We start from the raw sequence: 72089 nt of genomic DNA, 5'->3' as shown, positions 1-72089 counted from the left end.
CTCTGTGGACAACTTCGTCAGGATGTTCGTCTCTCCCTACCATAACTAGTCTGGGCTGTTGTCGAGGAATAGCTTGTTGGCCAGTCTCCGTCGTTTCGATTTGAGTTCCCAATTCGACCGCTGGATTCTGTGCGACTGGATTTGGCCTTGGTGGGGGTACTATGTTTCAGATTTGTTCGACAATTGGATCCTCTTCTTGGTAGGTTGACTGGTTATTCCTTCGTCTATTTTGTGGGACTCCTAAAAAAATCCGCCATTCGTCCCAATTGCGATGATAACCTTTGGTACGTTTCTGTGCTATCCTGGCTAGACCTAGTAATGCTTACTGCTATTGGATTAAAGATTGTTCCTAACTCTCTAGCAAGGAGTCCTACCATATCCTGGTTACTTGCATCCATTTCTTGTCGAAATGCTGCTTGAGTACTAGTGGTCATAGGGGGAATCTGAGCCGACAAACCAGTATTGTGTGCACTTCGACCTACTGAACCCATGTTTGGTGAAAACGCCGTTGGGTTGGCTGTAGTGTATGTAGGCCTTGTTCCTCGTAGTCCTGCCATGTATGAATATGGCATCCCGTATGGCATATTTTGTCTCCAACCATCTACAGCGAATGATGGTCCTGGGGTAGACAAATAATTTGCAGCGTTCGTCGATACGGGTGGTATCTCGCTTGTGCTTGCAAACGGAGGAGCGGTGGTCGATACTGAAATTGGGATAGTCCCAGTTGATGTGGAAGTATTTTCAATCATGGCTTGCGAACTACCCGTTGGTTCAGATCTTGTCGAAACCGGTATGGCCTGCGCTCCTTGAGTGGAAGTCGAAACATTCGTCGCGTTTGGCGCTACTGTTCCTGATCCTTGTGGGGGATCTTCTTCGCCCCCTGCACTGGCCGCTACGACCATTTTCTTGTTGTACCTTCGTTTAGGAACTGGATTTGCACTGTTGGTTAATTTACCGTTCCTAAGGTTCATACAAGGTCTTGACAATTTCTAGACAAAACAAAACAATCAATTAATAACACTTAGTTTGACACAGTCCCACTGGGCGTGCCAATTTGTTTACGGTGATTTCCGGTAAACAACCGCTAGTCCTCCAAACTATAATAAATATGATTTGGTTACTCGCAGGATCGACTAGATTGATCCTAGGACATGGTTAAACGAAAGGTTTATTGATGTGATTTGGTTCATACCTGTTTGTTTTGATTTCGAGAAATTTATGTTCAAATGACTAATCATTCGAGATAACGCTGGTTATATGAGTTAGTGTAACTTCGACGCATAAATCGTAATAAGAAAACATGTAAATTGCGAGAATGTAAATTGCAGGAAAATTAACATGCAAGAATGTAAGTCGCAAGAATATAAATTGCAGGAAAGTAATGTGCATGAAATTAAATGACTTCGAAAGTAAAAGTTTAAACAAGGAAAGTAAAGAAAACGAAAAGATATTTGATAAAAGTAAATACACATGTATTCAAATTGGTGGTGTCATACGTACATTTCTCAGCGAACTCTTTCTCTTAACACTTGATACTTGAGCGATATGTGAGTGATTTGTACAAAATGAACACACGAAATCCTATCATTAAGACTCCTATTTATACTAAATTTGACCCTAACGGTCATACAATAATCTAATGCCACGTTATCCACGAGAACTCAGGGGATGCCATCTGTCTATGTGCAGTTTATAGAAACCGTTTCGCAATTCAAACCTTCCCGCTCAAGTCCTTTTCGACATGTGGCCATATAGTTATATTCGAAAATGTTACGGAAATACATTAAGCTTCAGTACTTTATGTAATTTTCCGTGAAATGTCTAAGTCTTGGCAAAGATATCTTCCGTGTTAGCTTCGATACCTCTCTCCTTCGTTTCAACTTAGACATCTTCTTGAAGCATGGCCATCAGTAGCCATTTTTTTAAATCTTCGAAGATGGTCATCAGTAACCATCATTCTTCGAACTTAAAACCTTCGAAGATCAACTTCTTAAACGAAATCTCCAGCTAACAGGGAGCAACCGAGTTAAGCATCAAGGCAAGTATAGAAAACCACCATCTCATAATCATCTTCTTCACCTTGATTGAAATTCCAGGTTTTGATTGGAGGCGATGTTCTAGTTAGTCTTAGCTTTTGAGGAAATTAAAAGGCATGACGGGGATTAGGACTACTTGTTGAATCTGTATGTGTTGTTGTGATTTTCATGCTTCATGAAATGTGTCATGATTCATGCTTGCATGCTCTGTTTAATATTTTCTAAATCATGTGAACATGTTTAGATATGTTTGGATATACTCGGTGTGCTGGAAATTCTTAGTTTGAATTGGTATTTTTGATTTTATGAGTATAGTTAATTGATTATTCTCAATCGTATGCTTGAAGATGGATGAAATTCTTGCAATTCCCAGGAAACCCCTTTGGATTTTTCCCCTTAAATCGATACATGGGTAAGGATAATCGATTGATCCATATCTAATTTTTAAATTTGTTTTACAGAAAGTTAAACAATTGATTGTACCCATCTGATAATCAATTGATCCCTTTAATCATTTAAAAATTAAAATGATGCACTCAATGGGAGTTGGACACATGACCTCTCCACCATAGTGCAAACACCTTACCACTAGGACACCTTACCACTAGGACAAGCCTCTTATTTTGTTGAATGCTCTTATGTAATTCTTGACTTATATATTCATATGAATGATGTATATCATGTCTGAAATCATATTTCATTGCTTGAGATGTATTGGTATATGAATTATTTTGAAATAGATTAAACATAATTAAAAACCATAACATATAAGTGTCTTATGATACAAAATAGTGAACAAGTGTCGTCAAAGGTAATTGACAGAGACACTAGGAGTTTTCCCGAATGCGCAATAAGGTTTACGAAACCCTAGTTGGTGTAAGAACGTATTTGTGGTGTGGTTGAAGTTTGAAAGATCAAGTGCGGGTTATAAAACTCTAGTTTGTGATAAGAATGTAACCGCATTGTAACAGAAGTATGAGAGATCAAGTGTGGTTGTAAGAACCAAGAACCCTTTATATCATACATAATAAGTAATACGAAGCATTACAGAAATATTACAAGAAATTCGATAGTCTGAATTGCTATGTGATTAAGTAAACCTTCTAGATTAAGTCGTGTATGGTAGAATGGTGAAACCCTAACGTTGAGCTTGTTTGAGTATGCTTTCTAATGGAATAATTGGTAAGCGAGAAACCTATCCTTTAAAAGAGAGTAATTAAGGAAAGAGTTTAGAACACCGTGATTATGAGCGTGAGCTAACCTAAACGATATTACTTGGTAAGTGGTGATACCTTAGGATCGAGTAGGCAACCAATGATGTGAACTCATGGGAAGTGTGATAACACTTCGAGTTCGACGAGGATCGACATACCTTGATCCTGGAGGGAATCAAGTGGAATGAACATAAGAATGTCAAAGCCTTAGACTTGTCAGAGTTGTGACTTCGTAAAGTGTATTCCATGTAGTGTAGATATGGCATCCCATCAACCATATATGGTAAATTGTGAGTTCTATGAAACAGAGGTCTAGTATCACCTTGACTATATCTGGTGGAAAGAACTTCCGTGTGATTCATGTAGTCGAGGTCTAGTATCCATTTATCATATCTGGTTGATAGTGTAATCCATGCAGTGGAGATGTGGTGTCCATTGACCCTATCTGGTGGATAACGTATTCTACACAGTGGTGGTCTGAAATCCATTGACCATATCGGATGGATAGTGTGATTTATACCGTGGAGGTCTAAATCCATTGAACATATATCGTAGATAGTGTACACCGTGCAGTGGAGGTCTAGTATTCCATTGACAATATCTGATGGATAGTATAATCCATACACTGGATGTCGGGTATACCATCGACCATATCTGACGGATAGATCGGTTGATCCTTGTGATTGACTTTCTAGCTAATCACCTTTGAGTTATATGACAAGTGCATATTTGAGTATGACATTCACATATGTTGAGAAGCTAGCAGAGCTTCGTTATTCTCACTGTGTATCTACTACGTGAGATCAATACTAGTAGTATGAGAATAATAGTAGAACCCTGTAGAGCCGAATGAACTTATAAAATAAGAAACTCCACTGGAAATTTAATAATTTCATCCCAATTATATTGTTGTTTTTATGTTAGCTGCAAATATAAAGATTTGGCAAAAAGACCTGAAAGTTTAAGGCTTGGATGTCTGATGGATAACTATGTTTCTTTTTTGATTTGGTTATTGAACATATGTAGGGGTGTAAGCGGATCAAAAAAATCCAATTAAACCGATAATCCGAACCGAACTAAACCAAAATTAAACCGATTATTATTGGTTTGGTTCAAAAACCGAACCAAACCAATAAAAACCGATGTGGTTTGGTTCAGTTCTTAGTTTTAGTTTTTAGGAACCGCCAATCCGATGAACCGAACCAATGGAAATAATAACGCTTTAAATATTTTATTCTACCCATCATTAAACTCAAAATTTTTATCGGTCCAACCATTATCCATCTTTGTTTACACTTCCTTCCTTTAAGAAAAACACGCATCTAGAACCAAACTCTAAAGCATAGAAAGTAGAAACCATAAGTCACAAAAAATATACTTTCATAGAACTGCTGCTCTTGCTGCCCACAACTATTGTTCTTTTCACTACCGTCATTCTGATATGTTATGGTCGTCTGTGTTCAAGTTCTCTTTGTTAATTTTCATATATTTTTGTACCTTTTTCTTCATCAAAATTCATTTAGGTCTTGTTACAAAATAGTTTTGATGCGTGTTTGAGGTGTGAAACATGTTAATGAATGTGCGTTTTGTTATATTCTATATGTTAAGCTTTGAAATCCCTTTCCAACTTTCTGATGCTAAGTGTTAACTTTTATATTTGATAGTGAACTTATTTCATGATGCAATGGAAATCATGTCACTATTTCGTATGAAATAAGAACAACTTGTAATTTGTTTAGAATAGTATAAAATACACCAAAAACACGATAATCGAGAATATATGGATGAGTATAATATTTTAAAAAATAATAGTATATAATACACCAAAAAATACGATAATAGAGAATATACGGATGAATATAATATTTTAAAAAAAATATTGTAAACCGATCAACCAAATCAAACCAAACCGAACCAAACCGGTTAGTTTGGTTCGGTTTCATTTTTGAAAAATATTGAAAACCGAATCAAACCAAACCGATAGAAATATCATTGGTTCGGACCTTTTTTTAACCAAAAACCGTCCAAACCGATCTGATTACACCCTATGTTTATATTATTTCTTATGTATTATATACTTCGATTTTTTTTGACCGAATGTATTATATACTTTGATTTAGTACGTTTTTTAATGTCATTTAGACATGATTATACTTAGTATCAAAATTTAATGCTTTACTTAATATAATTTTAAATAGTATTGTGAAATATTATACTCTACTTATAATTTCAATAACTTACTACTTGCAGCATATTCCACTATTGGAATTATTTTGAGGATCTCAAAAAAAAATTATAACTTACTATCTTGAAAAATTCATCCCAAACTATTAATGTTTTTAAAAATATAATCAATTTTTATGAATGAGATTTGCTGTCCGGAATATAATTCAATTTTGAAAAAAATGAGTAATGTATTTATAATGTCAATCAATCTTTACCATGTATTCAATTAAATTATTTGCTGTCCGGGATATAAATTCAATTTTGAAAAAATAGTAATGTATTTATAGTGTCAATCAATCTTTACCATATATTTAACTAAATTATTTTTTATTTAAAATGTAATTTAATAACCTAACAAATTAATAACTTTATACTGTAAAACTATTTTAGTGCACTAATTTTTAACTCATCAATTTTTTTAAATAAAAAAATTTGAAACTATAAAATAAACTTACTCACTCTTTTTTAACCCCATTAGATCCAACGATTTATAAAGTCGTGACTGCCTGTGGCAAATTGCCGACTACAAAGGATTCAATTTTTATTATCGCGTCTTTTGTGTGTAAATTTGGAGTGGTAAAATGGGTCGCCCGTTCGCTCCGCTTTAAACCCGCCAAAAAATAAGCGGGACGGGCAAGCCCGCCAAATAAAATAACATAAAAATTATGCCCGACCCGCCAAGATAGTGGGTTGGCAGATGACGCCTATTTTTTAATTTATTTTTCTTTCATTTTTTTAATAAATTAATAATCTTTTTTATCTTTCAATTAAATTTTACATTTATTTTTTAGAACAATTTCAACTCAACCTATCATATTTTGACGGATGCGCGACCGGCCTGACAGACCACCGCTAGTTTTGCCACCGCACTGCCAAGAAATCACAGGAAAAGAGACACACGGAAGCGGTTTCTTTAAGCAAAAATATTCTTTGGTTGAGATAAAAAGAAGCTTGGAGAAGCATCTCTTGATATTGATTAAAAATATACATATTTAAAAGTGTTTTCCATTGCCTTGTAAAAATTAAAAGCACTATTTAACTTTCTCTTTTCTCTTTTGTGTCGTGTCAATATGTTCTGCAATGTAATCAAATATTCATTTAAAAAAAAAAAGGCAAAATTGTATGTGTAGAGGGAATGATGGGAGTGGGAGGTATATGACACCGGGGGTTTATGAAAGTAGTCTATGTATTTTTTTCTCTTATTCGAAAGTTTTCATGTTAGTAATATCTTTGTGTCATAATTATGTTAGTTTTCATGTTACTTATATCTTCGGGGGGCGTTTAGCATCAGCAAATAACTTTCTTTCTCATCATGAAGAAATTGTCTTTTTTACCTAATATATAAGGGAAATATTGTTACACTATTTATTTATTCTTATAATAAATCCAAAAAATTGCATGTGAATAATTTTTTTTTATCTTTCTCTTCTTCATACATTCAACACTCAAAACCTAAAAAACTCATAAATTCGAATATGTCATCCATTATGTTCATCTTTAATTTCTTCACTTTATTCTTCATTTTCAGTTTTTTTCACTTTCTTCTTTAAAACAGAAGTCAAAGTAGAAAAACAACACCAACAAATTCTTGAACCCGGTCCCCTCTTGCTTGGGTTGTGTTCTTTCTTTAACTTCTTTGGACCTCTTATCCATATGACTTTCTTCACCTTTAATATAACATTTTGCCCAGTCTTCAGGTCGTGCTGAAATGCTCCGACGAACATCTCCTGGTTTGGATGAGAAACTTTAATGGTCATTTTGTTGAATCGCGCCAAATATTTCCAAAGTGATTTAGAATATTCCTGGCGGACGTTAAACAAACTCGTGGTTGACACTTTTCTATGCTTGCTAGCAAAGAAGTGTTGTGCCATCTTCTTGGTGAGATCTTGATAACTGGCGACTGAAAACCCATGTAAGCTCATACCATCGCAGGGCCACGTTTTTGAACATCCCCCACCATAAGTTTGCATTTAAGAGAATCGGAGGCACTGACTATAACCATTTAATTGTTGATTACAATGATGTGCTCTTGGGAATCACTCTTGCCATTGAAAGATGTCAAGACTGGTGGTTTGAAGTTTTCTGGAACTTGATCGTCCCAAATGACTTCCGAAAGAGGTTGGGGTTCAAAAGCTCCTCTTTTGCTTCTCCCTCCTATTGACTCTGAGTTTGCTGGAGTGTATGAACGCTCTCCTGCAGTGACTCATTCTACTGCCATAGAACTTCAACGATCGTTAGTAATTATGCCATGCTTGACAGAGTACGCGACTCACTTCTGCTGGGTGATGACCTAAACATCTCAATGTTGTAAGATTAATGTTTTTTTTAATCTTACAACATTAATCTTACAACATTTAATTTTTTTTATAAGGCATAAGAAAGTTTTATCGATGCCCCACAGTGGGTGTCAAATGTTTTAGCAAAAACCGTTTGGGTAACCTCCCTAATGTTGGTCAGGAGAGGTCGCAAGTGTAAGAAAATTAGATGGTTATCTTACTTATTCTAAATGTATGTCCTTCTTCCATTTGCTTTGGCGTCCTTTATATAGTTTGTCTCTTCCCTCTACTTCCTTTATCAATGAACAATCATGAACCGCCCTACTTTTCTCAAGCTTTAAAGGCCTAAGATAACGTTCGCAGCTGCAATAACGAGCATTAATCATGTATTATAACAGTTCAAGATCAATTTCGTAACCTCCATGCGACCCTTGGGCTACCTCATAACTGTTACGACAAACTATCAAGTCGACGATTTGGCCACTGGCAATGTTTGGTCCATGTATTCTACAACCGTTATAGTGGGCTACCCACTCAGCCAATGTTTGGTCCATGTATTCTACAACCGTTATAGTGGCCTACCCACTCGGCCACTAACAATGTCTGGTTCTATGTATTCTGCAACCGCTATGGTGGGCCATCCACCCGACCATCCAACCACTAACAATGGTTGGTCTATGTATTGTACAACCGCAGTGGTGGACTATTATTCGATCATTCGGTCACTATCAATGTTCAATTTATGTATTCTGCAACCGGACACATACACGGACACATACACGACCATTGCATGCGGACAACGACTCGACTCTTTGCTATTTTGCTATTTATAGAAATGCTTGCACCTCATGTCTACCATCTCATGTCTACCATCTCGACTAATACTCAAAGAGATATCCGATATCCCAAGCTAAAAATTCTAATATATGTATGCTAACTAAAAATTCTAATATATGTATGCTAACGATAACAATTATCTCTACATTACACTTGTATTCCACCCGATCATTTGAATTAAGATTCAGTCTTCAATCATGATATTTGCGGTAGTCAAATTTCTATGCAATCATTTTTAGAACACTCTTCAAAATAAATAAAGTTAAGACAACACTCCCGTAGTTATAACTTCATATTTCATCCATAATCCAAAAGATTAATCAAACTTTCATATTATAGACCAATAAGATTATCAAACCTGTACTAAATTAGAAAAAAAACTTGAAGAAAAAAAAAACAGCAGCATCCAATTACAACGATAAAAGTCCCCATCAGTAAAACAACATAGCAAATTCAAAACTCAAATTACAACAAAAGACAGTAAAAAGTCATCAAATCTTTGTTCTAAAGAAACAACAAACAGAAAAACCTCAGTATTTAATCAGTAGCTCCATAAGTCTCCAGATTCTCCCCAGTGAGTCTGCAAAGCCTCCATTCCTGCAGGATCTTAGCACCCATATCCTCATAAAACTTAATAGCATTAACATTCCAATCAAGCACAACCCATTCCACCCTTCCATACCCCATCTTCACAGCCTGTTTCGCCACAGCAGTAAGCAACATTTTCCCAAACCCTTTTCTCCTATAACACTCCCTCACAAACAGATCCTCCACATAGAACCCAGGCTTCCCCAAAAAAGTTGAATAATTTGGGAAAAACAACACAAACCCAGCAACGACAACTTCATTTCCGTGCCCAGTTCTGAAAGTTTCTTTCTCCGGGTCATCGATTGGGAGGTCCAAGTTCACGGTTTTTGTCAAGGGTTTATAAAAAGGGTCGTTGTCGAACTGGGTATCGGTGAAAGGGTTTTGAGAGGCTTCGAGGATCAAGACGGTGAAAGAGTGGAAAGGTTTGTTGTCGGGAGAGAAGAGGGTGGAGGTGTAGGAAGACTCTGAGGCGGTGAAGAGGTGTGTGAGGCGTTCGAAAACGGCCATTTGATGCATTAGTTTGTGGATGTAAGGAACGTCGGAAGGGGTGGCTAGGCGGATGCGTGTGAATATTGGATGCCGTGGGAGGGCGGTTTCTGGCATCGTTGTGGGGGGTTCAGTCGGTGGTGGTGGCGGTGCTGCGGCGGCCATTGAATGGATGAGGGCTTTTCTTTTTCGTTTTGTCTTTTGTTGGAGAGTTCTAGAGAATGGGAGTACGTGTATGTGCACGATATGGAATTTGAAGGCATATGGGTAAACAAATACTAGTAATAAAGGAGATAGAATATTCTCCATTTTCTTTCTCTATTTCCTCTCTCCATTACTATAGTTTTCAAATATTTTGGAGTGTATAATAAATCAATAAATCTAATTAATGTCACACTATTGTATCAATGTTTCACAAACTACGGTAATGGTAGATATGGAGATGATGAGAAATAGAGAGGAGTTTGACTCGTAATAAAGTATCACACAAATCAACTAAAATATTTGTAATCCAATCATTTTAGTCATTAGGTTAATTGTTTACTCAAACTCATCATTAATATTCTTAGACAATATTTCAATCCACCTCATAGATCTCTTACACACCGCGTAAAATTTCATTTTTGTTTTTAGCTTCCGTATATGCATTTTCGGAAACATCCAATTTATCCCAAAAAATTGATTGGTTATTGTCATACCCCAAAATTTGCCCACACTTTTCAAAAATTCGAAGCTATTTCAAAAAATTGGATTTTATAAAATCTCGGGTTCATTTACATTGACATCCTGAATTTTATAAATATTCGATTTAAAATCTATTTTAAAATATAGCAGTTTACTCTTAAATTGCTTATATTTTAATAAATAGAAAATGTTGGCCGACACTTCATAAACCTTCAATTGGCTTTTTATTTCGAACAAATAATATAGCACATTTGGTAAGAGTGTAAGGTTAACGGGTGCAAGGTCCCGGGTTCGAACCCCATTTCTAACATGTTTTCCCTTTTTATTTTCTAACTTTATTTCCATTTTTTAAATTATTTTCAAAACCCACAAAAATTGTTTCTTTAATTACATTTTTATATTTATTTTAATTTACGAAATTCTTCATTCAAAATAAAAAAAAATCAAAACAAAATAGATGACAAAAAGTGGGCGCCCATTTTTAAGGCTTCTAGAAGCCAAATCAATTTCTTTAAAGACCTTTAACCACCATTAAGGGGATGATCTCATGAATTTGGAAAACTTTTAAAAATAACAAGGAAAGAATCTTTAATTTTCATGGTCATCAAAAACATGTTTTTTTTGCCATAAACATTCGCCCATTCACTCTATAAGTTGAGAACATTTCTTCAGCACGGGGGACCGGACAACAAACAACTTTTGCTAACCCATACATTCTCTCACGTAGAAAACCAATTCTGGTTTTCAGACACTTTCAATATCTCACACTAATAATTTTGTCATCTTTTATTCCCCCTAACCACTACACAAATTACTAATTTATCACTACTATCATTCAATCGTACACATATCAATTCACACTTTCATTCCTTCTCACAAACTCATCATAAACCTGTAAAATCAAAATCACTTTCTGCATCCATACACAATAGCAACCGGTACATAAAACTAAATTATAAATAACCAAAACCATTAATAAACTTGTAGAATCATTATTTTCCCAAAAATCAATTTAAACAAATTCATAACCATGATAATAGTCGATTTTACACTAACAATAAATTCAGATTGTAAAAAGTTTTGATACAGGTTTATAGTGAATACTGGAAAACAACATCAGAACAAAAATAAAAGCAAATCCATCACCGACACAACAACAAGTCAGCTGCCGCGTCAGATCTCGTCGCCCTGCTCACCGTTCGAAGACACTATGCACAGCCGCGAGTCCATTGCCACACCACCTTCGATTTCAGCGGCAACCTTCATCGATATCTCTCGCAATCGGTAACCTCCATTCTTTTCATTTATGTTAATCCTTGTATTTGATGAGAATTCCATTGGCTATGGTGATGTTTTTGAGATCTGTTGGATAAGCTTTAAAAATGGTGATCTTGAAATATGAAGAAGATGAGAGGAACATGTATGTATCATGTGGGTGTTCATTTTTTGTGTGGCTGATATACAAACATGATCTTGTGGTTTGTTATTATCCTTGTCTATTTATTTATGTTTTTTTATTTATGCCACATGTTGCGATTCGATTGGCCACATGCATGTTTTGAAAAGTCAAAAATACGGTGAAGAGGGGTGTACCGCCCCTGATGGTTTCTAATGCTGTGCTTCTTTGTTTCTATTTATTTATTTGTATTGTTAGTTTAGTTTATTTATTAAAACATACAAAACAGAAAAATATTTTATTTAATTTGGTTCTTTAGTTTATTAGGTTTCTTTTGATTTAGATTAATTTGTTTTAGTCTTACAAACTCGTAAAAAAAATAAAAATAAAAATATTTATTCCATTTAATTATTAAAAATACAAAACAAATTTTAAGAAAATGGTGGCATGGATATTGCCACGTCCATGTTTCATTTTTTAGTTAATCTATTTTTTTCCTTTTTTTAATAAAAATAATTTTTAATCTTGTAATTAATTTAATTTACCTTTAATTGATTAGGCTAGATTTATTAACTTGTATATAACTTTTAAGATTATTCTTCGACTGAATTAATTAATTTGTAAATAATCTTCTAACTATAATAAATTTAAATTGGTTTATTTTATTCTCTTTTAAAATATCAAAAAAAAAACAAGTCATTATATCTTCTCTCATATCAAAAATACCAAAAATATTTATTTTTTAGAATTTAATATTGTTATTTTCTTTTATTCAATAATTGTTTATATTTTATTAATTCTCATTATCATTTTATCCGTACTAACATTTTCTTGTTTTTGTGAGGTACCACTTGAGACCGTGACTTTTGAACTTTATGAACATTCACCATTTATAACCTGTATATGTTAAGCTTTTAATTTCTATTCAGGATTTGTAATAGTTTAATTAGGACTTTATTTTCCGCACCTCTAATTATGTAATTACCCCAAAGCCATGTAATAGCGTAGGACATTTACTTTCCGCGCTTTTAATTTCTGCACTATATACTTGTTAGATGTATGTTTAGGATTGTATGATAAGATTTAAAAACAACCGATAGATCACTTTCAAATCAAAGATAAATAAAAAATAACTGAATTTAACACACGTGATTGTCGCACACACTCACCTCTAGGGTACGCCCCTCTTGGTTGCCTTTCGGAAAATAATAGTCAAGTCCCTTGAAGTGTAGGGACACCTTAGCAGATGCTGCCTACAATTAAAAATCATCATTGTCCCTTCGAAATAAAGATCATAGTCCCTTCGAGTTGCCTACGATGAAATGATCTCGTCCCTCGAGTTGCCTCTGATAAATGATGATAGTCCCTTCGGATTGCTAAGGCATCTTTACTGGTTGCCTCTATGACTATTCACATCTCATAGGATTTCCTACCCTCTTCATGGTATGGATAGTCTCTATGACGATTCGATGACCCTTCGATGACCCGCATGTCCAATATAAAAGGACTACCTACTTCTACATAGTACGGATAGTCCTAGGAACTTTAAAAAGCATAGAAAAAGACCAACTATTAGGGTAGTGCTCTTAGATTGCTTGCTCAAATCCAAAACTATCTTTCACACTCCTTTCAAAAACAAAGGCTACGCTTTTAAGCTAAAGTCCTTTTATTCAAAAAACTCTTTTCAAACAAACAAAAACAAACATGAGCTAAGCAAACTAAGAGCCCGTAGGTAACTACGGATGAAAAGGGTGCTTACACCTTCCCTTTTCATAACTTACCCCCCGAGCCCGTTTTCTTTTTAAAAGGTCTTTTTCTGTACTTTTTACCTTTCCTAAAATTGGACAAAATAAAAGACGGTGGCGACTCATGCTCACCGCAACATTGTTTGCGATTAAAAATAAAAGTCAGTTCACCGTGTTACAGAACTGGCGACTCTGCTGGGGACTTTAAAAGAGGGGTTACCTTAGAGCTTAGTTCACTTTAATACTTTCTTGTTTGTTTTGTTTGCTTTACTTTTAAGGGTATTGCTTGGGTATCTGCTTGTGTGAAAGATCCTACACCCGGATCTAGTGTACCTTAGGTATGTGGCAATAGACCAAGGAGACTGTACGACATGTATCGATATGGTTGATCTGGTGGCCACCGTTAGTGCGACGCTTTGGTTTGTCCTGATGGCCCTTGAAAGTGATCGAGGAGACATTTGGCTTCCGCGTGGTGTCATTGAGCACTAATTCGCCTTTAGAACCTTAGTTGAACTTGACTTTGGCCTATAGGAAGTAGCGAGATGGCTGGCTTTGGATTCTTGACTGAAGTCGGTTGATACTCGATGCTACACTCATTGAGATTGGACTCTAGGGATGTTTTTGGCTGGCCGTTCGAGTGCCATGTTGAGATAATGCCCGCGAGAAAGATCAGGGATATGAGCACCATAGAACCCGGTTACTCTTTTAGGACAGGTTGAACCAACTAAACTTCAGTGGGAGGGTATTTACCTATGAACTTCATGCGAGCCTCTAAACTTAAGGACACTTGTGTGAGTTGTTTGTATGTGCTGCTAACCCTTTGGTTTCCTTGCAGGATATGTTTATCCCCTAACCGCTTGGTTTCCTCGCAGGATTTGTTTATATCCTAACCGCTTGGTTTCCTCGCAGGATTTGTTTATACCCTAACCGTTTGGTTTCCTTGCAGGATTTGTATGTACACTAACAATTGGAACTCTTTGTAGGACTTACTCGTCCCTATCACCTAACTAACCTTTTTCAAGGATCTAAAGTATTTAGGGCGCGCAATTCCAAGTGCTATCATCAAGAGCCAGATTCCTAACAAAGGGCAAGAGGATTTATTTTCCTCTAGCCAGATACCTTCAAACTCAAAGGTACAGTTCCTATCAAGGGGCAAGAGGATTTATTTTCCTTTAGCCATATGCCTTTAAACTCAAAAGTAACATACCCTGAATCAGAGGCTATGACCCACTGGATATGGTGAGCTTGATTCATAAAAAAGGACGTTCAAAGATGGAAGTCAAAGTTCTTCAACAAAGCTGCAACTACATTTCAATGTTGCAAAATAAATTCCATAAAGATCCTTGAAAACATTGCATAAGCATTTACATACATATCATTGCATAACAGGTTTCCAGACAACGGGTTTCTCATCTTCTTCCTCAAATCCCTAAAGCTGGATACTCACAACTCATGTGTGACTTCATCAGAATCCTCTCTCTAGAAGTAATCTACAAGTTCAGATACGGACGCTTGGTTTGGTTTCCTCTCTGGGGCACTTGGTCAGTCGATCGATAATTGCCAACCAGTCCAAGATAAGGTACAAGACCTGATTGATGCAAAGGCTATCATATTCACACCTGCAGGCCAGATTTGAAGTTCTCCTTCGACTCAATTGACCTTCTGAAGCAATAAGTCCATACGGTGAAAATCTCCTCAATGTTGGCAATTCGTAATTTCTCATGCATTTTCATGCGTAATCTTTCTTGTTCTTGTTCAATATTGCTTATATGTCATACTTGTTTGTTTTTGAACTATAATAATGATGCATTGAATATGTTTGTCTTGAAAAAATCCATTCGCTCTCGCTCTAATATGTTTTTATTTGCTTGTGATACCAAAATCTCAGTGATAAAGCATGATGACTCTGAAGGGAGAATGACGAACCTATAATACCTATAATCTCAAATGGTATGCTTTCGAGTAAAACCCTGTTGATGATGTACAGGCATTGTTTCAAATCCCTAAACACTGGAGATATAAGGAAGTTAATCCCTTGTCAACCCCTTTGAGCCTTGAAGTAGGAGTTTCTTTTCTATACGAAAAAACCTCACATTTAACCTAGGGGCAAGGTAGTGTTCAGTTAACCTGATCGAGCGTTCAACATTCATCAGGAATACACATCCAAGGATACAACAATGGTTATCTTTCAAAAGATTGAGGAAAGGTCAATACCACAATGGTCATCCCTCGTCAATTAAGAAATGAGGCAGTCACAATCTTTCCAAAAAGACGTCTCAGGATCATACGACTTGCTCAAAAAATAAAAAGAACAAATTAAAAAAAAAAAAAAAAAAGAGAAAAGAAATCCCGCTAAGTCAATAACTTGAAAACAAATGACTAAGGCAAAAGTTAGGGCATCCCGCTGGACTTCAAACTCAGAATTCAAAAGAATTTGTCCAGGCAAAAGTTAGGGAAACAAAAAAGATCCTCAATAAAAGGGGCAAATTCGTGTGTCTATAAATTCAAGATCGTGTGATCAGACACCAAGAATAAAAGGTAAATGACTGCCATGTCCAAACACCTCATTGATTCCTCAATCGTCTCAAACTCCTCTTGAAGGATGAATGCTCACATCGAGTTAACTGAACTTAGGTTGGAGAACATCACGAAGGGGGTGGGCACCAATAAAATTTTGAGCCTGAAAATCTTTTTTTCTAAAAACCGTGAACCTGACCATGTTACAACCCTTAAAAGTCCTAATTGAAGCAGAGTTAATTCGAAAGCATACTATAAACGAGAATACGGTAAACCGACTCCTATGAGTTTTGCTAAAACATCTGAGTTGGTATCACACCACCTTTTACGCAAAAAATCGATGTTTTGACATCATTTCAAAAAAAATTGTTTTTCAAAAAAAAAAAAAAACTTCAAGACAAACATGAACTTTGCATTAGAATTATATTTCTCATACTAAACATTCTTTGCATATGAATAAGTACTTGACACCAGGAAAGCTTCCATCATGAGCTGTTGATGAAAAGTTTAATCCTCTCAAGGGACAAGTTGTCTTCTGCACTCCGTTGAGTTCAAGCAAGAATGTCTCAAATTCTGATCACCCTCAAGGGCACAAAAGCAATCGAAATACTCCATCGAGTAAACATTCAGATATCTGGGGCAATCAGGCCAAGATTCAAAGGATCTCTCAAAACTGCTGAACAACCAGGAGCCTTCACCCAAGCACAGTTGAAATTACCTCCAACCCCAATCAACCAGGGGCATGATTCCTAAGTTCATGATACAAGGGCATGTTGCTTATGATAGCACGAATCTCAGAAAGTCCCCCCAGATAAAGCTGCAGAGACGTCTCATACGCCTGACTCAGTCAGTCACAAGCCTGTATATACAAGGGGCGGGACATGTTACTATCTCATTCATCTGGGGCAATCAAGTCAAGATACAGAGAATCTCTCAAAGGCACTAAATAGTCAGAGGGGCAAGCCTATCACTGGGGGCATGCTGCATTAATCACAAATCTCAGCAAGAGCTGTTTAGCTGCTAGTATCAGACGATGTCAGTATCTTTCTTTCCTTCGAAGTTCAAATTCCAATAATCTCGATCATCAAGCGTACTAGGTTACTAAATCCAGGGGCAGATGAACTCCCACATGCAAAGGGCCACATATGGTCAAGAAAATGTTTTCCAACAGCAAGTGACGAAATACCTGAAGACATGGGGAAATGGAAATTTTAAACCTCGGGGAATCTTCCCTACAGAGTTGTTTACACAAAATATCCCCACAGAGACCTGGTTCTCCGACGGAGTGTACGTCTCCAACACTGCAAGTTCCCGATACAATCTTCTCCTCCAGCAGGGTTTATTCAAACTCACTATCTCCAGCAAGGTTGGCACTCGCAGCTGACAATTGTTCAGATAGTACATCAGAAGGTTATCCATCTCTCTTATCCTCAGTCAGGGCACATCAAGATCAGATCCTTCAAATTACTTTCATCCCCAAACGGTAATAAAAAATCCTCAAGCTGAGTAACCTTGCACATAAGGAAAGAATTCCCAACAAGGTCATTCTAAGATCAGAAGCATTGTAATCATCTCCAACAACAAAGAGAGATTTATGTTCTCAATCAGACTGCTAAACAAAGTTATCAATCACACAATTGTGTCCATACAACATTCATTCAACTACATAGCCTATTCATACATTGTTCATGATACATCATGACAAATACGTACACAACATAAAAAATTCTCATTTATTTTGAGAACTTCATTTGCACCATGCATCACATGCATCATGACATTGCATAAAGATTAACCTTACCCTTTTTCAGAATACAAGTACAGACAAATGAACAAAATCTCCAACTTTCCAAGATCTAATTCAGTTACTACGAACGGTACTGACACGGTCAATGCTCGAAGATCTAATTCATTTACCACGAACGGTAATGACACGATCGCTTTCAAAGATCTAATTCAGTTACTACGAACGGTACTGACACGGTCAACGCTCAAAGATCTAATTCATTTACCACGAACGGTAATGACACGATCATTTTCAAAGATCTAATTCGGTTACTACGAACGGTACTGACATGATCAACTCTCAGAGATCTAATTCTATCATCACGAATGGTGTAGACGCGATCACTGACCTTTCCAGTCTAATTCAGCTACTACGAACGGTACTGACACGACAAAAGATCTAATTCAGTTACTACGAACGGTACTGACACGGTCAATGCTCAGAGATCTAATTCTATCATCACGAACGGTGTAGACACGATCAATGACCAACTAAGCCTAATTCATTTACCACGAACGGTAATGACACGGTCATTTTCAAAGATCTAATTCAGTTACTACGAACGGTACTGACACGGTCAACATTCAGAGATCTAATTCTATCATCACGAACGGTGTAGACACGATCAATGACAAACTAAGCTTAATTCATTTACCACGAACGGTAATGACACGGTCATTTTCAAAGATCTAATTCAGTTACTACGAACAGTACTGACACGGTCAACACTCAGAGATCTAATTCTATCATCACGAACGGTGTAGACACGATCAATGACAAACTAAGCCTAATTCGGTTACTACGAACGGTGCCGACACGGTCAACTCCCAGAGATCTAATTCTATCATCACGAACGGTGTAGACACGATCACTGACCTTCCCAGTCTAATTCAGTTACTACAAACGGTACTGACACGACAAGAGAATCTAATTCTATCATCACGAACGATGTAGACACGATTATCTCTCTAAGATCTACTTCGGTTACTACGAACGGTGCTGACACGATCGACCTTTAAAGAGATCTAATTCCATCATCACGAACAATGTGGATATGATCAACTATTTCCTAAGTCTAATTCAGTTACTACGAACGGTGCTGACACGACCAACTCTCAAAGATCTAATTCATCTACTACGAACGGTAATGACACGATCAACATTCAAATGCTCTTCAACACAGGGGATCAGTCTAACGCACGACTTATCCTCCAACCTAACGCACAACTCATTCCTTCAACCTAACGCACAACTCATTTCTTCAACCTAACGCACGGTTTTCCAGACATCTGCTGATGCAAGCTAGACCCAGTCTAACGTACGACTCAACCTAGGTCTTTTCCTCAGAAACAGTCTAACGTACGACACGTTCTGACTCTTAAGTACATCAAGTCAGATGGCATCTTTAAGCTCATCCCCATCATACACCTGGATGGCATCTTCAAGCCCATCTCCGACAAAAGTCCCTACTTCAGCTAGGGCAAATTCCTGGGTATTCTAGTGTTCAATCCTCTTCTACCTTCAGATTCCGACTGGCATACAAACCACTCTACATCCTCAGGTTTAAGAAGATTGAACAGGGGCAGCTGTCATACCCCAAAATTTGCCCACACTTTTCAAAAATTCGAAGCTATTTCAAAAAATTGGATTTTATAAAATCTCGGGTTCATTTACATTGACATCCTGAATTTTATAAATATTCGATTTAAAATCTATTTTAAAATATAGCAGTTTACTCTTAAATTGCTTATATTTTAATAAATAGAAAATGTTGGCCGACACTTCATAAACCTTCAATTGGCTTTTTATTTCGAACAAATAATATAGCACATTTGGTAAGAGTGTAAGGTTAACGGGTGCAAGGTCCCGGGTTCGAACCCCATTTCTAACATGTTTTCCCTTTTTATTTTCTAACTTTATTTCCATTTTTTAAATTATTTTCAAAACCCACAAAAATTGTTTCTTTAATTACATTTTTATATTTATTTTAATTTACGAAATTCTTCATTCAAAATAAAAAAAAATCAAAACAAAATAGATGACAAAAAGTGGGCGCCCATTTTTAAGGCTTCTAGAAGCCAAATCAATTTCTTTAAAGACCTTTAACCACCATTAAGGGGATGATCTCATGAATTTGGAAAACTTTTAAAAATAACAAGGAAAGAATCTTTAATTTTCATGGTCATCAAAAACATGTTTTTTTTGCCATAAACATTCGCCCATTCACTCTATAAGTTGAGAACATTTCTTCAGCACGGGGGACCGGACAACAAACAACTTTTGCTAACCCATACATTCTCTCACGTAGAAAACCAATTCTGGTTTTCAGACACTTTCAATATCTCACACTAATAATTTTGTCATCTTTTATTCCCCCTAACCACTACACAAATTACTAATTTATCACTACTATCATTCAATCGTACACATATCAATTCACACTTTCATTCCTTCTCACAAACTCATCATAAACCTGTAAAATCAAAATCACTTTCTGCATCCATACACAATAGCAACCGGTACATAAAACTAAATTATAAATAACCAAAACCATTAATAAACTTGTAGAATCATTATTTTCCCAAAAATCAATTTAAACAAATTCATAACCATGATAATAGTCGATTTTACACTAACAATAAATTCAGATTGTAAAAAGTTTTGATACAGGTTTATAGTGAATACTGGAAAACAACATCAGAACAAAAATAAAAGCAAATCCATCACCGACACAACAACAAGTCAGCTGCCGCGTCAGATCTCGTCGCCCTGCTCACCGTTCGAAGACACTATGCACAGCCGCGAGTCCATTGCCACACCACCTTCGATTTCAGCGGCAACCTTCATCGATATCTCTCGCAATCGGTAACCTCCATTCTTTTCATTTATGTTAATCCTTGTATTTGATGAGAATTCCATTGGCTATGGTGATGTTTTTGAGATCTGTTGGATAAGCTTTAAAAATGGTGATCTTGAAATATGAAGAAGATGAGAGGAACATGTATGTATCATGTGGGTGTTCATTTTTTGTGTGGCTGATATACAAACATGATCTTGTGGTTTGTTATTATCCTTGTCTATTTATTTATGTTTTTTTATTTATGCCACATGTTGCGATTCGATTGGCCACATGCATGTTTTGAAAAGTCAAAAATACGGTGAAGAGGGGTGTACCGCCCCTGATGGTTTCTAATGCTGTGCTTCTTTGTTTCTATTTATTTATTTGTATTGTTAGTTTAGTTTATTTATTAAAACATACAAAACAGAAAAATATTTTATTTAATTTGGTTCTTTAGTTTATTAGGTTTCTTTTGATTTAGATTAATTTGTTTTAGTCTTACAAACTCGTAAAAAAAATAAAAATAAAAATATTTATTCCATTTAATTATTAAAAATACAAAACAAATTTTAAGAAAATGGTGGCATGGATATTGCCACGTCCATGTTTCATTTTTTAGTTAATCTATTTTTTTCCTTTTTTTAATAAAAATAATTTTTAATCTTGTAATTAATTTAATTTACCTTTAATTGATTAGGCTAGATTTATTAACTTGTATATAACTTTTAAGATTATTCTTCGACTGAATTAATTAATTTGTAAATAATCTTCTAACTATAATAAATTTAAATTGGTTTATTTTATTCTCTTTTAAAATATCAAAAAAAAAACAAGTCATTATATCTTCTCTCATATCAAAAATACCAAAAATATTTATTTTTTAGAATTTAATATTGTTATTTTCTTTTATTCAATAATTGTTTATATTTTATTAATTCTCATTATCATTTTATCCGTACTAACATTTTCTTGTTTTTGTGAGGTACCACTTGAGACCGTGACTTTTGAACTTTATGAACATTCACCATTTATAACCTGTATATGTTAAGCTTTTAATTTCTATTCAGGATTTGTAATAGTTTAATTAGGACTTTATTTTCCGCACCTCTAATTATGTAATTACCCCAAAGCCATGTAATAGCGTAGGACATTTACTTTCCGCGCTTTTAATTTCTGCACTATATACTTGTTAGATGTATGTTTAGGATTGTATGATAAGATTTAAAAACAACCGATAGATCACTTTCAAATCAAAGATAAATAAAAAATAACTGAATTTAACACACGTGATTGTCGCACACACTCACCTCTAGGGTACGCCCCTCTTGGTTGCCTTTCGGAAAATAATAGTCAAGTCCCTTGAAGTGTAGGGACACCTTAGCAGATGCTGCCTACAATTAAAAATCATCATTGTCCCTTCGAAATAAAGATCATAGTCCCTTCGAGTTGCCTACGATGAAATGATCTCGTCCCTCGAGTTGCCTCTGATAAATGATGATAGTCCCTTCGGATTGCTAAGGCATCTTTACTGGTTGCCTCTATGACTATTCACATCTCATAGGATTTCCTACCCTCTTCATGGTATGGATAGTCTCTATGACGATTCGATGACCCTTCGATGACCCGCATGTCCAATATAAAAGGACTACCTACTTCTACATAGTACGGATAGTCCTAGGAACTTTAAAAAGCATAGAAAAAGACCAACTATTAGGGTAGTGCTCTTAGATTGCTTGCTCAAATCCAAAACTATCTTTCACACTCCTTTCAAAAACAAAGGCTACGCTTTTAAGCTAAAGTCCTTTTATTCAAAAAACTCTTTTCAAACAAACAAAAACAAACATGAGCTAAGCAAACTAAGAGCCCGTAGGTAACTACGGATGAAAAGGGTGCTTACACCTTCCCTTTTCATAACTTACCCCCCGAGCCCGTTTTCTTTTTAAAAGGTCTTTTTCTGTACTTTTTACCTTTCCTAAAATTGGACAAAATAAAAGACGGTGGCGACTCATGCTCACCGCAACATTGTTTGCGATTAAAAATAAAAGTCAGTTCACCGTGTTACAGTTATCTATGGAAGTATAATAAACTACTATATATGGGGAAAATACAAATAAATTCAGTTCAGAGATAGTTCCATAGGTTCATCTTCGAAATGGCTTAGCGCCATATTATTCCGTAGATGCATCTACGGAAGTGTCTGATATAGTTTGAACCAGCATGATCACTCCCCCATTGTTTCATTTCTTCAAACTCTCCATATTCCACACCCTAAAAACCCTACATCATCAATACCTTATTTCACTCCAAGACTCAAACTTTTTGGTGTCTGAATTTCAGGTAAATACCCATCTTCAACCACTACATTATTCACATTATGCATCTAATTTCTGAAAAAAGTTACGCTGCTTCCGTAAATGCATCTACGGAACGTGTTGAAGATGAACACTTCCGTAGGTGCATCTACGGAACAATCACTGAGCTGTTTTTTTACAACAGTTATGTAATTCTCTATTATTTTGGCAATTGTTTGCAAATAGGTATGGTGAACGCCGATAATATTTCAAGAGAATTAGCCCCTTTAGTTGATGTTTGTACGAGTGTTGATGGGGTAGTCGCAAAGATGGTAGATGTCGGAGGTGACTTTAGCAGCAAGGAAGACTTTGATGATCGTGAAAGCATGCTAACATGGATTTGTAGGAATGCAACTAACCTTGATTTTATTGTGGTAATAGGAAGATCGGATAATGGTACGGCAAGAAGAAACCCGTTTGTAACAATGATGTGCAAAAGAAGCGATAAATACCTTCCTCCTCTAAGGAATTTTAAAAGAAACGACACGGGTACTAGAAAATGCGAGTGTCCATTTAAGATCCGTTGTTACATGTTGGCTAGCAAGAAATGGAGATGCTATGTTATTTATGGTTTGCATAACCATGATTTGTGCGCAAAATTACAAGGCCATCCTAGTGTTTGTCGGCTCAATCCCGAAGAGAAGACATCTATTAAAGACATGTCCTTGAATCTTGTCCAACTGAAAAATATATTTGCCCCATTGAAAAGGAAGGAACCCAACAACGTATCGAATATAAGGCAAGTGTATAATCAACGGCACCGCAATAACAAGGCGAGTAGGGGAGATAGGAGTGAGATGCAACAATTGTTGAAAATGTTGGATGCTAACAAATACGTGCTGCGGTACAGAACTTGCAATGATAAGGTTGTTCAACATTTTCCCGACAGTGCTCATCCTCGATTCTTCCTACAAGACCAACAAGTATCGACTCTCATTATTTGAGATGGTCAGTGTTACATCCACCGAGAAGACATAACGAGATACAAACCTCATTCAGTCGGAGCATTACGGTGTTGAAACATTGATTTAAGGACAACATCCTTTACTCTCAATTGATAGGCAATATGTCTCGGGCCGGATTGAATTATATTTTTCACGAGGCCAAATGTGGTAAAACTTTTGGTGGTGATAGCGCAAAATGTGATTGCACTATTACTAGCACATACGGTCTCCCATGTGCTTGTGTTATTGCTAAAAATGTGAGATTAGGTGAGCCAATAAGAATGGATGAAGTCACTCCTCATTGGAAGAGACTTAGTTTTGATGATGATGGTTGCATCGAAGATGAATCGAATATCTCTATTACTTCCAAATTGGAGGCGATACAAGAGAGGTTTTCGAAGGCCGATGACAACATGAAACTATAAATCAAAGAACAATTTCGGAAGATTGGATTTCTAGAAACAACCGACATGAAACCGTCGTCTCAACCGGTTAAGACAAGGGGTGCTCCGAAGAAAGTGAAGTCTACGCCGAATGACAACTCAATTACACGAGATTCTTTATATTGTGAGCATGTCGACAAACTCTTTCCCAACTCACGTACTCCTAAATCTCAAAAAAGTTCAAACAAAGGAGCTCGCATTAGCAAACCGCCTCCTACACCTATTGCTCCAAAAGTTTCAACTCCGACACCTATTGCCACAAAAATTCCATCAATTAATGAGGTATATATTGCTCCAAAAAATCCATCAATCGAAGAGGTGCATATTGCTCCAAAAATTCCATTCATCGACGGGATGCCGATTTTTATGCACAAATACATTGACTGGATCGTCAATGTGGTTGGGGACGGTAATTGCGGATTTCGGGCCGTATTGGCTTTGCTTGGTAAGGGAGAGGATGGCCATAAGGTTGTCCGTCATGAAATTATCGAAGAGTTGATGAACCATAAAGACTCGTACACGCGGGTATTTGGAGACGAAGCTATATTTGAATCGGTTCACGAAGCTATTTTTACTTGGTTGGGCGCTTATGCGCCGACTTTAAAATGGATGAGATTCCCGGAAATGGGACATCTTATTGCATGCGCATATGCCATACTATGCATTGACTTGAAAGAATATGGTTTTTCGGAAACCTTTTTTTCGCTCTGCACCGCACCTCCTACAAATCTGAATGATCGTATTATGTGTGTTAGATGGCTCGCAAAATCAAAACATTTTATGCAAGTTTACTTGAAACCGGGATGCCTCATACCACCTACGTCACTGAAATGGGCACTTCATCATATCGAAGTTGTCGATACGTGGCCGGATCGTTTTGTGGATATGATGCACGATTTCGAAAGGTTGAACAACATCAAAAAGGAATCAAATGCCGAAAAGTCAAGATTAGAACCTCCAATTGATTTAGCCGGCGACAGTTCTTTTGATGTATATATCTAATTTCAAAGTGTAATATATGCACTCTATAACATTGCAATATAATCCTTTTTTGTGTTTATGTGTTTGTGTCTATGTGTTTCAAAGTGTTTATGTTTTTGTGTTTATGCTGCTACTGCGTAGAGTTCTGCTAAAAAAATAACAGGGAAACTTCCGTAGATGTATCTACGGAAGGGTTTGATATTGAAAATTATGGGTGTTTACTGTAGATGCATCTACGGAACAGAGAAATCTATGACCCTTCCGTGGATATATCTACGGAACATTTTGTGACAGAAATTGTGTGGTCCATAATCACCAAAGGCTTCTATAAATTCGGGGTTTCTAGGGTTGAATTATTACACACAAACACAAACCCTAAATACAAACACAAAAATGGCTCACATAAGGCCTTGTTCATGGTAGCAAACATCATCCAAGCGTCCCGATCCTGAACCGGTTTATCGTAGAAGGGATGGGCATGTTATTTTCTCTTCCGTCAAACCCCCCATGTCGGTTAAATTTCGGAACATCCATTCCTTCGACCAACTGAAGAGGACTCTGATGTCTTTTTTAGAGGGAGAGTACAAACCCGACGAAGTCAACAGAAGGACTCAGAGGCTTAGAACAAGGACCTCGTATGAGACCAGAGAAAAAGAACGTTGGAGGAATGAAGTGGAAGGCGACGTTGATTCCATTCTAATGATATATGGATCAGATGACATTGTTTTAACTGTTGTAATTTCTTAGATCTCTTAGTTTTCTTAATTTTCTGTTGGAAATTTCGATGTATCTTTTAATCAATGCTGATTTTAATCAAGGGAATGGATGTTTTATTGTTACAAATGTTGTTGTTCTGGTTTTCTGAGTCTGAGTTAGTCCCATAGATGCATCTACGAAAGTCTTCCGTATGTGCATCTACGAAACAAAGCAACGTTATAAAAAAGAGGTGCTTCCGGAGATGCATCTACAGAAGAATGAGAGAAATTTAGTCAATTTAGTGGTGGTAAGAGATTCATGAGGTGGAATGAGAAATTGTCTATTCTTAAACAATAGAAATACTTCATTTTTAAACTAAACATTCACCAATTTGTTGTTAAATACTTCATCTATGATATTTTGTAACTCAAAACTTTTTTTTCTCTATCTAAGTTCTTCTACATTTCAATTGATAAAACATATGTTTAATGTCAATTTTGTCTCTTACCTATATTTGAGTCTATTTTGGTCTCTTTTTTTTTAGAACGACTAGTTTGATTTTTTATATCTTTTAACAGTGTTATATTTTTTGTTCTTTCTATTTATTTTTTTATTAACGGTGTCAAAATTTTGCTTGTCATCATCTTCTTGATTTTCTGTGAATAAAAAAAATCTAAACTAAAAAAAATCATTATCATTAACATTGAGTAAAAGATATTTTAGAAACAAAATCATTTGCTGGTCTAATTTTTGCTTTCTCTTTAAACTCCTTAAAACCAATCTCCAAACTCCTTAAAATCAGATCGCGATTTCTCCTTCCATGGTGAAAAATGGTAGAAACCAATGGATTCAAACTGATAGCAAGCCCAAAAGAATTACAAGACAGCCCATTTGGATGAAAGATTATATCTCAAAATAAATTAATTAATATTAGTATGTTTTTATTTCCCTTGCCTTGTATTGGGCCGAGCCCACTAGTAATCCAACTACAAACTTTAAGTTGTATTTAAGTTCTTTTGATGAACGAGAAGAGTAGAGAATTATCAAGAATTTTATTATTGTCTTTCTTTTGTTCTTCTTAGTTTTGTGTTTGTCCTTTGAAAACCCTAGATCTAGAAATCATAGTTGCATAAACCTCTTTATCAAATTGGTGCTTTCATCTTGACTCCATGGCCCCCCCTAAACCACCAAACCCTAGAGAGATTGTTGATGAAGCTGTTCAAACAGCCCATCTTCATCTTGACAATGCTATGCAAGAAACACAGCAGCAAATGGATGAGAGATTCCTAAAGACTCACTCTGATTTGGAAGAGCTTCACACTAAAATGGCTGATGAGAAGCTAATTTCTGATTCAAGATATGAAAACTCATGACATTACTCACAAAGCTGGCTGCTCAGACCGAAAAACACCCAGCGGGTACTATTCACGCAACGGGTACTGTTCACGCGACCGCAGGTACTGTTCACAGCCCAAACGGACAGAGCGTTTCAACTGTTCACAACGCATCCACTGTTCATGGCGCGACTACTGTTCCCGGCGGAGTTACTATTCCGGGAGGAGTTACTGTTCATAGCAACAGCTCAGCAGGTATAAACTCAAACCCCCTTGTTTTCTCTATTTCCCCCAACACTCCTATCCCTAATTTATTTTCCCCCCAACCCTCCCCACAATTTACCCGTTCCAGCTTTACCCCTTACCATGCTACTTCACTTGCCACCAGCTTCATACCTACCCTTCACTCATCCACTATTCGAACCCCTTTTCAACCAACCAATCGAAATTTGGCTTACCAATCTTACTTAGATCCTCCTTATTTCGTACCCCCACCTATTTTCACTACCACCCCCCCTTTTACCACTTCACAAATGGCCCAAATCCCTTATTCCCTTAGCCCATAAACCGCCCCTCTTCCACCATTTCGAACCCCTAAACTCGAACTTGCCATGTTCGATGGTTCAAATCCTTTAGAATGGCTATTTCAAGCGGAACAATTCTTTACTTTTTATAATTTACCTCCGGAAAACCGATTAGCTATGATGTCATTTTATATGAAGGGAGAAGCTTTGGGTTGGTTTAAGTGGATGCACCAAAATCATGAGTTGGTTGATTGGCAATCTTTCACCAAGGCCTTGGAATTATGTTTTGGTCCTTCAACCTATGCTAATCATCAAGCTGAATTGTTCAAATTGAAACAAACTCATTCGGTTGTGGAATATCAGGCTCAGTTTGAGAAATTGGGTAATCAAGTTGTGGGCCTCTCACGTGATGCACTATTAAATTGCTTTATTTCTGGCCTACTACCAGAAATCCAGAATGAATTGGCAATTCATAAACCTGACTCTATTTCTAAAGCTATTGGACTTGCAAAATTGATTGAATCAAAATTGCGGGATGCTAAGCCAAAATTCCATAAACCTTTTACCAGCCCATCAACCCGCCCAAACCCCCCAATTCAAACTACACCCACCGCTGTTTCAACCCCAAAGCCACCAACCACACCCCAAATTGCCAAATTACCAATTAGGCGCCTCTCTAATGCTCAATTGCAAGAACGTCGTGCCCAAGACTTATGTTTTAATTGTGACGAAAAATTCATACCGGGTCACAAATGTGCTACAGCTGGGAAATTCCTCCTATTGATTGAAGATGATGATGTTGTTAATTCTGAATTGGCTGAAATTCATGAGGAACCTGTCATTTCACTTGAACAAGAGGACACATATTTTCAACTATCTCCTCAAGCAGCAAATGGACAATTCTGTCCAAAGACTCTAAAATTTAAAGGTTCTATCATGGGCCTTTCCGTCACCGTCTTAATTGATACGGGCAGTACACACAATATTTTACAACCACGTATTGCTCAACACCTCAAGCTTCTTACTCAGCCTATTCCTAATTTTTCTGTCATGGTAGGAAATGGTTCTAAACTCTCTTGCTCAGGAATTTGTCAACATGTGCCTATTAAACTACAAAACAATTCCTTTTCAATTCCTTTCCACCTATTTCCTATTGAAGGAGCCGACGTTGTTCTTGGCATGGAATGGTTACGCACTCTAGGACCACTTATGGCCGATTTCTCAATCCCTAAGATTTCTTTCACCCACAACAACACTACCACCACTATTACCGGCGACCCCAAAACCCATATTTCCCCATCTTCTTATAACCAATTCTGCCACCTCTTACACACAGATTCCATTGCCTCTCTCCACCTTCTTTTGTATCAGCCAACCACTATTCCACAAGAGAACTCTCAAACCCTACCTTCAGACCCACTTCACTCGTTACCACCAATAGTACCTAATGAAATTTCCACCATTCTTCAATCTTACGCCAAAGTTTTTGAACAACCACATGGCCTCCCACCCACCAGACCTCATGATCACAAAATCCCCATTGCCCCAAACACCCCACCCATCAATGTTAAACCCTACAAATACCCCCACTCCCAAAAGGATGCTATGACCTGAATCACCCAAGATATGTTACAAGAGGGTACCATAAAACCGAGTAACAGCCCTTATTCCTCTCCGGTCCTATTAGTGAGAAAAAAGATGGGACTTGGCGTTTCTGTGTCGACTATAGGGCACTAAATGCTGTAACAATTTGTGATCGCTTCCCAATCCCCACAATTGATGAACTTTTTGATGAATTGGGTTCTGCAACTATCTTTTCTAAGATTGACCTACGATGTGGTTATCACCAAATCCGGGTTTCACCAGAGGACACTCACAAAACTGCTTTTAGAACATTTGACGGACACTATGAATTCTTAGTGATGCCTTTCGGCCTAACTAACGCTCCTAGTTCGTTTCAGTCAGCCATGAACGATCTACTTCGCCCTTATCTCCGACGGTTTGTCCTAGTTTTTTTGATGACATCCTAATTTATAGTTCTAACATTACAGATCATTCCAAGCATTTAAAATTGATTTTAGATTTACTTGTTGCTAATCAGTTTTATGCCAAATTGTCAAAATGTGTTTTTGCTACTCCTAGTGTTGCTTATTTAGGTCATATTATCTCTAATGATGGTGTAACCCCAGATCCAGAAAAGATTAAAGCTATACTAGAGTGGCCAAGGCCTCGTTCACTCTCGACACTCAGGGGTTTTTTAGGACTCACCGGCTTTTATTGACGATTTGTACGTCATTACGCCTCACTCGCCGCTCCTCTCACCGATTTACTTCATTCAACTAAGTTACATTGGAGTACATCAGCTGAGCAAGCTTTTACAATATTACAACAAAAAATGACTGCAACTCCAGTTCTGCGTCTCCCTGATTTTGCTCAGACCTTTGTGGTGGAAACAGACGCGTCGGCAGTAGCGGTTGGAGCTGTTATATCTCAACAAGGACACCCAATTGCATTTTTCAGTAAGAAGATGTGCAATTGTCTGCAGGCCTCTTCAGTGTATGTTCGGGAGATGTACGCCATAACCGAAGCTGTAAAGAAGTGGCGTCAGTACTTAATTGGAAGGAAGTTCCTAATCTATACTGATCAAAAGAGTTTAAAGAATCTCCTAATTCAAACTATCCAAACTCCTGAACAGCAGAAGTGGGCGGCTAAGTTACAAGGGTTTAATTTTGAAATCCATTACAAACCTGGTAAAGCGAATCAGGTTGCTGATGCTCTCAGTCGTTTCTATACGGAAGAGGATGCCTTGCTTCTGTCGATCTCCTCACCAATACCTAAACTTCTCAACCAACTCAGGGAGTTCTACAAAACATAGGCAGAAGGCCAAAAACTTATGAATAAAGTTCTAACAGATGTTTCAATACAGAATGTTTTTCAGGAAAAAGATGGTATTCTGTACTTTAAAGAACGAATTTACATACCTCAGATCCAAACTCTCAGATCGGCAATCCTGAGAGAGTATCACTCAACACCAGTTGCAGGACATTCAGGCCTTCAGCCAACCTTAGCCCGAATCTCATCTTCATTTCTCTGGCCTGGAATATACAAGGAAACAAAAGAATTTGTTAGATCCTGTGTAGTGTGTCAGAAGAATAAATATATGCCAACGAAGAAACAGGGACTTCTTCAGCCATTATCAGTACCATCGTTGGTTTGGGACGAATTGAGTATGGATTTTATAACACACCTACCTCTTTCTTATGGTCATACGGCCATTTGGGTCATCTGTGACAGACTCACCAAATTCTCACATTTCCTTGCTTTACTTACAAAATACTCCGCTAAGGACTTGGCCCAACGTTTTTCTGTAGAGATCTGTAGACTACACGGCGTCCCCAAATCAATCGTTTCAGACAGAGACCCCATCTTTCTAAGCACATTTTGGAAGGAACTCTTTAAAGCTCAAGGTACAACACTGAAGTACAGCTCTGCGTACCACCCTGAAACAGACGGACAAACTGAAGTTACAAACCGTTGCTTAGAAGCCTATCTCAGATGTTTCACAAGTGATAATCCAAAAAGATGGTTTAAGTACTTATACCTTGCGGAGTATTGGCATAACACCTCGTACCATTCATCCATCAAAATGTCTCCCTTCGAGGCGCTTTATGGACGACCGCCTCCCTCGTTCTCAAACATGCATCCGTACACGACCATGGTCCCGGATCTGGATATTTCACTGAAACAGCAACAAGAAGTGATTAACACCTTGAAACAAAACCTGGAGCACAATAGATTAAAGATGAGAGAACAAAGCAACAAGAAACGAACAGATCGTACCTTCCAAGTAGGAGATTTGGTTCTCCTCCGTCTTCAACCGTACCGGCAAGTCTCCGTTCACCATCGTGTCTCGCAGAAGCTGTCACCTCGATATTTTGGGCCTTTTCGCGTCCGTCGCCGTATCGGAGCCGTCGCCTACGATCTGGACCTCCCACCTTCCTCACGCATCCACTCCGTCATCCACGTATCACAGCTGAAAGCGTATCATGGAATTGACCCTCACAACCATTATCGACCCATCCCCACAGATCTGGAAGTGCTATGTGAAACGGAGGATACAGAAAGCTCAGGACAGAACGAAGGAGAAAAGGGTAAGTAAAGCTTGAAGATTTTGAAGAATACAAAAATTTCTGCAGAAGAGAAAAGCAAAGTTATGAAAGAGAACTCTGCAGAAGAGAAAGGAAAAATGAAGAGTGAGAACGTTCTAGAGCTATCTAACACACCTTGTCCTATTATCACTCCTTGGCCAGCTAACTTTGATATGACTATTGAAGACTTTGCGGGTTCCCAAAGTAAAGTACACAGTGAAACGCTAACTCCTCTCTCACCATCAGATAAGAATCACCATCCTCTGCCCATTTCTCCACCGTCAGATGAGATTACACACTCTCCCACCATTCGGCGCACACTGCCCGAAGACAACTTGCTTCCACTTTCAAACTACTCCCTTTCCACGCCTTCCTCGCACGTGGACAGCTGGCTTCCACTTACCAATGCAACTCCAACGGTACAAAAACCTCTTCCCTCTCACGTGGCCCATCCCAGTAAATGAACTTCTTCATTTGTTCAGCCCAACCAATTGGGTTCCCATAACCTTGAGGACAAGGTTATTCTTGGGCCAGATAGTAGTGATAGCAAGCCCAAAAGAATTACAAGACAGCCCATTTGGATGAAAGATTATATCTCAAAATAAATTAATTAATATTAGTATGTTTTTATTTCCCTTGCCTTGTATTGGGCCGAGCCCACTAGTAATCCAACTACAAACTTTAAGTTGTACTTAAGTTCTTTTGATGAATGAGAAGAGTAGAGAATTATCAAGAATTTTATTATTGTCTTTCTTTTGTTCTTCTTAGTTTTGTGTTTGTCCTTTGAAAACCCTAGATCTAGAAATCATAGTTGCATAAACCTCTTTATCACAAACTCTTCTCTTGAAACATCCAATCTTCCTCCTAATTTCATTGTCAAAGCCACCACCACAACACCAAATATTCGTCGGCGCAAACGACGACGCACAACTATTGCAAAATACGAGGATGAAATTGAGAGCCAGAGGATGACTTATATTGTAGTTGTGCGTAATCAAAGGAAACAGATGAACGAATACATCGTTGTGCTCAGATCTTTGATGCCTCGTGCTTATTTATCAATTTTCAAGCATTTTCCTTGTAGACAAGAAAAGGTTTAGGTTTGGGATTGTGATGACAATTTATCACACTATGATTTTAGTACTCAATTTCATTGTTTTTAAGTACCTTTATTATAAATGTATTTCGATTTTTTATGTTTCTAATAAAGATTATGAAGATTCACGCAAAAGATCAAACAAAGTCAAATACTACTATGAATAAGTGATTTTACCTCAGTTGAAAAAGAGATTTTGCCACGATTTTGAGGGCAAGGTAAAAGAGCATGTCATGAGAAGCGGGAGATGGAAAAGGGATTTAACTCAAATAATTTCATAGTATTTTACTATGAAAGTTACGATGACAAATCAAGGAGAGGACTAGCACACGAAGAACAGAAGAAAATCACATGAAACTGACAATAACAACGCACCTTTAAGCATCACATTGTTTCCAGTGCAAAACAACCTAAGCGGTTTGCTCCTAAGACCACCAACATGATTTAAATGTTATGCTAGAATTGAAAAATAAAATAAGGGTTTAATTCTGTTGTGGTTAAGTTAGGGTGCAGTGTGATCCTACGATTTATGAATTTTTCTATAACTTGAAAAATGTATTTAGTCACTAGGGTTCTGACTTTTAGAGACCCTAAGGCATATTTACCCACCAATGATAGAGGAAAATGAACGTTACCAATAGGAGATTATTCCTAATCATTGTAAGTAATTATGTTTTTACTTCTATTGCTAAAGTCATGAATCTCTTAAGAATGAATGACTAGTTTTCTTATATTATGTTCCCTTTAAATGATTCTACGCTAACCATGTGGTATAAATAATTCTCTATGATTATTTCTGTAATGAATGTTTAATTTATAATTATATAATTTTATTTGAGTTAACGCTTTCTCCTGTCTACAAAATTAGGAGATTTAATTTAGATGGAAAATGAAACCTTACAAGGATTTGTACATCCGATTGATAAATTATGGGGTTGTACATATGATTGATTTTGATGGCAAGAATAGTCCCGACCATTAGTCTAATTTTACGTGAAATAAAACTTTCTTTAGTTGCGATTGAAGACTCCTAGTATTTGGGAGGTTGTTTCAGATAAAGCGAGTTGTCTGTGATTGGACACTTCAAACATCTCGGAGGTTACAAGATTGTAAAATCGAGTTTTCTAAATCATTCTTCTTATTTATGCGCTGTAAAACCTTTGACAATTTTGATTGGAAATTCCAACTATCAGGGAAGCCGCTTGAGATGAAGCGAGTTGCTTTACAATTGGACACTCTTTGCATCAAGAGGTTCCAAAGTTGTAAAATCGTATTTTGTAAAAGGTCATAGTTAAAACACATACCTTATAGGTTTAATCATGAGGTTTATCACATCTACGGTTAAAAGATTCAAAAGGGGAACTTAATCATCTTTGTAATTTTATTTTTCAAATTGTTAGTTAGCATTTTAGTATACAATTAGGCACACAAACCAATCAACAAAGTTTTGCACAACCTCTATTACTATTACAAACTCAACGCACTGAAATCACAAGTATAACCATCTCGTCCTTGTACTAAGTTAATATGGTCCTCGCATATATGATAGTTTTGCTTGGAACAAAGTGGTTTTTATTGGCACAAATACTATGACGTTGTTTTCACACTAACTTCTTACATGAAGGTTTGGAATTGTGAGTGTATGTGAAATGATTTTTTTTTTACTAAGCTTGATCCCAATTATAATAAATTCTTCTTTGAGGGGTATCTTAAAGAAACCAAGGGATATTACTACTTAAGGCTAGAAATGAGTTGAGTTGAGTCTAAATTGGTTAATCTTGACTCGCTAAGAATAAGTTTAGCTTGAAACTTGACTTGAGTTTGTAACAAACTTTTTTTTCCAATTCAATATCAGTTTGATAAAAATTCGCAATTCTACTCAAATCAAATGGAAAAGATTAAAAAAATCAAATAAAAAACCCAAATTTTAATTAAAGGCTAAATATTTCACACTTAGACTAATGCATTATGTACCTTTATGTTTCGTACCAAGAGAGTGAACTTTTATCTAAAAAAATGTAGTTGAAGATCTTGTTATCCTTCTACTCTAGTCCAACGGTGGGGATGGTATCTCCAAACACTCTAACACCCAAGCCAGTGACGACCATAAGTGAGAAATTTTACGGTTATAAAATTGTTTACCTAAATATGAGGCCTTCATTAGGCTTTTATAGGCTTTTATAGTAGGGTTATAGGGCTCAAGTCTCTATAACCATCTCTTAGGGACACTTGTCTTAGAATACATATGTTCACATATCACAAGTACTCTGGATAAGACGATCATGCTTTTCTACTGAGGTATTTGGGCCATTCGTTCCTTTGGCTTGTTCCTCTATATGGCCTTAGAGGACTGGGTGTCGGCCCTGTTAGAAACACTAACTTCCTTAAACTTGTTAAAGTTGTGAAAACATAGGAAATGAAGGATTTGAGTTGTGTTGACTAATTAAAACATTGGATGGTTCGTTTCAAATGAAATTCAAGTCACACATAAATGCTAAATGATAAAAAGATAAGGGAAAAAAAGATTAACATAAATAATTAATACTAGTTCATCCCTAAACTTAGAGTTATATCCAGACCCCTCACGTTGAGATATTTTATCATAATCCAAGTGATTACAATATGACTAAGATATTCTGTGATCCAACAAACCTAATATTAGATTTCTCAAACACAATGAATTGATACCAACTGAATTTCCTTATTGGCTAATAAAAGAAATTGGCTAACACTTAACTTTTTGAGAAAATACAATTAAATAACTAGATAATTAATATGGCTTTTATAAATATCACTTGATCATGTTAACAAATCTATTGAACCTTCTTATGAACCTTATGTCCTTTTTTTTTTTTTTTTGACAAATTATGAACCTTATGTCTTAAGATGTTAAAAAGTTGTTAAAATGCTGATAAATTATATCATGCATCCTCATTTCCAATTATTGTTTAATAAAAAAAAAAAGTTGTCATACACTATGATTCCTCATATGGGTCAACCGATGCCTCTCTAGAAGTAGCATCAAAATCCATAAAAATTCACATAACATTAATCACATCAAACAATGCAACGAAAATTAAAACTCACAATTTTTTGGTGCAATGTTTTTTGTTTGCAAAAGAGAGAATTATTACTATGAAATAGAAATAGTATTACAAGATTTCATATTCTGGGAGGTACATCATGATTTAAACATTATTGTGACCATTGTTACAGGTCTTATTACAATTTTATTTTCTTCATTCCCGCATCCAATCACGCATCACGCACAGCATTGGTTGCAACATTGTTGTTCAAAGCATCAGTGTTACTATCCAGCAACCTGGACTCAAAAGACCAAGAAAGAATATCATGTGATTCAACGAAACCTTCGGACAATCCGGTCGTAGCGGTAAATCCAACACTAACAAACTCCGGAAGCACTTCCTTCAAATCAACCACAGAAGAAACAATGTAGCTGGTTTCACGAGAAGGGTAAACCAACGAGGCAGTTAAAGTCTTAGAGGAAGCTTGATAAGTTATGACAACATCAGCAACCTGGCCATTGGCCAAAGCGAAGAGTGTAGTCTTGATAGAGTTAACAGAATTGACATCGATCCCAATGTGTCGACCTTGAGGATCCCACTCGTCGTTAATGAACGTGTCGATTTCAACAGCAACAATCTGGTTTGATTTATTGAAGTTTTTGTCTTGGAAAAGGCCAAGAAATCCTCCTGGTTTTTGGGGCTGAGAGTTTACTGGTGCTAGGAAAAAAGCAAGACCGTCTGCAGAATCGGGTCTGCGTGGAACGTCGATGAGAAAAGAGAAGGAAGTGGTGAAGCTTGCAATGTTACCTGTGTTGGCGTCGTAAATGCGGATAGGGGCGGAGTAGAGAGCACGGCCAAGTGAACCTGAGATTGGGTTGCCACTGTCTACTCTTGTGAGTTCTAGTTTTCCATTTGGTCGAACAACGGCATCGCCTTGAAGGATGAGATTCTCTTGGTCTGTCTCGAATTTGGGAAAGGAGAATGAAACGAATTCAGCGGAGTTAACAGTGTTGAGTAGCAAGAGGAAGAAAGGTAGGAATGTGGATAGAAGAAGAAAGAAAGAGTTGAAGGTAGCCATGTTGTTTGGTTATTAGAATTGGAATTCAGATGGGTTGCATAAATTGTGAGCAGAGGGTTGCATATTTATACATATACAAGGACTACTATGAACTATCATTAAATGCTGCTCAAAATAAAACTCATGTGCATACAAATACTCACTCACCTTCAAAATCAGTAATTCATTTGTACAAGCACATTGCCATAAAACAGTTTTGTGTAAAAAAAAGATCTAGATTGCCTGCAGTAAGAAAAGCAAGTTTTCACACATTAATGCATAGCTGTTCGTTTGATTAAGATCGGATGATTCTGATTTAAAGTAGATAATTTTGGAGAAACTAAATCTATTTTTGTTTAAATCGTATGATCAATATCATACAGGAAAAAAATATTTTGACAGTGTGAATGGCAAATTTTTTACTGCAGCGGATTTATTTAAAAAAAAACACATTATCATAGTATGTTTTTGGTCGTATAAAAAAAATCGCATGTTTTACTCTCTACAAAATTATTATGAACATAGTTTGAGTCCATGTTGTTAAATCAATGTGTATTTTAGAATGATTATTTCACAAACATATTTAAAACGTTATAAAAAATTTCTTGAAAAAAAAACGAACTCAAAATTTGATTTCTAAATCAAAATTTTCATTTCTTTTATCATTATATTTTAAAATATAAAAAATTCGTATTTAATTCCTTTCATTTTAAAAAATTCTAAAATTTGATAAATAAATATTTTATAGTATTGTAAAATATATGAAAAAAATTATTTACAAAATTTAAAAGTTAAAAGATAATTACACTTTTCAAAATTTTAAAAAAGAGTAGGACCAGAGACTACTATCTTTCAAGTGTCTATATCCATTCAATTATTTGAATTTACGGGTCCCACAATTTAAATTATCTTTTATTTACGTGTTTTTAATGGTGAATATTCATGACTTCATCTCAAATTGAATTTACTAGAACATTTCCACGTTAACGTTAAAATTTAAAAATATAATATAATTTGTCATTATAAAATCTCCCAAAATATCCATTATTACAAGTTTATGGTATACGCAGCAGAGCTATAAGATTCAACTGGCAATATGGGTTCCATCATTCTTGGTGTCGTGTGTCGTACGACAATATAAATTTTTGCAAACCATGTATAAAAAATAAGAATGAATTCTAACGTGCTTATGTCGATTTTTTTCATCTTTTATCATGATAACTAGTATTAAATGTCTGGAGATTAATAAATCAAGATCATTGGCATGGATATGGGGAAAGAGCATACATTACAAGAACTTACTTTGGATAAAGGTAACACTGATACATAACTCCTGATATTAAGTCCTTCAATATATGATAGGGACAAAACTAAAAGACAATAATCAATAACCCCTTATCCTATAACTACATTATATATATTTTTAATTAAACAAACTATTAAAGGGTTTAAAATGGTTCTATTAAAAAAAGGTTTAAAACGGTGTCAGCGTACATACTAATACATACATATTGATCAATAACTAATAAGTACATCTCATTTGAGAGACTGCTGCAAAAACATTTGATGGCAGGAAAACTTGTTTAATTATGCTTATTCATTTTTAAAAGAGAGAAATTTAAATTATTAAACTCTGGCAACCAGAAATATAAATCTAGAATTCTGTGAAAAAAAATATAGATCAAGATTTTGCATATCTATTGGAAAACAAACGTGTAAACGAGGTTTAATTGATCCATTCGAATAAAAGTGAATAAGTTAATCGATCCACTCGTATAAAAGTGTAACCGAGATTTAAGTTATATCGGCAAGTTCTATCCTGTTTGGTGAAGGATTAAGAGTTGGTGAATTAATTTATCCAAAAATTATAATAATATTATAGCTCTGTTTGGTAAGACACAATTTTGAGTTTGTAGGTTATAACTAAGTTTATATAAAAATTTAGACTTGTTTGGTAACGGTATTTTAATCTCGAGCTTATAGCTTATTTTGTTAGCTTATAGCTTATTTTCAAACGCTATTTCAAATAGCATTTTAGCTTCTTATTATTTTTTCTTCATTTTTTATCCTTTATAACTTATTTTAATTTAAAATAAAATAATTATGTATTAAATATCTATTATGTCATTTTATATTTATAAATTATAAGGTATCGGTCATCGGCCATCAGCTATTAAGCTATCAGCTAGCTTATCAGCCAACCGTTATTTTTATCAAACAGACCCTATAAATGATACTTATCTGAAAAATATGGCTCAGACTTAACCAGAGTTATACAGATCCATATGATACCCGTGCGAACACACAAGTATCATACTAGTTAATAATAAAAATAAATACAATAATACAAAATAAGAACATGTGTGCTATTCTTACACCAAAATTTACACCTAAATACTTACACCAAACACGTACCGTTGCTCGTATTTATACGGTGAATAATGTTATTTTGTTCTCACTGCTAGAGCATTTGGCAGGATAGACATGTTTCCTTTCTTGTATATGGGTTGGAGTACCCCTAGTACTCTTAATCATAATACAAGAGTTGCTTATAAAAAAAAATGTTATTTTGTTAATTTTTTTTTTTTTATAAACAGTATGTAAACAATGTTAGTGAACAATGTCCGTGAACAATATTTAGTGAATAGTATATGAACATGGAATTGTTTTTAACAAAACAAAGTTGGTTAATAAACACTCACGTAATAAAAATAATTTTTAATAGTAAAACAAAGTTGGTTAATGAAATGTAAAAAGTTAGTTAATGAAATTGGTTAATAGAATGTCCATATTTTTAGTAGTTATGAAGTTGGTTAATGAAGTTTATGAAGTTGATTAATGGAGATATGAAATTAGTTAATAGACTTTTTCAGTTTTTAGTAACTATGAAGTTGGTTAATCAAAAAAATTAATATATATATATATATATATATATATATATATATATATATATATATATATATATATATATATATATATATATATATATATATATATAGAAAGAAAAGGGGTTATGCACTGACAGTGTAAAATATTTTTACACTGTCAACCAATCACCACCCTGCATCCAATTAAAACATTATTTTATTTAAAAAAAACTTTAATGATATGACACATTCATGACTCCCTATTGGATGACAGTGTAAAATAGTTTTACACTGTCAGTGCACTACCTTTTAACTTTTATATATATATATATATATATATATATATATATATATATATATATATATATATATATATATATATATATATTATTATTATTAAATGTTCCTCGTATTGATAAATAGTGAAATAACGGGTAGGTGTAAAAATGAAGGTAAGAATAAATTATTCAAATAAGAATAAAAATATTATCTTCTTTTTCTTATTAATATACCTTTTATAATATTTTATAAATTGATTATCTAAATTAGTCATTTTAAGTAATAGAGTAGTTAGTTTAGAATTATATAGAAACGTACTCATATTTCAATGGTAACAAAATAAATTATTATTACATCGGTCAACAATAAAAGTATTACAAGATTTTGCAGTTTATGAGCATGACCGTTTAAAATTCAAATAGCTAGTACCATAACCATTGTTGCAGGTCTTATTATAATTTTCACCGCATACACACACAACTAGAATGTTTTTTAAAACAACATAGAATCAAACATAGCATTTCCAGCCAGGTTCTTCTTCAAAGCCTTGCTACCAGGAAACTTGGATTCAAAAGACCAAGAAAGAATATCATGCGACTCAACAAAGCCTTCAGATAATCCAGTAGTTGCAGAGAAACCAATTCTCACAAACTGTGGAAGAACTTCCCTTATATCCACCACAGCAGAAACAATATAGCTAGTTTCACGCAAAGGTGTTACCAGAGACGCAGTTAACGTTTTCGTCGAAGCTTCATAGTTTATCACAACATTAGCTACATCATTATTAGCCAAAGCAAACCTGGTTGTTTTTAGTGACTCAATAGAGTTGACATCAATTCCGATATGATTCCCTTGTGGATCCCATTCTTCGTTGAAGAACGTATCGAACTCAACCGCAACGATTTTGTTAGATTTGTCGAGTTTTTTGTCTTTGAAAAGACCAAGAAAACCTCCAGGTTTCTGAGGCTGAGTATCAACTGGTGCTAGAAAGAAAGCAAAGCCTTCAGCACCGTTGATTCTTTTCGGTGCTTTGACGATGAAAGAAAAGGAGGTGGTAAAGCTAGCAACGTTGGTGTCGTCGTAAATGCGGATAGGGGCGGCATATAAGGCACGGCCAATAGAGCCTGAGATTGGGATGCCGGTTTCTACTTTTGTGAGCTCTAGTGTGCCTGATGGCCTCACTAGGGCATCGCCTTGGAAGATCAGATTCTTTTGGCCTGGGACAAATTTGGTGATGGAAAATGAAATGGAGTCGGTTGAGTTTGCTTTGTTGAGTAACAAGAGGAAAAATGTTACTAACAACATGGAGAATGAGTTTTGGGGTTTGTAGTTGGAGGTGGCCATTTTCTTTTTTGTTCTGATCCAAGTTTGATGAATGTGATATGAAATGTTTCTAGTGTTGGGTATTTATACAGGGAAAAGTAACTACCACTCATAAAGTGCACATGGTTCTGATTATTTCATTTATTTACTACCTTTTTATTATTCAGTTTCTTACACTGCAAGGCATAAAATACTTCATAAAATACTGAACATCTAACGCAGAGTGATATGATTATTATTGATAAATATATATAATTAATTTTGCACTGATTTTTGAAAATGACAATAGATAATAACAATTTTTTTTTAAAGTGACAACTAATAAGGAATCGAAGGAGTGAGACTCTTTGAAAAATTTAATTTGAATTAATGATTTTTTATCAAAATGTTTTTATTTAAAGTACTATTAGAAAATTAAAATCGTAGTTATTCATAATAACATTAATAAATATATAAAAGTATAACAATTTTTTTGAGAAATTTCATACTACAACTATTTTTCTAAATATCTACAAATTGCGCCAAGAGTCTTATAATGAGGGAGTGTAATTTAAAATGTTAATTGTTTGGCCATGTTTACTCAGCATGTACTTCAGTATTTGAGACCTTGGTTTTGGGCGTAACTTTTCAACCAAAGAATATTTAGTTTCTGCAACATTTCAAAAATTACATAGTTCTTTCTATAGATATTATGGTTAATGACGCCAAAATATAAAAGCTTTAAAGGTTTTCTTGGGACATAAAACACCATCATTAAAGACTCTACACGATATCTCTTTATCAAGTTGAGAACCTCTTAATATATATCCTCCTAAATAAACTTTTGCTTAGCCTTGCATTTTACCAATAACGTGAACACCTTTTTTTTTTTAGGGTTTTGGGCATTGACGGTGACATTTTTTGTGATGGCCGTAACTTTGTTCTTGTCAACCTCAATCCATTAAATGGGCTAACAATCCCAAAAAATTATATATCGATATTGCAAAACATCTTTCTTTTGCGTTCATATTAAGAATGTTTGATTCTATCAAAAGAACACCTTAAGTGTTCCAAGTATTGTTCTTGGCTAATGAATTTCACTATTACATTGCCCATGTAAACTTCTAAGAACTTACCTATGACGTAATAAAAGAAAAATCTTTTGGCTCGTTGGTAGTAGGCTTTAGTGTTCATCAAGCCCTGAGGCATGGTAGTTTATCCATAAGTTTCTAATTTTCATGGGCATCTAAAAGTAGCCTTATAAATGTTATCTTCATAGATGAATATTTGGTTGTACTCGATGTGGCCCTACATACAACTCATGATTTCATTCCTAATATTGTGTCAACGAACATGTCAGACATTGGCATTAAATACTCATATTTGGGCGTCGTCTAATTCATATCCTTGAAATCAATGAAAAACTTGAGTTTATCATTTTTTGATGATGGACTCAACATTTTTCAACCATTCATCAACCTGGTTATCCTGATTAAGTAAAAGGAAATAGTTTTGACGCTAGTGTTCTTCAAATCCCGAGGCATGACTGTTTATTCATAAGTTTCTAATTTACATGAGCATTTGAGAGTAGCTTTATATATATATATATATATATATATATATATATATATATATATATATATATATATATATATATATATATATCCTTGAAATCAATGAAAAACTTGGGTTTATCATTTTTTGACGACTCACTCAACATTTTCCAACCATTCACCTACATGGTTATCCTAATGTACTAAAAATAAATATTTTTGTCTCGTTGGTAGTTGGCTCTAATGTTCTTCAAACCCTTAGGCAGGATTGTTTATCCATAAGAGTCTAATTTCCAAGAGCATATGAAATTCGCTTTATAATATTATCTCTAAAGATGAATATTTGGTTGTACCTGGTATGACCGTACATACAATCCATGATTTCTTTTCTGATATTGTGTCGACAAGCATGTCAGATACTTTGATATTAAATACTCATCTTTGGGTGTTTTCTAATTCATATTCTTGAAATCAATGAAAAATTGGAGTTTATCATTTGTTGACGACTCACTCAACATTTTCCAACCATTCACGTACCTGGTTATCTTGATGAACTTTTCTTTTAGAAACCTTTTGATTTCCTTTTTTATCTTTGTGAATGTTTAAGAGAAAATAATTGATTATCTTGATTTAAAGGCTTAATATCTTCTTTCAAAGGAAACACGTGTTTGACTAACTCCCTAGTGAAGCCATGAATTTCACCACAGTTCAAAGAAAAATTTTGTTGTATTAATTTATTGATTCGACCAAATTTTCCTTGTAATTTTTTTGGGAAAAAATGAACCCATAAATATATACCTATTGTTTTCTATAGTCCCTTGATTAGTTTCTTCTAGTGGGTCCTTGATCTTTAGTTTATTCTCTTCTTCTGTCCATTTTTTAAATTCCAATGGATCGACATGTATGATACAATTAGAAATCACATCATCAATGATGTTACGTTTTTTGTTAGTCTCACTTTGAGCCCTTTATAATCTGTCTGGGGTAGGTCATTTTCTTTAACCTCGACATTATAATTTACCCAAAATTGACTAGAAAGGCAAGCACTAAGTTCCCTAGTGCGAACTACTTCATATATCACATGTATAAACTAGATACGAGGTGTGTATGTTTGATGTCTTTAAATAAACACTGCATGTTGTCGTTATTTTGTAAAGTTGCAGTGAAAGAATAAAGGCAGTTGCTAGAACATGTGGAAGAAGAGTATTGATTTCATTCAATTCCAACATACAAATACACAATAGAGTGATAACTGCCCACTAGGATCATGTTCCTATAATTTAGGCCACGATTGATTACTGAAACAAACTAATGACTTAATGCTAGGAAAAACAAAACTTAGCTAAAAATTAGGAGACTTATTTGAAATATTCAAAATAGAATGAGGAATAATAGGAAACTAAAAGCTGCAAAACGTGGCAGTAGTTCTAAACAGAATATCTAACACATGTAAAGTGGTTTTTCACCTGATACAACAATATCCACCTAACCCTCGTCATTCTGATCAATCAAATTGAGGTGTGTTGTCAAGGGATTTTCTTTGACCATATGAATCAAATTAATTGCATATATCAAATTTATGCATAGGGAGTAGATTTTGAAGTGTAGATGTTATCACCACTTGTTGTATAAACTATTAACAATATCAACAATCACTACCTGACATTGTCGTCCCTAATGATCAACATGGTGATGGGAAATTGTGACCAATGCTAGAGGCTTGTTGACCTTCACTATGCCTCAGATGAACTTATTTAGTCGATGACTTTTCGTTGGCCTTTTTATAAGTGGGTCATGTACATCCTGAGTATGTTTCCCCTAGTGCCATATCAACTAATTTTTTTAACAGTGGGAGTTGATTATTTCACCAAATGAAAAGAGGCGGGAGTTATTGTTAAAATCAAAGTTGAGAGAGTTCGTCAATTCTATTGGTAGAAAATTTTGTGCAGGTGATAAGTGAAAAATAGTCGTTATATTTGTGTATATTTTAGTGGCACTTATCAATTCTTTTGTTAATATCCTTGAATAATCCCCCAGTTTGTGTATAAATATGTATAAATTATGTTTAATTGAGTTTTTGTATATATAATGTACCGTTTGATAGTTTTTATGTCTTTTTGTAGGTATTCATGCATGGTTGGAGCATTGAGTAATAAATGAAAAAGGTTAAGCTTCAAGAATGCAATTTTTAGCAATTCATCAAAGAATAAGGCTCAAAACAAAGATGAGAAAAAACATCAATTTGGTTGATATTTAGGCAATATTTAGATAGATCACTGAATAAGCTTTCTGATGCTTCTAACTGGGCGTAAATCGGAGTTAAGGTACTCAAGTTATGGCCGAAACAAGATCTCAAGTCGCAATAAAGTGGGCTTAGCGGGCTTTATTTCGCTAAGCGGGATCAGTTGGGCAGAATTTTTTATTTATGGGAAAAAACACATTTTTTTAGGTACGGTTTTGGGGTATTTGTTCCCAACTCCATTAACCTTCATTTTTTGGTCTAGAGAGCTTAGAAAACAACAATGGAGCCTGCATCTGAATGATCTGAGGTCGAATTTCTCATCGATTGGTGTTGACAAACCAAAAAATGTTTGGTTCCTCTTCTTGTCTTCTCTGTGTAATCTCTATTTGTTGGAGTTTGTATGTAACTTTACCTTGATTATATATATATATATATATATATATATATATATATATATATATATATATATTTATTACTCCTGGTATTGTGTAAAATCTAGTTTACAAATCAATATTGATGTTTATCCTTGTTTTTGCTTTGTGCTTGGATTTGAGTTGCTTTAGACATAAACTTCTCAAATCTTGTTCTTGGATGAATATTTGCTAGGTCCTAGACTCTAGAGATAGATTTAGGCTTAGTATTCACTTTGGGTATCGGCTCTTAATACCTCTGTGTTGTTCGTGTTGTGTTGAGAAATTGTCAACACGAGCAAAACGATTGATTTCTCACTTTGCGTTAGACATAACCTCCGTGTGAGTGGTACGTGATGATATTGACAAGTGATTTAGGATGAGTACAACAAGGTAGTAAGTTTAAGTATTTGATATGGTAGATGAAATGCAAACCCGAGAGTTTCTCTACTTTCCGAAGAATCTATTCTTTCTTGTTTATACGTTTAATTCCCGCATTTACCGTTTTAAAACCATTTAAACCCAAACTCAATAACGCGAGAAATTGTCGAACGACAATTCAATAGCAATAATCTCTGTGGAGACGATTTGATAAAACTAAATAAATACTTACTTTTTGCTGCTGCTTCACCTCATCAACAATAGGAGTGAATTTCTCGGAGCTATCGTCTTCGACAATGGATCTCAGTTCACCAATGCTATGATTAATTATTTTTGCAAATATGTAGGAGTGTTAGAAATGTTTTAATCCATCATACACCCGCAGGAAACAGGCATGAAAAATTAGTAAATAGTGTATATTTTTAAGGAAATCAAGAAGAAACTTGATGATACGAAGGATTTAAGGGTCGAATTACTCCATGAGATATTATGTTCATACCATACAACTCCACACTCCACCACCAAATAAACTTTGTTTGCCATGGTATATGAAGCATACGTCAGGTTGCCTATGGAGATTGACACGTCCTTGTGGCGACGACCCTAATTTAATGAATAAGAAAGCAAGGCCGAATTGGAATATATGGCGTACCTAATAGAAGAATTGAGAGAAGTGTCCCATGTCCATAAATTTGCAACCAAAAATAGAGTCTCAAAAATATATAATTCCAAAGTCAAGCCAAAAGAGATACAAGAGCGAGGCCTTATATTAAAGGAGGTAGTTCTGCTTGCACAATAGAAAAAACTAAAACCCAACTTGGAGGGGCCATATCAAATGTTCTAGAAGCTCTTTCATAGGGCGTACAAGATGCATGAGTTGGAAGGATCGCTCCTACCTATAACCTGGATTCTTGGATGGTTCGCTACAATCATACATCTATATACCTTTTGTTCTACCAATTTACTTTCCTCATCTTATAATAGGGGGAGTGTAATTTAAAATGTTAATTGTTTGGCTTTTGACGAATTTCATGAGGATATATTGTAAAGAGTGTTTCGACAATACTATAGTCCATTTTCTATTGTGTTATTTCCATACTAGTTTAGTCATCATGTACTTGATCACCTTGGTTTTTGACATAACTTTTCAATTAAAGAATATTTAGTTTCTGCAACATTTTAAAAAATACAGATTTCTATCTAGATATAATGGTTAATGACACAAAAATATAAAAGCTTTAAAGGTTTTCCTAGGACTTAAAACACCATCTTTATAAGTTGAGAACCTCGTAATATTTATACTCCGAAACAAACTTTTGTTTAGCCTTGCATTTTACCAATGACGTGAACACCTTTTTTTTTTAGGGTTTTGGTCATCGGTGGTAACATTTTTCGTGATGGTAGTAACTGTTTTCTTGTCGACCTCAATCCATTTTTATGGGAAAACAATCCCAACATATTATATATCTGTGTTGCAAAATATATTTCTTTTGCGTTCATATTAAGAATGTTCCATTATATCAAAATAACACCTTAAGTGTTCCAAGTATTGTTCTTGGCTGATAAATTTCACTATTACATTAACCATGTAAACTTCTAAAAACTTACCTATTACGTATTAAAAGAAAAAACTTTTGGCTCGTTGGTAGTAGGATTTTGGAATCAGCAAACCACGATGCATGGTAGTTTATCCATAAGTTTCTAATTTACATGGGCATCTTTAAGTAGCCTTATAAATGTTATCTCGATAGATGAATATTTGGTAGTACTCGATTTGACCCTACATACAACTCATGATTTCATTCCTAATATTGTGTCGAAGAGCATGTCAGACATTTGCATTAAATACTCATATATGGGTGTCTTTTAATTCATATCATTGAAATCAATCAAAACTTGAATTTATCATTTTCCATGACTCACTTAATATTATTCAACCATTCACCAACCTGGTTATACTGATTAACTATAAGAAAATATTTTTGTCTCGTTGGTAGTTGTCTCTAGTGTTCTTCAAACCTTGAGGTATGACTGTTTATCCATAAGTTTTTGTTTTTCATGGGCATTTGAAACTAGCCTTGTTTTATATATATATATATATATATATATATATATATATATATATATATATATATATATATATATATATATATATATATATATATATATATATATATATATATATAATTTGGTTGTACTCAGTGTGGCCCTACATAAAAACATGACTTCATTCTTGATATTGTGCCAACGAGCATGTCAGACATTGACATTAAATACTCATCTTTGGATGTATTCTAATTCATTTTCTTGAAAACAATGAAAAACCCGTGTTTATCAGTTTTAAACGACTCCCTCAACATTTTCCAACCACTCACCTACCTGGTTATCCTGATAAACTAAAAGAAAATATTTTTGGCTCGTTAGTAGTTGGATCTAGTATTCTTCAAACCCGAGACAAGAATGTTTCTCCATAAGTTTCTAATTCCCTTGGGAATGTGAAAGTAGAAATTATTATATCATCTCTATATATTAATATTTGGTTGTACTCGATGTGGCCTTACATACAATCCATGATTTCATTCTTGATATTGTGTCGACAAGCATGTCTGGCATTGGTAATAAATACTTATCTTTAGGTGTCTTCTAATTCATATCCTTGAAATCATTGAAAAATTACAGTTTATCATATGTTAACGACTCACTCAACATTTACCAACCATTAACGTACCTGGTTATCCTGATGAACTTTTCTTTTAGAAACCTTTTGATTTCCTTTTTTATCTTTGTGAATAGTTTGGGAGAAAATAATTGAATATCTTGATTGTAAAACTTGAGATCTTATTTCAAAAGAAACATGTGTTTGACTAACTCCCTAGTTAATCCATGAATTTCACAACAGTTCAAAGAATAAAATGCTTGTATTGATTCGACCAACTTTTCCTAATAATATTTTGTCAAAAATTAACCCACAAATATATAGTTATTATTTTCTATAGTCCTTTGATTATTTTCTTCTAGTGGGTCCTTGATCTATAATTTATTCTCTTCTTTTGGCCCTTTCTCGAATTCCAATGGATCGACATGTATGATACAATTAGAAATCACACCATCAATGATGTTACCTTATTTCTTAGTCTCACTTTGAGCCCTTTATAATCTATTTGGAGTAGGTCATTTTCTTCAACATCATCATTATCATTTACCCAAAACTAACCAAATAGGCAAGCACTAAGTTCCCCTTTGCAATCTACTTCATATACCACATGTATCAACTAGATACTAGCTGTGTATATTCATGTAAAATGGTTTTTTATCAGATACAACAATCTCCACCTGAACTTCATCATTCTTATCAATCAAATTGAGGTGTGTTGTCAAGGGAATTTCTCTAACCATAGGAATCAAATATATTTCATATATCAAATTAATACATAGTGAGTAGGTTTTGAAATCTAGATGTTAGTACCACCTGTCACATAAACTATTAACAATATCTAAAAGAACTACATGGCATTGTCGTCCCAAATGATGAACACGGTGATGGGAAATTGCAATAAATGTTAGAGGCATGCTGACCTTCACAATACCCTGGATGAATTTCTTTAGTTAATGACTTCTCCTTGGACTTTTTACAAATGGGGCCTGGACATCCTGAGTCCATTTTTCCTGGTGCCAAATCAACAATTTTTTATTTATAGTGGGAGGCCTTTTGATCCATTAAGTCAGTGTTGGTTGCTGGAGGAAGGCCTTTTGTGAAGAAAAATAGTAAAACATATGTGAAGTGTTGGAAATGTGAAAAGATTGGACATATAAAGTACAAGTGTCTTAATGGGGCAATATCAAATAAGGGGTCTGAGTTAAATGCTAGCAATGTATCTCTCGCTGTCATAGAGGATGATCTTCTCTAAAAATTGAGAACTGTGTCCTCATGACATTTCCGCTATGATGGAAAAGGACGAGTTATACGGATTAACACATGCGCATTGAAGCAAAGTGTGTTGTGAGATTATGTCGATGGTTGAAGAGCTTCCTCCCAACATGGAAGTTGCACAATAAAGTTTCATCGTGGTTTTCGACATATGATAAATTCTTGAAGTGGTTTAGCTTTAAGTGAAGTATACTCTTCTTTAGGCAAAGTATGATAGTTTTTAAAACTATGATTGTTAGTGAAGACAATGTGAAAATTCTTGGAGTGATGTAGCTTCAAGTGACTATACTCTTTATGACGGAGTATGATTGTCGGTGAATATAATGAAAGTTAGTGTATTATTTTCAATCAAGGTGGATTTTATTGGGGTTGGTTGAAAATATACATGTTGAAGAAGTCCAACATCGCTTAGTTTTGTGAAGGAAGAGGAAGTCCAAGACTATATATATGATTGAAGTTCTTCTAAGTCTCATATTGCTTAGTTTTGTGAAGGAAGAGGAAGTCATAAGCTATATATAAGGATTCAAGTTCTTTGTTCCAAGATGTACTAGTCAAAAGTACTTTAAGTTTGTATTTGACTTTTTATATTTTCTCTTATAATCTTGTTTTAGAGTGTTGTGAGAGGTAGTTAAATATTTGCCTTGGAGAGTGTGGGTGTATAGGGGGCCTTAGGGTGGTTGAGGGTAGTCTATGTGTTGTAATAATTTTACATAATGTTATTCTCTAGTTTTCATTTGACAACAATCATGATTTTTTCTCCAATTTTGGAGTTTCCACATTAATCTCTTGTGTTCTTATTGTGTTCCTATTTTCTCTCAATGCTTTATTTTTTCCATACAAACATTCACCCTAGAACACTAAAACTTATCTTGATGATACCAATCCCACATCAACAACTTAATGGCCCTAAAGATATCCATCTTTACTAAGAACCCTCCGCTGAACAAGATTAATGTTATGAATCTTGTTGTGAATTACGAAAAAATTCAATATCAATTTGTGAGGCAAAGAATAGTAGCAACCAAAATAAATGGTCTACAACAATAATAATCCGTACACAGATAATATAACAAAATAAGACGGGAAAAAAGAAGAATGTTTGTTTACTGAGTTCGATCAAACCATCTACTCTAGGGGAGAGAGCAGCTCTCCAATTCACTATACTCAGAAAGTTGTTACAAGATATTACAAATGAGTTACAAGAAAAAAGCCTTTACAGTTCCCAAAGAACAAACACTATTTTCTACACAAGTGTTTCCCAACCTCTTCAACTCGCAATATAAGAATCACTCAAACCCAAGGTGTTTAGAAGTATTTTCCAATCCCCATAGATAACTCCAAAGGTTTCTCAAAAACCTTTGCCTTTCTAAAGTTTCCCTTGAGAATAGACAAAATCCTATGCTATGCCTTTAAACCCTTACTCTCCCTTTTTGTTGTAAGCTCTAAGATTGTCACACTATAATAACATAAGAGATACATATTTATAATAGCCAAAATCCAACAAATCCATAACAAATCTCAAAATATATCTCCTTAATTGTTAGATTAAAAGATATTATTATAATCTTATAATATCTCTCAAATATTATAAATATCGTATAATATCTTTTAGACTATCATAAATATATATATATATATATATATATATATATATATATATATATATATATATATCTATATATATATATATCTTATAATATCTTTTTTATATTAATTTATATGATCTCAAAATTAATATAAAATATTCTAACATTAATGAATGGATCAATGAATCGAACTGACCGAACCCGATACCCGTAAATTGTTCAAAGCAGATTATTTTTCAGTTTTCTAATTTTTGGCAATATCGAATTTTTTTTTATTTCTCTTCATAAACAAAGGGTTTAAGGCATACTTCAACAATAGCCACCTTGACTTTAAACTGTATTGATACCAATTTAACAATCAACAACATTGTGACTCTCTACCAGGTTGAAACTCTAATCAATAACCTTAATCAAATTCAAACAACTTTTGAATCTTGATATCTCCACTTGCATTCACTTGTTTCCAATTACCTTTTTTTGCCTTGGTAATTTAACAAGCCTACAAGTATAATTTTTCAACCACCCTTGACTCCACCTGTTTTTAGATGCCTCCCTGAAAGTTTTTCTTCTTTTATTTTGCAGCCCTTCAGCCACATTAAAAACATAATATCCAAGGCTAGCATAACCTTCCCTTTGAGATGCTACAATAATTCTCCTTACCTTATCATGAGTCAAATTATAATCAGAGATGTCTGTAACTGTTCCCTCACTACTACTAGTATCCATAGTAGAAAACTCCACCTCAAACTGAGTTTTCTCAGTTATAGTTTCCACTAGGTTTCTCCCTTGATTTTCACTATTCTCCCTCTGAAGAAATTATCCACCAACCAAGTAAGTTGTTTTAACCTCAGCTCTTCCCCAAAATCTCAATAGAAACTCAGCGGTAACACGCATTTTTATACCTTGATTTATGCAAAATTCATTATACTCATCTAAAACTTTCTCAAGGCATTTATAACGCCTTAAACTCAAATCCCATAGTTTTTGCTTGTCATAAACGCCTCCACTAGTTAAAGATAAATGAATAATAATATTTGAACCTTCTAAAATATATAGACCAAATATTTTAGACCCTTTATCAATAATCAATTCATCACACAAAATATTCAACACTCCATGTTCAACTCTAGTGCAATAGCCTAGATCATCAAACATACTTATTGATAACAAATTTCACTGGAGTTCTGGAACATACCTCACATTGTGAAGAAGAAAAACATGATCATCAAACATTTTAAATCTTACCATACCTATACCATGAACGTTGCAAGCCTTATTATCACCAAGGCGAGCTACTCCATCTTGCACTATCTTCTATCTTCAAATGTTTCGACTTTGAAAATTCTTTGGATTTCACCGCTGTCTGGACTTCATCCAAAGTAATAGTACCTCCCTTGCCATAAATAAGATATTCCTTAAAGTGCTTAAAGGATCTAGGTAATGAACTCAACAGGAGCAAAACCTTCTCCTCATCCACTACAACACGGAAGGCCTACGAAAGCGCTTATTTTGGGCTTTAAAAGCGCTTTAAAGCGCTGTGAAAGCCAGCGCTGGCGTAGGTAACAAAAGCGCTTCTAAAAGCGCTCTGGTAGACCCCCTATAAGAGCGCTTTTCTGGAAAAAGCGCTCTGGTATCCCCCCCTATTAGAGCGCTTTTTCTGGAAAAAGCGCTCTGATAGCCCCCCCTATAAGAGCGCTTTTCCAAAAGCGCTTTCGTAGGTTGCGTTTTTTATTTTATTTTTTATGCTTTTTTTTTATAAACCTACTATTTTTATAATTTCTAAACCTGCATTTATGGCCGCATTCTTTCATGAACTTGTAATTTACCATTGTTATCACATAAACCTATAATTTACAATCGTAATCCCATTATTTCAGTAATCTCATTATTTCAACAAAGAAGCGATTTCGATTATATACTAAACATGCATTATAATTATACCATTGTAATTAATCCAAAATATATATACACCGATTCACATATTTCTAACATGAAAACAACTAAACCAATTCACATGACATTATAACAATAAGAAAATCATCCCTAAACAACTAAATCAACTAAATCGGTCCTAGTCCTGCAAAGTCTGAATATCTTCAAATGACTGAAAATCTTCACAATCTGCAAAATAAAAATAATATAATCAAAATAAGATTATTATTATATAAAGGCTCTAAAATAAGAAGGTAAAGAGTAGAACGAGTATATATATATATATATATATATATATATATATATATATATATATATATATGTCGTGTAAAAAGAATAATCAAATTAAATATATCAATAAATACAAATTAATTTATTAATATTTAGGACTTTATATATCTAACTTGAATACATGGAATGGAATATCATTTATTGTAAATTAGTTCAACAAATTTTGTACATAAAGTTTACCTTAAATTTAACACAGCCACGTCATATAACCCAGAGGGATAAAGCAATATAGATCACTAACAATAATCCTGTCACAGACACCCTCAAGAACAACATTAGCTACATGTTATTGATAGGAACACTATTAGAAACTCAACCAACAGCATGTCAAACAATTACAGAATTTGAGAAGTTGTTACCAAATTGATCAAAAGAGCCCAGTATCCTTGTGAGCTTTCTACTATCTCTTAGCAATATAAGAAGTTTCTCTGCAACAACAATTAATGTAAAGTTCACAACCAATTGACAGGAAAAATTAGACACAAATAAAAGTTGAATATTAATTTCTATGACAAATAATACATGACAACTAGTTACTACTACTTACCCTTCAGCGTTTTCCTTCATCTTTGAGCTATGCTATATCTACACTTATTTTCCTACACTTGTATATTACACCGTATATTTTAACACAGATAGATACTTGTGCACAGAAATTAAGATAGAATAAATTAATAAAAAATGAATTGTATACCTTGTATGTAGAAAATTACGGTGTTGGTGTAAGCTAGGGGTGTATGTTTACTCAATCAATAAATGTTGCAATAATGAGAAGGGGTTGTTGGACTAGAAATTTGAAGGTTTTGTTGGACTTAACCTGCATCGCCTCATTTCTATCCAAGTTGTATTGTGTCACAGAATATGAATCAAATAACTGTACCCCGAAGGATCCTGCCACAGAAGACTTCGGGGTACAATTACTTGATTCATATTCTGTGGAACATAATCGGCAGGGGCACATTGTGTTCTATCCTTTACCAGTCCATCCACTGTTTGAAGCTCAACCTACAATAGAAAAACGTGATTATTACTAACTACATATAGAAAATCTTGAATCATGTAAAAGTTGATGAAACAGATATCCCTTGTAGGTCTCATTATCAATAACATCTTCTACTTACTTGATACATGTCTTCAATACTCTAAATCACTGATAAAAACCTAACAAAAGCGCTTTATAAAAGTTTAATAGCTCAGATTGTCATTTAAAATGATTAGTTTGTCATTTATAAAAGTTTAATAGCTCAGTTTATTTTATGATTGTCATCTATGGCTAGTTAAAAGTAGAATGTTAATTTCCAGATACATTATATTGAAAAAAAAATTAGAATGTGAAAGCTAAAAGAGTTCAAAAGTTCCCTAGAAATGAATGTTCTCAACACGTTCCACATTGGAACTCGTAATAGTGGCTAATAAAACAAAAAGTCCTATGCTTTATGTCCAGAAAAGATCATGTAAAAAGCGATCAATCTTGGAGGCCCTTTAAATCAATTCATACTAAATTAAAAAGTGTATAAAACTATAGATAATACATCTATAGATGTAAATACTAACTTCACGGATCTAATGAAACTTTTATTCCAAAAACAAATTACTTGAGTTTTTTTTTTCTGCATAAAAACCTAACAAACTTTGTCTTCAATACTCTAAATCACACTAATAAATATAATCCCTTGTAGGTCTCATTATCAATAACATCTTCTACTTACTTGATACATGTCTTCAATACTCTAAATCACTGATAAAAACCTAACAAACTTTGTCTTCAATACTCTAAATCACACTGATAAAACCTAAATCACTGATAAATTAAAAAAGCCCCAATAATATTAACTATAACCCTAAATAAAATTTTGTATTTTTGAAAGCAAACAATGAAAAAAAGGAAAATTTCCGGCACAAAATCCTAACCTGAACAGAGAAGAGACGGTTGAAGGGTGGCGATGGAGTGAGGAAGGCGGCGGCGGAGTCGGTTGAAGGCTGGAGAGGGAGTGAGGACGGCGGAGCAACGAAAGGAAGAAGAAGGTTCGCGTGTTTTGGATCTGAAACAAAACGCGTGTGTTTGTAAAATATATAATTTTTTAAATGGGCTACCAGAGCGCTTTTCAAAAGCGCTTTAATAACACCCCCTACCAGAGCGCTTTTATCCCAAAAGCGCTTTCGTAGCACCCACCCTATAAGAGCGCTTTTAAAAGCGCTTTCATAACACCCCTACCAGAGCGCTTTTTAAAAGCGCTCTCATACCCCCCCCTACCAGAGCGCTTTTTGAAAGCGCTCTCATAACCCCCCCTACCAGAGCGCTTTTTTTGCATCATTTTCCCTTGTTTATTAATTTTGTTTTTAGCGAGCCCTACGAGAGCGCTTTTGCTAAAAGCGCTTTAGTAGCTGCGCTGCTACAGCTTAAATTTGGCGTAGTGATCATCAATCTTCACTTCAATATTCTCAAGATCATCGATAATCTTCTGAAATTCTGTAAGCTTCTCAACTATGGATTTGTTCTCCACCATTCAGAATGAATAGGTTTACTATTTCAGATACAACCTCTAGCCAAAGACTTTGTCTTATACAATGATTGAAGTTTTGTCCACATAGCAACAGTAGTTTGCTCCCTGACAACTTCTCTTAGAACTTTATCCTCGAGGCACACGATAATGGCACTCTTGGCCTTATCCAACATCTCGATCTTCTGTACCCATGTAAGCCCTGCAAGCATCAATGCTTCACTCTTTAAAGCTCTAAGATTGTCACATTATAATAACATAAGAGATACATATTTATAATAGCCAAAATCCAACAAATCCATAACAAATCTCAAAGTATATCTCCTTAATTGTTAGATTAAAAGATATTATTATAATCTTATAATATCTCTCAAATATTATAAATATCTTATAATATCTTTTAGACTACCATAAATATATATCTTATAATATCTTTTATAATATTATAAATATATATCTTATAATATCTTTTAAAATATTATAAATATCTTATAATATCTTTTTTATATTAATTTATATGATCTCCAAATTAATATAAAATATTCTAACATTAATGAATGGATCAATGAATAAAACTGAACGAATGTGATACCCATAAATCTCTTGATTCAAATTACTTTTTGGCTTTATGATTTTTGGCAATTTCGAAACATATTTTGTTTCTCTTTATCAACAAAGGTTCAAGGCATACTTCAACAACTGAATTTCTATATAGTCACATAACCCAACAAACGACGCACCAAAAAAAGAATACAATTTTCCCCAAATGTGTTTTTAAACATGCTGCTGAAAGAAAAATAAATGAGAAGAAGTGGAGGTCATTCTAGTAATATGGTGCAGCTCTAACCAATCGCATATGTCGTCCCAAATTTTCGCACTAATTTTGCACGGTAAAAACAAATGCAAATCATCTTCTTCTTAGAATCAAAGAGGACAAGCCAAATTGTGCGAACCTTAAAGAATATAGCACTTAGCCAATTGAGATTTAGTTGAAATCTGATTATGTAACAACTTTGAGCAAAACACTTATACCCTGCTCGAAAACTTCAATTTCAAACCTTACAAAAACTCAAAAAGGCCACAATCCAATATCACACAATCACAGTTCTGTTCTGACAACACTTTATAGCTATTCATGACCGAAAATCCATTGTTGTCTCGCCACCAAATAAGCGCGTCTTCGCTTTCAATATTAAGTGTTAAGCGTGGAGATGAATTTTATAATAAACTATATGATGTGTTCTCTTCTATTTAAGTATTGAAAATATGTGCATTTATATTAATTTGTGTGACAATTTTAAAAAAATTCAAAAAAATTTTTGAAAATATTTTATTTTATTTGATATGCATAACCTGCAAATTGAATCCAACTCAATTTGTAAATGAGTGGATTAATTCGGTTCGATTTCAATAATGGAATTAATGATAAAAAAATCTAACTCATTGAAATCTAAACAGTTGGGTAATGGTTGGGCAAACTAAATCCAACCCAACTGCGGCTGGCCCAGTGCATATGTAGCATGTGCTACCGCACTGGTCTCCAAAATTTAAAGGTCCCAATGGTTTTTTTAATTACCAAATTGATATATTTTATGCTTGTTTTTTAAAATAGATATAAAATTATAATTTATTTTTAAAATCTATTTTATACTTATTTTTTAAAAATATGTGTAAAACCATAATTTGTTTTCAAAATTTATACTTTTATATCGGTTTTTTTCAAAATAAATTAAAATATACTTTTTTAAATTTATTTTTAAAATTAAAATAGGACTCCCGGATTGATTGGACCGGCTCTGAATCCAGCCTACAAACATCTCTATTTTGAATCTTCCACACCCTTTTTCCTACAATTATAATTACTTAGTAGTATTGGTTAGCAGGCCAATCAAAAAATAAAAGGTCCGGGTTTAATTATATTATTTATAATATACTACTTCCGTAAAAAAAGAAAAACAAGTACGAATTTGTCTTAAATGCATGGATAAGAAATGTCTGCAAATGAATTGAATATGAATTTGATGCTCTGATCATCACATTTATTTGTAAAGAACAGGCAGGAAGAAATGCCTGCAATTGAATTGAAGATGAATTGGATGCTCTCATTATGACATTTACAGCTTGTAGAGGAAGATGAATTGCATGGTAAGGAAGGAAGAGCACACAATATAAGAACTTCCCCCCGTTATCAGTTACACCGGGACAGACGTAACTATGCGACATACAGAAGCAACTGATAGTGACATAACTACAGCAAATGAATAAGCTTTAGGGGCAACATCAAACCGCCGGCACTTCCTTTACCCCGCAGATATGTGGAATTGTTTCTATTATTGGACACCACTCAAACTTTAGTTTTATGAGTGAGAAGAGGGAAAAATTGAAAATAAAAGAAAATTGAAAAAATGAGAGATAAAATATAGAGTTAAAAGGTAGTGCACTTACAGTGTAAAATAGTTTTACACTATCATTTAATAGAGAGTCATCAATCTGCCATGTCATTAAAATTTATTTTAAATAAAAGAATGCTTTAATTGAATGCATGATGGTGATTGATTGACAGTGTAAAAATATTTTATACTACCTATTTTCTCTAAAATATATAATAAGAGGGATATATAAGAAAAAAAAGAGAGGATGAAAGTAGTGAAATGACAGCAATCCTAAATATAAATATATGTGTTCTAATTTTTTAATATAAAGTATTTTCTTTTTGCTAAAACTCAAAGTGAATATTATAATCACAGTTAAATATTTTATGTTCTCGTTTTTACAAATAAATATAGCACATTGCAAAAAAAAAAATTTTACAAATACAGTATTTTTACTTTTTGTTTCAATAAAAAAGTATTTTTTGACCGAAATTAAAATTGTAATTATTTGTAAAAAAATGTATTAGTTTTCATTTTTAGCTCATCATTATTTATTTTATTTCTCAATATTAATTTAACTTGTAATTAATTCTTGTAATATATTTTATATTCTTTTTAGTTCTTATTTAATTGATAATTTGATATATATATATATATATATATATATATATATATATATATATATATATATATATATATATATATATATATATATATATATATATATATTCAATTTGGTGTTAGAATTGAAGGGCTCAATCAACCTGATTAAATGTTTACATTTTGATAAATAAAATTTTATTAATAATAAGGCGACCAAATCCAACATCAAAGCGATTTAAACTCGTCCAATCGTTTATAAAGTGATTTGAAGTGGATTATTTTTCATCTTCATGTGTTGCTGATCATATAAGATTCAATAAAAAACTATAGGAAGACATCGTAGCTTTAGTCTAACAGTAGATGTGTAACTACAAATGCTCTGATGCTTAAGTCAGTGATACCATAAGTGTGGGTTTTTATGTTAAAATTATATGCATCCAAGACTAATTGATAGTTATCCTTTTATTGCGATGTTCTAGGGTTTTGAGTGGTGTTTTGGACTAGGTTGATGTCTATTCCTTAAATGCCCAACAAGGGAAACAATCCAGACAACGAATGGACCAGATGCTCCTTGAAGCAAACATGGTCGTTAGATCAAGGAGAATTAACATATGTGAAATTGGTCCCATAAGACACATGTCTCTAAGAAAAGTTTCAAGAGATCCCAATCCTGTATCCCTATTATAAATTGTCGGGGGAGAATATTAAATTGTCGGGGGAGAATATGAGTATCGAATAGTTTAGAAGGAAGGGTTGAATAAGTCGTTTCCCTAAAACCAATTTTCCAAAAACATTTTCTTTGAAAATCATAGTTTTATGAGCAAATACGTAGATAACAAACTAAAGCAAATGGTAACGAAGGTTTATAAAAGGTATGATTAAATGTATATTATTAAAAATCATAATAATCGAGGAAGATGAAGTTGCCTAAATAAGAAATACAACAATGAAGACAGTCCAATTTTCAGAAAAAGTTCAAATTGAATTTGATTTATAGAATAATCAATCTAACAACAAAAGTTTATATAGTCATTGTCGCCAAAGAGAATATTAAAATGACTAGATCATTACCAGACCTAAACTTAACATAACAAACCGCTGTGAAGAAGTTTACGCCTAACAACATGCAATTTCTAAGGGGCAAAAACCTAAAACATGCAACTTTACAAAAAAATTTTAAAAAGGTAAGGAATATCAAAGATTGCACCAGGGTTATACTGGTTAAGTGCGTTCGTCATTGCTTTGTGCCTAATTCAATCTCCAATTGCAAACCATTGGAAATTTGTAGTCTTCCACTATTTTGACAATTATACAAATCGCATTTTATACAATCAAGGAACCAGATACTGAAATAAAAAAAAACAACTTCAATCTGAATCTTTCCTTCTTCTATTGTACACATCCCATGAATATGAAATCCTAAGAATTTCACTCAGTCTTTATCTTCCTCTTACTCAGATCTAAGATCCCCTCCAAACATATATTCAACAGGGATCTTTACTTGATCATTCCAATCCCGTATCTGAGCTCCTAGGTCAATCTAACGGGACAAAGCCTCGTGAATTTGTTCCATAACTACCTTCTCTTGGAAATACAAAAGTCTTCGGTGGAGAAGAAATTCTTTTCTTTTTTCTCTTACTAGATTGTCAATTTCAGGAAACACCCCATAATCCTAATCTTGACCTACACTTCATGAACATCAGAAACATCAATGATTACAGAATCTCCTGCGAGTTAGATCTCACTCCCTTTAATAATTAAGAAGCAACTAATTCATAGTATCTTACTAGAGGTTGAAGATGAATGCAAATTCAAAAGAATATTGTGATTAGATGTACTTTGAAAGCTAAACACTTTAATTTGAAAACTCTCCAATTTGTGATGTTATTCTCACATCTATGGTAATTTGAAATCACCATAATCGAGTTAACATTATGGTGATTTGTGTCAAGCTTTTCTATGATTCGAGTCAACGATCTCATGACTTAAATTATGCTTTTTGTGACATGAATCTAAATTTCAAAGGAAAAATTTAAATTTCCATATTAATTTATTGATTCAAATCATGCATAACATTGATTCGAATCACATTCGTAATAATTTATTTTTTAAGAAAATTTAAGTTTACGATTGAATCTAAAGTTAATATGATAGGAACCATTCATTTGTGTGTTTCTTGATCCAAATAATATACTAAATGGTCTTGCACCACTTCCAACTACTTTTATCTCAGGGTTCGATTTAATGTATGTAAAAACACGATTTAATGCAAAACACGATTTAATACAAAACACCATAGAATACATTGTACTCAATTTAAAGATATGCGCAAACCTAACATGGATAAGACTCAAAAACCAAAATAGATAAATAGAAATATAAAAAACTAGACAAGAAGAAAAAGTGAAACCCTAGAGGGATAAGGCAACTTCATTATTCCCATTTTTTGATGCTTGGCAATTTACAAACCTACATTGGAATAGAGTCGACTTGAGCAATAAGTAAAGTGTGATTAATGTGTTCCTTTGTGATTAATTCTTTCCTTTGATTTATATAAAGTGTGCACAAGTTTTAAACTATTGTCTGTATTGTTAAAAAAATTTATTCTGAATGCAAAAAATGGGTGATCAGATAAAAGTTTCACTGAATTACTTGATTTGTTGAAACAAATGCTACCAGAAGATAACAATTTGTCGGATCGTTGTCATGAGGCCAAGAAGATATTGTGTCTAATGGGTATGGAGTATATCAAAATACATGCATGCCCTAACGATTTCCTATTATACAGGAAAAGTATGAAAATTTGGATCAATGTCCAGAATATGCTGAGTCACGCTAAAAGTTAAAGGACAAAAATGGTGATGACAATGGAAATGTTAGCAAGACGTGTCCTCTTGCTAAAGTTTTATAGTACTGGCCAATAATTTCATGGTTAAAGAGACTTTATGCTATTGCGAATGGCGCAAAGAATAATAGATGGCATGCAAATGAAAGAAAATGTGATGGAAACATTCACCATGTAGTTTATTCTTTGCAATGAAAGAAAATTGATTTGTTGTCTGAGGTGAAAGTTTTGCCATAAAAAGTTTTGTTTGTAGTAGTGTCAGTTACCAGGGGGTCATTATCAAGAGGAATGATTCTGATGGCATCATTGTTAGAGAAGGTGATGTCGATTCCTGATTTTCTTTATTCTATTTTGGGGAACCTTGGGGATATGATGTTTGTGGTCAACACATGTCTGGCGTATTTCCTCCGAGAGGAGTAGGAAAATCCTCCCTTGGTGAACCCATGGTATGGTGTTGACCATAGAATATAGAGCTTTATAATCCATCCTCAAATGAAGATGCAAAAGATGATGATGAAAGAGGTGTGGCCCAAGTTTATTTTACTAGGGCCCCACGACGGGCGCCACTATACTTGTCAAAAAGTACAAGTGTATGTGGTATCCCTACATGAGTAAGGGATACTCATACACCTTAGTTAATGAGGGTAGTTAGGGCTTGTCCGCGACAACGGGAGGCACTATTTTGTGATGTTTATGGTGATAAGAGAAACTAGCCTATGTGGGGTGATATGTTCTATATTGTGCGTTATGCTGGTTAAGTTATGATCTATCCATCTCCAGTTATGGGAGAAGTATTTATAGAGGCGTTTAAATCAAGGGTTTCCTTGGGAATGATACACTACTATAAATGATACATTTCATGACAAGACTTTCACCTCAACAAAAAAACTGTGGTATAATGTCAAGGCGCGCCATGTTTTATTCTTTTATAAATATAAATACCACCTAATTCATCGATTTCAAAATATAAACGAGGAAAAAAACAATTCAGGACTTGTTTCGAATCCCAAAAAATGTAGTTTATGTTTTTTCTTTAAAAGTGGTGTCTTTCTTTTTATTTAATAGTTTATTTGTAAATTAAATGATCTATTCCTTCGGTTTTTGTAATAACCGAGGGATTAGATAATTAGATTTTACGATAAAAGCACTCGTTAATAATGTTTTTATTCTAAACGTAACGTATATGTAGCCTATGTATTCGAACGCATCATTCTTTGAGATGGATTGCAAGACAGAAAAAATCTTCAATGTTTTGTGTTGTATGTTGTTCTTCTAACTATAACGAAATATTTATCCACACTTGCGATCTATCTCACAAAATATTTTTTGAGGTTGTTGTTGTATTTTTGGAATAACCTTTCAATGTTGTCAATCAAAGAAAACAATATTGCTTTCCTAGGTTGAGAATTTTGATAAATTTATTCCTAAACATGTTGTAAATTTCACGAAAATGAGAATGATAAAAAAATTAAAATTGAAATCTTCAATTTTTTATTATTCACAATTTTTTGCATGTAATGTATTACTTCGGTTTTTTGATAAAACTGAGGGATTTTCTTATATATTTTATTTTTTAATTAAAAAAACACATTTTCGCTTAGTTTTAAAAAAGAATAGAGGAGTTTTGTTACTCAGCTGCAAAAAATCTAGATAACACTTATGCTGTACATTCATAAAGTCTTTACATCCATCACTATATATCTTATTTTCTTGTGAAATTTTTTGCCATGAAAGCATTAGCTCAAGATAATGAAAATTTTGAACAGATCTCTGGGATGAAATACAAGTGCACAAAACAATTTTCCATGGTTGAAACAGATAACTTATCAGAAGTTGGATGTATTCAATCGATTGAACTTAAAAAGAATACGCACAAAGGGTATATAACAAAATCTGGATAACTGCAAACATTTATTATTCTCCAAGAATAACATCGACAATGATGAATCAGATTTGTCAAAATCTGGATTTGTAGTAAACAATGTATTTTAATATTTTGTGTAAACAATTTAATTTAATTTAAAAAAAACTATTTCTCCTCGGTATTTAGCAGAAATCGAGAGGTATGTGGTGCTTTTTATTAATTGTATTTTTACCGCAGTTTTGTGTCATAACCGAGGAAAAATATAATCGTGTTTATTGAGTTTCTTCACCGTCCTTAAACAAATCCTTTCCTTCCATTTAATGAGTATCGACGTTCAATACATTGTTATTAGTGATCAGTGTGAAATCTTAAAGACATTCATTATAAAAACATTCTGAATATCAAAAATTTATAATGAAACATTTGACATGAAAACTTTAAAACTTAAAGAAGCTTGAAAAAGTTCGACGGGTTGTAAGGGCAAAAAATCATTTGCGTTCAAGGTTTGTATTCTCAATTTTTTTTTTATCTAACCCTTTTTTCGAGAAAAATAACTGAATATATATTTTATTTATCTAACCCTTTTTTGTTTTATATCATAAACAAATGCAAGTAATATTTAATATTTGATCTTCTTCAAAGATTCAATGATTCGAAAATCCAACATTTGACCTTCTCTGGCAGTGACGATGATGAATTTAATTCAAAATTTGTTATATATTTTTACTTTATTATTATGTGTAAACAATGTAATATTTTTTGTAAACAATGTTGTTTGTAAACAAATTATTTTATTAATGTTCTGTGTAAACAATGTAGTTTTTATTTTTAATTTTTTTCCATCGATTTTGATCATAAACTGAGAGGTATGTGATGCTAATTTTGAAAATGTAAAAAAGCTATTGCTAGGGATCGAACCAACAACCATTTCAACTATCCCTTCGGTTATTCTAAAGCTAGGGGTTAAGTGGCAAGTTATCATGATGTCCTTCGTTATCTCTTCTCTATTACCGAGGTTAAATCAACTTCGCGTCCGACGTTAAATGCATTTTTTGTAATAATGATATCTCCTCACTAGTCAATGTTGGATTGTTGAATCCCTACTTTTTAAGAGGATGTGAATCAACTATTGCCTTTGACTTCTCTTTGACTAAAAAAACGTCTTGCTCCATATTTCTCATAACTGAGCGAGTGAGAGACACTTAGAGCGAGGTGATTTCCACCAGGAGCGACATATGATCATCGCCCTTTGTGAGGGCTATAGCCCTTCCACGTTTACTAAACTTTTTACAAATATAATATTAGACACTCCTTAAACACAAGTAAGCACACGGGCTTTGATAAAGAGCGAAATGCTTTTAGACTATAGTCCTAAGTATTTTTGGTAATATGGTGTGACGAAAGCATAGTGGGCATGATGTTTTTTCTAATAATGCAGTTATTAGTGAGTTTTGTATAACTGATAGAATTTATGTTGCTAATAATTTGTTTTATAGAATGAAAATGAGAGAATTTTCACCGGATGATGATGTTATCTATATAATTATCTCATTCAGAATCTTTTAAATGTGAAATAAACTTATTTCACACTAAACCGTGCGACGCAACAACAAATAGTGAATTATAATCTGATGGAAAGAAATAGAGAAATAGTTACGTGAAACAGATGTAAATTTAGATTTAAAACTCAACATTCAATCCACATAAACAATTTGATGAAAAATAACATTATTAATATGCCACTACTAAATCCTATTACAAGATGGACTTTATAGTGATCATTTTAAGAGTAGTTGAACCAATTAACCATTGTTGCAGGTCTTATTTTTTGCCTCACGCATAACAAAACATGCTGAAGATTAAGCAGAATCACGAAGCACATTGTTGGCAAGGTTGCTCTCCAAATTGGACTCAAAAGACCAAGAAAGAATATTATGCGTCTCAACAAAGCCTTCAGAACGACCGGTGGAAGCCGAGAAACCAACCCTCACAAACTCAGGAAGAATGTGCCTCAAATCAACATCAGTAGAAACTATATAACTTGCTTGACGGGAAGGAAAAACCAATGAAGCAGATAAGGTTTTAGTGGAAGCCTCATAGGTTATAAACGCATTGGCTTCCTGGCCATTAGCCAAAGCAAAAGGAGTAGTTTTGATTGAATCGATAGAGTTTATATCAATTCCAATATGTCTACCTTGTGGATCCCATTCCTTATTAAAAAACGTGTCAAATTCAACTGCAACAATTTGGTTTGATTTGTCGAAAGTTTTGTCCTTGAAAAGTCCTAGAAATCCACCGGATTTTTGTGGCTGAGTATCCACGGGTGCAAGGAAAAATGCGAGACCGTCTGCAGCTTTGAGTCTGTCTGGAGCATCAAGGACAAATGAAAAGGAAGTGGTGAAACTTGCAAGGTTTCCGGTGGTGTTGTCGTAAAGGCGGATAGGTGAAGCATATAGGGCACGGCCAAGAGAGTTTGAGATTGGGTTTCCAGATTCAACTTTTGTGAGTTCTAATATCCCTGTTGGCTTAGCAACTGCATCACCTTGTAGGATTAGATTCTTTTGGTTTGGGATGAACTTGGTGAAGGAAAAGGAAATGGATTCCGCTGAGTTCACCTTGTTAAGGAACAAAAGGAAGAAAGTAAAGGAAATGGATAGGAAAAGAGAGAATGATTTTTGGATTTGGAAATTGGAGGTAGCCATGTTTATGATTGAATTCACTTGTGATGCTGCACAAGGATGGATATCCCCATGCTACGTATTTATAGTGCCAAATATCACCCACCATTAAATTCTTGCACCATATCCTAACCGCTCTACAGTTGTATATTACTATTAGTTTGGTGAAAATGATGGTCACTAAGGATGATGTGCTTCTTTCTTTTCTAGTATAGTATTTTTCTTATCAGTAAATTTTTATCTATATGATACCGTAATTTATTGTGCTTTTTTAAGATGCTGAAATTAGTCTTTTACGGAAAGAAAAGGAAGAAAAACTATAGGGGGTATTTGGTTTGGATTGGCTTGATGAGGGGCTAGCTCTTTGTTTTATTCTCTTAGTTCTTCCTAATATTAATTTTTACCACACATTGTAACATATAGATCAAAGGTATATAGAAATTTGTTTCACTTCCTCAACCTTTAGAAATATAGTGTTCTAGTCTGCTTAATCTGTTCTTGCATCTAGTTTACGAATAATGTGCAAATTTATTTGCTTGCCCTCCTTTAGAACATATATGTCGTTGTCTATTGACATGGTTTTAAATTGCGGACCGCTTCATGTAATTCGGCCGCAATATTGCGGTTGTGGAAGTGTCCACATCTACATTGGACTGCAATTGTAGTGTGATTACAAATCACAATAAAAACTACATCATATTACCGCAACGGCCGCATCATAATACTGCATCAGGCCGCATCAAACAGCATCAGGCCGAAAGAGATTATGCCATGCTCGCAAAAATTATTTGGTCTACCTTATTTTCTAATTATATCGTAGATTTAAGATATATTTTAAAAGGATTATTGATATTCAAAATGATGACGAATTATTAATTATATATATATATATATATATATATATATATATATATATATATATATATATATGTATGAAAATTTAGAGAGAAAATAGAAGAAATGTGAAATCGAAAATAAATATTAAAATGTAATATTTTATATTCATAAATATGAATTCACGCTGCAATGACCGCAATATGCATAATAACGACCACAATAACTGTAACCGCAATCACATTTAATGGAATTTAAATAGTTACACATTATATTTTCTTGTTTTGTGTATCTTTTATGTTGATGTTCAGATGTGTGACTTAGGGTGTCTCACTCCCTCGGTCTTAAGAAACCTAGAACTTTTTTTTTTAATAGGCAATGATATTAATAAGGAGTATAAGGGGTACTCCAAACCGAAAACAGGGCGGAAAACTTCTACCACTTAAAACAAGAAAGTGGAAGAATATTCCAAATGTGAAAATTACAATTTCCTTCTAACTTATAAGCAGACAAAAGCCAACCCCAAGAGTTATGAACTATCTCCGACATGCTCTCGGAGAAACTTTAAGGTTCATTCTTGAAAATAAGCGCATTACGCCTATTCCAAATGCACCACACCGTGGCAAACCAAATAACCGCTACAATGGTCCTCTTAACATTGGACTTCACCTTCTCCGAGTTCCAAATGAACCCCACGAAATCCTCCACTGTAAAATTATCCAACGGGCCAAACCAATCAAAAATCCTCCTCCATAATAACTGGACAATATTGCAGCCCCCAAAAAGATGCTGAGTACTTTCCTCATCCAACAAACAGAACACACAGTTATAATCATCCAAGAAAATACCCTTCTTTTTAAGCTGGTCCTTCATAGCGACTCTATCGTGACATATACGCCAACCAAAAAAAAGGATTTTCGGCGGCACTTTAATCTTCCACATAAACTCCAAAGCCTTCACTAAACGGTTGTTGAGAGGAGGGCCGGTTAGTTTACCTTTGAACCTTGAATAGCAAGAACTCACCGAGAAAATGCCGTCATTAGTGATATTCCAGCAGAAACTGTCCACAGTATTACACTGCAGTACCACATGCTGAATGGCTTCTACCAGTTCCTGCCATACAGCAACGCTGTTAGAACAGTCCTCCAAAAAGAAAGCTAATCCTTTCCACTGCCAGCCTTGCTGCGTGAAAGAGCCAGCATCTGCGACTGTTAGGAAGTCGTGATTCGCCTTGACGAACAGCTCCACAAAAGCCTGGGATAGGGGCTGATCGGCAGCCCAGTTACCGTACCAAAACGGGACAGCAGCAGCGTTACCAATCTTACAAGAGACCGCACCTAAAAAATTATGATTCAAAAGAGAAAGATAATTATCGGATAAAAGAATGTCCCGCCACCATATAGAATCCTTTTTATCTATTATGGATTCATCGCCGATTAGAACCTTTGATTTAATGTTTCCGTATCTAGAGCTTAGAATACCCCTCCAAACCGCCTCTTCTTCCGTAGGAACCCTCCACTTCCATTTACTAAGCAAATCTAAATTCAAAATCTCCACATTCTTTTTACCCAAACCCCCTTCCTCCCGGGATTTGCACACGACATCCCAACTGACCCAATGAATAGGCCTTTTGGAATCGCTCCCGTTCCAAAGAAAATTGGATTGGATCGCACAAATTTCCTTTAGAATCTTGGAAGGAGCTTTATAAAAGGAGAGAGTATAGATAGACAAAGCGTTTAAAACTGAGTTAATTAAACAAACTCGGCCCGCTATGTTGAGATTCACACCCTTCCAACCAGATAACCGACGCTTCAACATCACAATCAAATCCTTCCACATAGAGGTTTTCCTTGGGTTGTCTCCTACATAAACACCAAGAAACTTAAAAGGAAGTTTGTCCACTCTACAAGCTAAAAACATGGAAGCCGCCTCTAAGAAACCTTCACTCATATTAACACCATAAATATTACTTTTATAGAAATTAACCCGCAAACCCGACATCATCTCAAAGCCTCTTAAAATAACCTTCATGCTCCATAAGTTCGCGATGTCTCCTTCCGCTAGAATAACCGTGTCATCGGCGAATTGTAACATATCAACACTCTCCTCTTCATTGATCTTGAAACCTCTAAAGTCGCCATTAGCAATGGCCTTCCTCATTAACGCCGTTAGGACCTCCGTAGCCAAAACAAACAAAAAAGGGGACAAAGGATCTCCTTGCCGTAAACCCTTCTCTACCTTGAAATCCTTTGTTGTGCTACCGTTAATCATTAAGGACAAATAGCTAGTGAAGACACATCCCTCCATCCACCTCAACCATCTTTCTCCAAAACCCATTTTCACTAAGACAAACCTCAAAAAATTCCAACTCACTCGATCGTATGCCTTTTCAAAAATCAACTTTCAAAGCAATGCAACAACGTTTTTCTCTTTTAGCTAAATCTAGCACTTCATTAACAACCAAAACCCCGTCCAAAATGTTTCTCCCGGGGACAAACGCCGTTTGATTAGCTGAAACCAACTTCCCTAAAACACTTCTTAACCTCCCCGCCAAAAGTTTAGCTAGAATCTTGTACAAATTTCCCACTAAACAAATAGGTCTATACTCATACAAAGATTGTGGGTTCTTGTTTTTTTGGAATGAGAGCTATAAAGGACGGCGTACTTCCTTTCGTGAGTCTAGCCTTGTCATAAAAATCCTGCACAAACAAAAAGATATCCTCCTTGATCGTTTCCCAAAAGTTTTTTAAAAATTCAAGAGTGAAACCATCCGGACCCGGGCTTTTGCTACCGTCGCAACTCCAAACCGCTATCTTTACCTCCTCCATAGTAAACGGTCTCTCCAACCACGAACGATCGTCCTCACATAAAGAAGAAAGTTCCAAACCATCCGGGACAACCCTCATGTTATCCGACTCTTTGAAGAAAGACTCAAAGTGGTTTTTCACCTCATTTTTCACTTCGGCCACACCTTCCACCCGCCCCTCCTCTCCCTCCAACACCGTAATCGCATTCCTTCTTTGTCTCTCCCTAATAGAATTATGGAAGAATCTAGAATTCTTATCACCATCATGTAACCAAAGCTGTCTAGATTTTAGTCGTAACATACTTTCTTTCAAAAGAAGGTTATTCCAAAACTCGTTAGTGGCCTCTTTTCTAGCTATCACATAAGGTTCAATGTTATCGTCAAAATTATCCGCCACCAAATTATCCAAGACATTGATCTTTGTCGCTTCCTTATTAACTTTAAGGTCGATCCAACCAAACACCTCACGGTTCCAAATTCTAATCTTTGCCTTCAAAAGTTTGAGTTTCTCTAGCAATATAAAGTCTCCTCTGCCAACAATCTTCAGCTTATCCCATTCCTTGCAAATGAACTCCTTAAAGTCCTTATGACTTATCCACGTATTGTTGAATCTAAACGGCTTAGGTCCCCAATCAACAACTCCGGGATTCAAATTTATAGGAGCATGATCCGATAAATCCCGATCACCTATCCTTTGGTCGATAACACCCCAATCATCAATCAAGAATTCAGAGACTAAAAATCTATCGATACGACTCATAGCCTTACCGTTGTCTTTAAACCAAGAAAATTTACCAACACACGGAATATCCACCACTTCCATACTCACTATGAATTCCCGAAACTCCTTCACCCCTCTCAAATTATAACCGCCTCCTACACCTAGTCTTTCGACCCTACCAGTGATTTCGTTGAAATCCCCTCCTAGACACCACTTCTCGTTCCCAGCTTTTAACTTCCTGTCGATCAAACCAGCCCACAGTCTTCTCCTTAAAACCATACTGCAAGGAGCATAAATGTTTACCAAATTGAAGCTAACACCATCCCGTGTAGCATTTATACCAACATAACCGTACCCGGAGAAACTATAGTTAGCGCACAGAGAGCCTTTTTTCCAAAGAATCACCATCCCTCCCGACGCCCCTTCCGAATTACTCGCAGACCACTCTAACTCATTACCACCCCAAAAAGAAGAAGCTAAACTGTCATTGAAACAACTCAACTTCGTTTCTTGGATAAAACACACCTCCGCCTTACTAGAATTGAGAAGATAACTAATTCTCTTCCTCTTGGACAAAGTCCCTCCTCCCCTGATATTGTATGAAAACAGATTCATGGTCCACTTATCTTAGACGCCTTCTTCCCCTTCAACCCCAAAACATCACGAAGCTCCAATTGCTCAACCACCTTAATACTTGAACTCTCATTCACCCCACTGATCACCCCTAAATTCGCAATAGATTTCCATAGAGTTCGACCCACCTCCGACTTCCTATTACGCAGGATCCTACTGTTGCATCTCATGAATTCATATCTGAGGTATCTGAGTCTCCCAACAAAGCAGATATTTTAAATCCTCTGGATC

At 34.7% G+C, this 72089-nt stretch overlaps 7 protein-coding genes across 7 annotated transcripts; 3 read left to right on the top strand and 4 right to left on the bottom strand.

Annotated features, from left to right (window-relative positions):
* Positions 1–8976: 8976 nt before the first annotated feature.
* Positions 8977–9931, bottom strand: LOC131595632 (GCN5-related N-acetyltransferase 8-like). Its single transcript, XM_058868035.1, has one exon. It carries the CDS (start codon positions 9826–9828, stop codon positions 9127–9129), a length of 702 nt encoding a protein of 233 aa, XP_058724018.1. The 5' UTR covers positions 9829–9931; the 3' UTR covers positions 8977–9126.
* Positions 9932–23169: 13238 nt separating this feature from the next.
* Positions 23170–23925, top strand: LOC131598150 (uncharacterized). Its single transcript, XM_058870780.1, has one exon. The coding sequence runs from the start codon at positions 23170–23172 to the stop codon at positions 23923–23925; it is 756 nt and encodes a 251-aa protein (XP_058726763.1).
* A 470-nt stretch (positions 23926–24395) lies between these two features.
* LOC131598149 (uncharacterized) lies at positions 24396–25370 on the top strand. The gene has a single exon (XM_058870779.1). It carries the CDS (start codon positions 24396–24398, stop codon positions 25368–25370), a length of 975 nt encoding a protein of 324 aa, XP_058726762.1.
* Positions 25371–27414: 2044 nt separating this feature from the next.
* On the top strand, positions 27415–30184 carry LOC131598148 (uncharacterized). The gene is made up of 4 exons (XM_058870778.1): positions 27415–27634; positions 28079–29469; positions 29565–29853; positions 29955–30184. The coding sequence occupies exons 1-4, from the start codon at positions 27415–27417 to the stop codon at positions 30182–30184; spliced, it is 2130 nt and encodes a 709-aa protein (XP_058726761.1).
* Positions 30185–36231: 6047 nt separating this feature from the next.
* LOC131600045 (bark agglutinin I polypeptide B-like) lies at positions 36232–37299 on the bottom strand. Its single transcript, XM_058872278.1, has one exon. It carries the CDS (start codon positions 37249–37251, stop codon positions 36403–36405), a length of 849 nt encoding a protein of 282 aa, XP_058728261.1. The 5' UTR covers positions 37252–37299; the 3' UTR covers positions 36232–36402.
* Positions 37300–40699: 3400 nt separating this feature from the next.
* LOC131600044 (seed agglutinin 2-like) lies at positions 40700–41769 on the bottom strand. Its single transcript, XM_058872276.1, has one exon. The coding sequence runs from the start codon at positions 41718–41720 to the stop codon at positions 40869–40871; it is 852 nt and encodes a 283-aa protein (XP_058728259.1). The 5' UTR covers positions 41721–41769; the 3' UTR covers positions 40700–40868.
* Positions 41770–65844: 24075 nt separating this feature from the next.
* On the bottom strand, positions 65845–66909 carry LOC131600043 (seed agglutinin 2-like). Its single transcript, XM_058872275.1, has one exon. The coding sequence runs from the start codon at positions 66886–66888 to the stop codon at positions 66046–66048; it is 843 nt and encodes a 280-aa protein (XP_058728258.1). The 5' UTR covers positions 66889–66909; the 3' UTR covers positions 65845–66045.
* Between the last annotated feature and the right edge of the window lie 5180 nt (positions 66910–72089).

Source organism: Vicia villosa, linkage group LG4 (assembly GCF_029867415.1).
Source record: "Vicia villosa cultivar HV-30 ecotype Madison, WI linkage group LG4, Vvil1.0, whole genome shotgun sequence".
Classification (NCBI taxonomy): domain Eukaryota; kingdom Viridiplantae; phylum Streptophyta; class Magnoliopsida; order Fabales; family Fabaceae; genus Vicia; species Vicia villosa.
This window is presented reverse-complemented; position numbering and strand designations above follow the sequence as displayed.

Bases quoted from the DNA above. Each gene is read 5' to 3' on its own strand.
- LOC131598148 (XM_058870778.1), top strand. From the start codon at position 27,415: ATGACATTACTCACAAAGCTGGCTGCTCAGACCGAAAAACACCCAGCG. The intron at 29,470-29,564 runs GTTAAACCCTAC...ACCGAGTAACAG, and splicing joins CAAACACCCCACCCATCAAT to CCCTTATTCCTCTCCGGTCC. The intron at 29,854-29,954 runs GTTCGTTTCAGT...CTAACATTACAG, and splicing joins CGGCCTAACTAACGCTCCTA to ATCATTCCAAGCATTTAAAA.
- LOC131600043 (XM_058872275.1), bottom strand. From the start codon at position 66,888: ATGGCTACCTCCAATTTCCAAATCCAAAAATCATTCTCTCTTTTCCTA.
- LOC131595632 (XM_058868035.1), bottom strand. From the start codon at position 9,828: ATGGCCGCCGCAGCACCGCCACCACCACCGACTGAACCCCCCACAACG.
- LOC131600045 (XM_058872278.1), bottom strand. From the start codon at position 37,251: ATGGCTACCTTCAACTCTTTCTTTCTTCTTCTATCCACATTCCTACCT.
- LOC131598150 (XM_058870780.1), top strand. From the start codon at position 23,170: ATGGTGAACGCCGATAATATTTCAAGAGAATTAGCCCCTTTAGTTGAT.
- LOC131600044 (XM_058872276.1), bottom strand. From the start codon at position 41,720: ATGGCCACCTCCAACTACAAACCCCAAAACTCATTCTCCATGTTGTTA.
- LOC131598149 (XM_058870779.1), top strand. From the start codon at position 24,396: ATGAAACCGTCGTCTCAACCGGTTAAGACAAGGGGTGCTCCGAAGAAA.